A 67,825-nucleotide genomic window follows, 5' to 3' on the forward strand; every position below is an offset into this window, starting at 1 on the left:
ACCGTGCCCAGCCCTCTTTGCCTATCCCTACTATTCCTGGAAGAGCCAAGGTATACAGGATGCCCCACTGGCCCTGCCCCAGAACCTAGCTGGGCAGCCAGGTCAGGGGTCATGTCTGAGCGCTGGGACACTGGGGGCTGTCCTAGGCTAAGGACAAAGAGGGGAGGCTCAGAGCTTGCTTGGATGAGCATTGAGAATGTGTTCGTGGCTGGGTGCGGTGGTCCTGTAATCCCAGCACTCTGGGAGGCTGAAGTGGGAGGATGGCTTGAGCCCAGGAGTTGGAGACCAACCTGGATAACATGGTGAGACCCTGTCTCTACCAAAAGTACAAAAAATTAGCTGGGCATGATGGTGCACACCTGTAGTCCCAGCTACTCAGAAGGCTGAGGCAGGAGGATCACTTGAACTCAGGAGTTGGAGGCCACAGTGAGTTATGATCACTCCACTCCACTCCAGCCTGGGCAACACAGTAAGACTCGGTCTCAAAAAAAAAAAAAAAAAAAAAAAAGATGTTCTGGAAGACTCTGCCCCTCCTCTCCTCTGTCTTGTTTTTTGTTTTTTTTTTTTTTTTTGAGATGGAGAATCACTCTGTCACCCAGGCTGGAGTGCAGTGGTGTGATCTCAGTTCACTGCAACCTCCGCCTCCCAGGTTCAATCCGATTCTCCCAAGTAGTAGGGGTTACAGCTGCGCACCACCGCACCTGGCTAATTTCTGTGTTTTTAGTAGAGACTGGGCTTCGCCATGTTGGCCATGGTTTGTCAGGCTGGTCTCGAACTCCTGAACTCAGGTGATCTGCCGGCCTCAGCCTCCCAAAGTGCTGGGATTACAGATATCCTCAGTCTTGTTAATTACACTGGGGTTTGCTGTGTACAGTGAGATCAGGATGAGGGTGGTGAGGTGGTGATCGGGGGGACCCATGCTTCGGCTCAGGGGGTTGGCAGAAGCCAGCAAGGCTTGGGGTTTCCTTGTTTGGAGCTCTCCAAGTTGAGAGTGCAGAGGAGTGTGAGATGCGTGTGAAAATGCAAACTTGGCTCTCCCTGGCTGGAGGCTGGCATTGGGTGAGTCTCTGGTAGGACCAGGCCATGTATACTTTTTAAGCTTTTTTATTCTCGAAAAGTTCAAAGATATACAAAGATAGACTATGCAGGATAATGAGCCCCCACATACTCCGCATCTCTTGTCTGTAATTATCAGCTCGTGGCTACCTCTACCTCTCCCCTCTACCTCTTGTCTCATCTCTACCTCTCCCCCTGACCCCTGCCTCTGGGTCATTTTGCAGCAAATCCCAAATGCCTATATCATTTATCCTAAATATTCCATAAACATTCCACTATGTAGCTCTGAAAGATAAGGACGCTTACAACACAACTGCAATATCTTTTTTGTTTGTTTGTTTGTTTTTGTAAAGACGGGGATTTCGCCACGTTGCCCAGGCTGGTCTCGAACTCCTGAGCTCAAGCGATTCTCCCACCTCAGCCTGCCAAGTAGCTGGGATTACAGGCATGTGCCACTGTGCCCAGCCAAGTGCAGTATCTTATCACACCTTTACAAAATTAATAATTCCAATCATCCTATAGTTGATCAGTGTTCAAATTTCCAATTGCCTCATAAAAAGATCATTTCTTAACATTTTGTTTTGTTGCAATTGGTTGCTGTAAGTCACCTAAATACCTGGTCCCTTTTTTATACTTTTTATTGTAGTAAAATAGGTATAACATACAATTTGCCATTTTAACCATTTTAAGTGTTTAACTCAGTGGTGTTAATTACATTCACAATGTGTAGCCATCACCACTATTTAGTTCAAAAATTTCAAGTCTCCTTTATTTTCCTTTTTTTTTTTTTTTTTTAATTTTAGGGACTAGGTTTTGCTATGTTGCCCAGGCTGGCCTTAAACTCCTGGCCTCAAGTGATCTTTCTGCCTTGGCCTCCCAAGTAGCTGGGACTAGAGGTGTGCACCATCACACCCAGCTTCAAGTCTCTTTTAATTATTATAAAGTTCTGGCCATGCACAGTGGCTCGCAACTATAATCTCAGCACTTTCGGAGGCCAAGGCGGTCAGATCACCTGAGGTCAGGAGTTCGAGACCAGTCTGGCCAACATGGAGAAACTCCGTCTCTACTAAAAATACAAGAATTAGCTGGGCGTGGTGGCACACGCCTGTAGTCCCAGCTACTCGGGAGGCTGAGGCAAGAGAATTGCTTGAACCTGGGAGGCAGAGGTTGCAGTGAACCAAGATCAAGCCATTTGCACTCCAGCCTGGGCAACAGAGTGAGACTGTCTCAAAAACAAAAAAAAACAAAAAACTGTAAAGTTCCCCTTCATCTGAAAATTGAATGTGATTTTAAACAACCTATTTGAGCTCTGAGGTAGATGTCTAAGTTCAAAGCCCACTCCTCCCTTCTGGGGGTCCCAGTTTTGTGATCTCTTCTTCCCTTTCCTTCCTGGTAGCTTAAAAAAATAGAGATAACAGGATAAAGGTAAGGAATGAATGGATGCAGGCAGACGTGAAAACAGCGCCCACCTGGAGAGCTAGAAACATCTGGAGGGCTGGGACCACCTGGAGACGCCCTGTGTCTATGAGCTGCTGTTGTGAGGAGCCTGGAGCCAGTGGACGCTGGGAGGGAGGAGGCTTTAGAGTGGGGGGCAACCGGGGGAGGAAAGAGGTTGGCTGAGCCAGGTCTGGGGGCCTCAGGGACTTCTGTGTCCTCATAACCCACAAAAGCCCTGCCCACCCTGCCCCGGGGCGGCCCACAGTAGCAGCGGCTGGTGGTCCCTGCAGCCGGTCAGCCCCAAGAGCGGGCACAACGTGTGGCCTGGGTACCACAGGGCCAGAAGAGAGGGACAGGGGCCCTGCTCCTGTCACCTGCTGCTTCTGCCACCCCAGGACCAAGTCATTGGTGTGAGCCGGTGGCCAGACATCACTGCCCCGCAGGCAGTGGGGGCTCCTCTTGGGCTGGGGGCAGGGCTTGGTGGGCAGCCCTATGGGAGGGGGAGCTGGTGGGGGACCACAGGGACTGACCAAAGAAAGGCAGGCCGGATCCCAGGACACCAGGGGTTCTAAGTCCCCAAGAGTGGGGACTGGGCCGGAGTCAAGTTTTGCCAACCATCGGACCAGCCCCGGGCCTCTATGATGAAGGCATCAGAGAAACCCCATGGGGCCAGAAAGGGGCTGGGGCAACGGTGCACCTTTGGGATCTGGGGTCAGAGGGGGAAGGAGGTGACTGCATGGCAAGGCAAGAGCTGAAGGCCTTCTGGAGAAGGAGGGTCCAGTCCTTGTCCCCACCCTGATCCAGGTCACTGTGGACGCAGCTGGGAGCTGAGCCTGGCAGCCCATGTGACACAACGGTGGGGGGATGGGAGCCCCTACGTGGCCAACACTGCCAGCCACACAGCTAGAGGGCTTGGGGTAAGGGCTGCGTGAAGAGGAATGGGGTCTCTGAGTCCCGCCTCTGTGCTGTCCTCAGGGACACCCTAGAGAAGGGACTTGCTTGGGGGCTGCTTTGAGGAGAGAACAGCTGGTTGGACACACTGGGCTCTGTGGCCTGTGGGACATGAAAGAGGGGACCCAGGGACAGCAACTGGGAAGGGAAAGGAACCCCCAACCCCAGAAGAGTGGGGGGAAGAAAGGGGGGAACAGGGATGCCCAGAGCCCATACTGTCAGCCCCATCATCGGCACATCCACCGACAGCCTCCGGGGTCCCCCAGGGCCCACTTTCTCCCCAGACCCTCATCACAAGACCCCAGAGCCTGGACAGTAACAGCAGGTTTACTATTGGCAACAGCACAGCCCTGTGGCACCAAAGGGTAGCGGGTGGGGTGGCGGCCGGGTCTCCTGGGGCCCCGTTCTCCCTCCCATTCTCTAGGTCCCTGGAGGCCAGACCCCTGGGTGTGGCCCATCCTAGCAGTGGTTCTGGCTGGGTCTGTCCTAGGCAGGAGAAGAGGGTCCCTGGAGAGGCAGTGATGGCTACAGCGGCTGTAGGGAGCTGGGGACACTTCAGGCCAGCCATGACAGGCCCAAGCCTGCTCAGTTCTGCACTTCTGGGGATCCCCTTATTCCTGACTCTCCCCCCTCCCCCACTTGGAAGAGACCTAGGCCCTGTACCCTAATGAGGAGGACCGGGGTGAGGGGGTGCAGAGTGTCCTGGGGGGGCTTCGAGCGCTTGGCAGGGGACTCAGCAAGGGGAGCATAGGGTGGGCCTCACGTCTGCAGCTCCAGGAGGCAGTTGGGCTCTGAGGGTGGGGAGCCGGCCGGGCTGGAGCTATGGGCCTCGCGGAGGTCCTGCAGCACCCGGAGCAGCCGGGCCAATGAGTCCTCGGGGACTGTGGGCAGAGGCAGCCGTGAGGGCCCCTGGGAGTGAGCCCGAGGACCCCACCCGTGCATCTCTGGAGGGGGCTCGGGCCACGAGCAAGTCCCAGGTGGGCAAGACCTACCTTTGCCAGGGCTCGTGGGCACTGTGCCTGCCTCTGCGCCCCCGCTCAGCTCCCGGTGCCTCTCCCTGTGGGGGAGGTCAGAGTGAGGGCCAGTAGCCTCCACTCTCCCTGCCAGACCTTCTGGTGTCCTTGTGGGAAGGCTGGGGGTGGCCCAGCATGGGCCTCCTGGGCTAGAGGTGGCTCTGGGGGTGATGGCAGGGCTGACTCTTTCAGTCTATGAAGAGGCTGGGCCAAGGCCCACCAGGGCACCTTCCACCTCTCCCTCCCCGTGTCTCCTCCTCCTCCCCATCCCACTGTGGGTTGACCAGAAGGCCCTTTGCATTTGTTTTGTTTTGTTTTTGAGACAGAGTCTTGTTCTGCGGCCCAGGCTGGAGTGCAGTGGCGCAATCTAAGCTCACTGCAACTTCCACCTCCTGGGTTCAAGCAATTCTCCTGCCTCAGCCTCCTGAGTAGCTGGGATTACAGGCACCCTCCACCACATCAGTTAATTTTTGTATTTTTAGTAGAGAAGAGGTTTCGCCATGTTGGCCAGGCTGGTTTCAAACTCCTGATCTCCAACAATCTGCCTGCCTCCACCTCCCAAAGAGCTGGAATAACAGGCATGAGTCACCGCACCCCACCTTCGTGGGCTTTGAGGGCAGAGATAAACCCTGGAAGAGTCGATGAGGAATGGGGAGGACCACACCCTTCCTCCTTGCAGAGTATAGGGGTGTGACAGATGAATGAACTCCAGCTCCAGTTGGCTCAGGGGAAGCTGAGCGCATGGGAAGCACTGGATCACCTTGAAGTATCCTGGCACCAGCCACATCTCCAGAGACCCTGAGTGATGGGGCCTTAGCATCCTGTTTTTTAAAGCTGATCTTTAAAAGCATCCTGTTTTTTCTAAGCTTCTGCCGAGGCTGAGAACCACTGGACGAAGCAAGATGGCCAAGGAACTCAGGGAATTGGCTGAGGCTGTGCCTGTACTCCAAGGGCCCAGGGGAACAGCTGGGCAGGTTGCAAGATGGGCTCAGTCAGCACATGGCATGAAGCAGGCATGGCCCTGACCCTTGGGGCCTCTGTCCTAACCTGAGCTGGCCTCGTGCTGCAGAGAGGTACTCCTGGTGCCCTCCCCAGATGTGGCCAATTACAAGAGAGGTGACCAGCCACCATGGAGCAGCCCCAAGCCTGGCACGTTCCCCAGGCTGCACAGGCTCTCCTGGGTGGGACTCACCACAGCATGGACTCCACGCCCAGCAGGTGCCGGTAGATGAGCTGGGCCTCAAGGTCATGGTCAAGAGGGTCATTCCACTCCTGCAGGGTCACCCGTGACCAGATCTTATCGCAGCCCTGACCTGCGGGCACAGAGAGGGCAAAGTTACGAGCAGACACTTGGGACTACCATGTCCAACACTGTGGTTGCACAGATGGAGAAACAGAGGCCTGGAGAGGAGAGAGAAGCACTCGGGGGTCCCTGGTGAGGGCTGGGCTGGGAGCATAGCCTGGTAAGTCTGACCCAGGCCCTGCCTCGGCTCCCCACCCTCTGGGGGCAGCAGCTCCTCTTGGGGTCAGCCTCTGCACCACGGGATGCGTGACTGAGGAGCATGGATATCATCAGGATATGACTCGGGTTGCTGGGTAACTTTTGGTTTTTTTTGAGACGGAGTCTCGCTCTGTCGCGCAGGCTGCAGTGCAGTGGCATGATCTTGGCTCACTGCGAGCTCTGCCTCCCAGGTTCACGCCATTCTCCTGTTTCAGACTCCTGAGTAGCTGGGACTGCAGATGCCCGCCACCACGCCCAGCTAATTTTTTATATTTTTAGTAGAGACGGGGTTTCACTGTGTTAGCCAGGATGGTCTCGATCTCCTGACCTCATGATTTGCCCGTCTCAGCCTCCCAAAGTGCTGAGATTACAGGCGTGAGCCACCGCGCACAGCCAGGGAGCCGGGTAACTTTCTGGAAGACTGTCTGCCTGGAAGGGAGCAGGCTGAAATGTTAACATCATGGTGAGGTGGGCCACAGGGGGTTCATGCCTTAGAATGAGCTGGTCCTGCAGCTTGCTGTCTTTATGACCTTGCCAAGTCATCTGCCTTCCCTAAGCCTCAGCTTCTCCTCCATACAGTGGAATAACAGGCCCTGTCTCTTGGGCCAGGGTGGGTCCCACCTTGCTGATAATGAGAGTATCGCTCTGATGGTTACAGGCAGAGGCTGCAGGCCATATCAGCCAGCCAGCAATGCCCTTGCAAAGAGTCACCAAGAGGCCAGGCACAGTGGCTCACACCTGTAAACCCAGCACTTTGGGAGGCTGAGGCAGGAAGATAGCTTGAGGCCAGGAGTTCAAGACCAGTCTGGGCAACATAGTGAGACCCTGACTCTACAAAAAAATAAAATAGAAAATAGCTGGGTGTGGTGGCATGTGCCTGTAGTCCCAGTTCTTCAGGAGGCTGAGGCAGGAGGATGGCTTGAGCCCAGGAGGTCAAGGCTACAGTGAGCTATGATTATGCCACTGCACTCCAGCCTGGGTGAGAGAGTGAGAGACCCAACTCAAAACAAAAACAAAAGAGTCACCCATCCCTATACAGTGCTTGGCTGTAAATCCAGGGCTGGGCTAGAGCGCGTGGGTCAGTTTTCGATGGCCTCTGCCACACTGGGCTCTGGGGACCAAGGTTTGGCCTGGCCGGAAGGACAGGGGACTCGAAGTGCTGAGTCTACTCTGTAAAGTAAGTGTGGATAACAGGGAGAAGGTCTCGAAAGTTCTAGAACTGTGCTGTTCTACAGGGCGGCAGCTAGCCACATGAAGCTATTTGAGTTAATTAAAATTAAAACAACGTTTTTTGTTTCTTTTCTGGTTTTTTTTTTTTTTTTTGAGATGGAGTCTCGCTCTGTCGCCAGGCTGGAGTGCAGTGGCACCATCTTGGCTTACTGCAACCTCTGCCTCCCAGGTTCAAGCAGTTCTCCTGCCTCAGCCTCCTGAGTGGCTGGGACTACAGGCCCACGCCGCCATGCCTGGCTAATTTTTTTTTGTATTTTAGCAGAGATGGGGTTTCACCATGTTGCCTAGGCTCGTCTCTAACTCCTGAGCTCAGGCAATCCGCCTACCTTGGCCTCCCAAAGTGCTAGGATTACAGGCGTGAGCCACCACACCCGGCCAAAACAACATTTTTAAAAATGTGAAACTCAGGCCAGATGTGGTGGCTCACTCCTACAATCTCAGCACTTTGGGAGGCCGAGGCAGGAGGATTGCTTGAGCCTGGGAATTCAAGACCAGCCTGAACAACATAGCAAGACCCCACCTCTAAAAAAAATTTTTTTTAATGAGCCAGGTGTGGTGATGCATGCCGGTAGTGCCAGCCTACTCAGAGGCTGAGGCAGGAGGATTGCTTGAGCCCAGGAGTTGGAGGCTGCAGTGAGCTATGATCATGCCACTGCACTCCAGCCTGGGCAACAGAGCAAGACCCTGTTTTAAAAAATTAAACAAAAAAAACCCCTCAGCTCCTCAAGCCACATTTCAAGTGCTCAAGAACCACAGGTGCTAGAACCTAGAGTACTACACAGTATGGCGTCCTTCTAGAAGCTCCTCTATGCCATCCCTCTAGTGCCCAAGGCTCAGCGTCCCCTCCCACCCACAGCTCCGGATTCAGATGGCCAGCATTGGAGTGTGCGAACCCAGGGGCTCTCTGGCTCTCATTAGCAGGGGGCTCCTCGAATGTGTTCCTGAGAACACCTCTTCTGTAAGAAGCTCCTTGGGGAAGAGAAGGGTTCCCTGTCAAAAGAGTTTGGGAAGTGCTGGGTTAAACCACGTTAGAAATGGAATTCTAGGCCGGGCGTGGTGGCTCACACCTGTAATCCCAGCACTTTGGGAGGCCGAGGAGGGCAGATCACGAGGTCGGGAGTTCAAGACCAGCCTGGCCAACATGGTAAAACCCCGTCTTTACTGAAAATACAAAACTTAGCTGGGTGCAGTGGCTTGCGCCTGTAGTACTTGGGAGGCTGAGGCAGGAGAATCACTTGAGCCTCGGAAACGGAGATTGCAGTGAGCCGAGATTGCACCACTGCACTCCAGCCTGGATGATAGAGCGAGACTCGGTATCAAACAACAACAACAACAACAACAACAACAACAACAACAACAACAAAAAAGAGCAGCTTGACTAACATGGTGAAACCCCATCTCTAGTCAAAATACAAAAAAAATAGCTAGGCTTGGTGGCAAGTGCCGGTAATCCCAGCTACTGGGGAGGTTGAGGCAGGAGAATTGCTTGACCCTGGGAGGTGGAGATTGCAGTGAGCTGAGATCGTGCCATTGCACTCCAGTCTGGGGGACAGAGTGAAAGTCTGTGTCTGAAAAAAAAAAAAAAAAGAAGAAGAAGAAGAAGAAATAAAAAGAAATGGGATTCTAACGTGTTTTCGGGCCTCCTTAGAGCCTTCAGCGAATTCACTCATATGCATCACACACATCACGTGGCATTTCCCAAACCACCTGGTCCACGGGACCCTTTCTGCCCAGAGCTCCCGGAGGGGCCAGCATTCTTTGGGTTAGGTCCCTGCAGGTGCACAGCAGGGCTCAGGGTCCCATCGTTCAGCCAGAGGCCCGATCTCGCAGTGGACGGATGCAGAGCCCGGAACCCAGGCTTCCTCTCCCACCTGTCTTCTCTTTTTGGTGGCAGCAGCTCCACTTGTCCCCACGGAAGACGCCAGGGTGGTAGGAGCCCAGCAGTCCGGTGTTGTTGATGCTCACCTTCCGCAGCGCAGACAGCCACTGGTTAAGCTCATTCACACACTGCAGGGGACACGGAGGGGGAGGCCTGTTCAGACGTCACCTCCTCCAGGAAGCCCTCCTAACCCGGAGCTCCTGTACCACGCCAGACGCCATGTTCCCCACCATACCAACCCAGCAGCTTTGAGTGAATTAGGAGAAGCTGCCCTTCCTCCAGTGGAACATGACCCATGCCCGGGCGCATGGCCTGGAGAGCAGGTGCAGTGGCTCACTCCTATAATCCCAGTGGCTCACTCCTATAATGCCATCATGGCTGGCTAATTTCTTTTTTTTAGAGATGGGGTCTTGCTACATTGGCCAGGCTGTTCTCAAACTCCTGGCTTCCAGTGATCCTCCCACCTCAGCCTCCCAAAGTGCTGGGACTACAGCTGGGATTATAGGGGGCCGAGGTGGGAGGATCGCTTGAGCCCAGGAATTCAAGACCAGCCTGGGCAACACAGCAAGACTTCATCCTCTCCTCTCCCACCTGTCTTGTCTTTTTGGTGGCAGCAGCTCCACTTGTCCCCACGGAAGGCACCGGGATGGTAGGAGCCCAGGAGGCTGGTGTGGGCTGGATTTCAGCCGCCGCTGGCCCCTTGGCCATGCTCGTAGGTATTCCAGAACCCGCCAAATATATTTGGTGGCCCTGATATCACTACTTTTCCCAGTGGCTCTGGACCCTGACACAAAAGGGAACTCCTAGAGGGAAGGGCACAGAGGGACAGGTCTGTGACTTCCTCCCCACAGGCCAGGACGGTCAAGCCCGGAAGAAACCAACCCCCCTCCAGCTGCAGGCTTCCTACTTGTCCCACATGTCCCTGCCCTAGATACACATCTGGGTCACCCTCCTACAAGGTCCCTGCTCGAATGCCACCCGTCAGAAGTCCTCCCTGACCACCCTTTAATTAATTTACTAATTAATTTATTTATTTTGAGATGGAGTCTTGCTCTGTCACCAGGCTGGAGTGCAGTGGCTCAATCTCAGCTCACTGCAACCTCCACCTCCCAGGTTCGAGTGATTCTCCTGCCTCAGCCCCCCAAGTAGCTGGGACTACAGGCACACGCCACCACGCCCAGCTAATTTTTGTATTCTCCCTGACCACTCTTAATAGGACAGACCGCTCCCTGCTATACCCCACTCTGTTCCCTCCCTTGCTCCCTTAGTCCCTTCTGGTTCCCTTCAAGTCACTATCACAATTTGCTTTTTTTTTTTTTTTTTTAAGAGACAGGGTCTCACTCTGTAGCCCAGGCTGGAGTGCAGTGGTGTGATCATAGTTCACTGCAGCCTCCAACTCCTGGGTTCAGGCTATCTTCCTGCCTCAGCCTCCCAAGTAGCTGGAATCACAGGTGCATGCCATCATGGCTGGCTAATTTTTTTTTTGTAGAGATGGGGTCTTGCCACATTGGCCAGGCTGTTCTCAAACTCCTGGCCTCCAGTGATCCTCCCACCTCAGCCTCCCAAAGTACTGGGACTACAGGCATGAGCCGACATTTGAAACATGCATTTATTGGCCCATCTTCTCCCTGGGATATCAGCTCCATGAGGGCAGGACTCTGCCTCATCTGCCACTGTATCCCCTCACCTAGAATCATGCCTGGAACCTAGGAGGTGCTCAGTAAGTATTTTTTAAGTAAATGAATGAATGAGTTAATGAAGGAACAGATGAGAAGGTTACTTGAGAACATGCACCCAGAGCCACACAGAGCATAATGTTTGATTATTAGGCATTGATACAGACACAGAACCACACAGGTGCCAGCTCAGACTTTCTTTTTTAGAGAAAGGGTCTTGCTCTGTTGCCCCGGCTAGAATGCTAGGATTATCCGCGTGAACCAGTGTGCCTGGCCCCCATCTCAGTTATCTGGAAATAGTTTCCAACAAACGGGTGCAACGTGCAAATTTCACATCACGGGGATGCACCTGTCTGTGCACTGGCCCACACACAGACCCACACACAGACCTACACATGGATGCCCAGGGAAAGACATGGGCCATGGCCTCCTGGGGGCTCAGGCCCCTGGACAACACACACACACCTGTCCCTGACACCTCCCAGATTAGACACACCCTGCGGTGCCTGATGTAGCTGGTAGCGGGGCGAGAGGCTCAATCAACTCTTTTCTCATCCAGTCCACTCAGGCCCCTCCCACAGCACCCAGGCCACTCCCACAGAGCTCAGGCGACTCCCATAGCACCCAGGCCATTCCCACAGCATCCAGGGCACTCCCACAGCACCCAGGCCACTCCCATAGAGCTCAGGCCACTCCCACAGGGCTCATGCCACTCCCAAAGTACCCAGGCCACTCCCACAGCACCCAAGCCACTCCCACAGTGTTCAGGCCACTCCCACAGCACCTGCTCCCCTCCCCGCACCTTGCACTGCAGGTAGGCAGTCTGGGGCCTGCCGGCGTCGTCCGTGTAGATGACCTGCACGACGTGCGAGCTGCCAAAGCTCTTTTCCTCAACCTTTTCTGCTGCCCGGATGTTGGTTAACTTGATGAGGGCGCTTTTCTGGGGCAGGCAGGGAGGAGGAGGAGGCTCAGGGACCTAGCCAGGGGCATTCCATTCCCCATCTCTGGGCCTCAGTCTCCCCTTCTGCAGCACCAGGGGTAGGCGTGGGAGACCCAGAGTGACCTCAGCCAGGGCAGAGCACAGACTGATGGTGACCAAGTGCCCAGCAACTGGGAGAGGAGGACCTGGCCTCTCTGGGGGGCACTCCCAGAAGGCCTCGGAGGTGTGAGCTTTGGGGTAGTGTCTGGACAGCCAGCATTCCCTGGGCTACAAAGTCAATCCAGCCGTGGCCAAGGCTTTGTGACTTTGCATTTATTAATTTTCCCACTTGCTTTTGTAGTCCCAGTCTCTAATAGTCATATCCTGACCAGGCGCAGTGGCTCACACATGTAATCCCAGCATTTTGGGAGGCCGAGGAAGGCGGATCACCTGAGGTTGGGAGTTTGAGACCAGCCTGACAAACATGGAGAAACTCCGTGTCTACTAAAAATACAAAATTAGCCGGGCATGGTGGCGCATGCCTGTAATCCCAGCTACTTGGGAGGCTGAGGCAGGAGAATCGCTTGAACCCGGGAGGCGGAGGTTGCGGTGAGCCAAGATCGCACCATTGCACTCTGGCCTGGGCAACAAAAGCGAAACTGCATCTCAAAAAAAAAAAAAAAAAAAAAATGGGACCAGAATTAAATAATGCCCATGCAGTCAAATCTTTCAACCCTGACAAGGAAGATGTATAATAATCATCTGAGTGCTTTGGGAGGCTGGGGCAGGAGGATTGCCTGAGGCCAGGAGTTTGAGAACAGCCTGGGCAGCATAGCAAGACCCCATCTCCGCAAAAAAAAAAGTTAAAGAAAATTAGCTGGGCTTGGTGGCACGTGCCTGTAGTCCCAGCTACTCGGGAGGCTGAGGCAGGAAGATTGCTTGAGCCCAGGAGTTTGAGGCTGCAGTCAGCTATGATCGCACCACTGCACTACAGCCTGGGTGACAGAGCAAGACCCTGTCTCAAAAAATAATTATCATCATCTGAGGGGTCTTTGGTCGGAAGGGGCGGGCCCCTCATCTGGTGGGACCCCTGAGCTGGTTGAGAACGGGGTGGGTGATGAGCTCCTTCACCTACTCCTAGCCCGTTGTCACCTGCCCAGGGCTAGGCTGGGTACTCCTGGAAGATCATCCCCATAGCCTAAATGACTGGGGGCAGGTGTACAGCAAGCAGTCACCAGGTCCATGGAGGAAGTATGTCCTCAGCCCTTCCTGGGAGAAGAGAGCTTGCAGGAGAGGTGACCCATGACTCAGAGAGGGCTGTACAAGGTGATCTTTGAGATCCCTTCCCACACCAAGATTCCGTGCTTCTATATTCCTGCCTCTTCCAGGAAGCCTCCCCTGTTTGCCCTAGCCTCCTACTCATCTAGCAGCCCAGGTGATGTACTATCTTTAATAATACCATTTGCCTAAATAGTACTACCTGCCAGGCCCTGGGTCAGGACCCTTAGGGAGATCATCTCATTTAATCCTCAACGACCTGGTAAGGTCGGATCAACTTCCTCCATATTCATTTTTTTTTGAGACGGAGTCTTGCTCTGTTGCCCAGGTTGGAGTGCAGTGGCACGATCTCGGCTCACTGCAACTTCTGCCTCCCGGGTTCAAGCGATTCCCGTGCCTCAGCCTCCCGAGTAGCTGGGACTACAGGCACCCACCACCACACCCGGCTGATTTTTTGTATTTTTAGTAGAGACGGGGTTTCTCCATGTTGGCCAGGCTGGTCTCAAACTCCTAACTTCAAGTGATCCACCCGCCTTGGCCTCCCAAAGTCCTGGGATTACAGGCGTGAGCCACCGTGCCCGGCCCTCCTAGGTTCTGACAAGCAGTACAGATGCCACACACCTGGCTTTCTTCTCTGACCCCGGGGGTACCTCAAGTGGGCTCCAAGGAAGGGGACAGGTGCCTCTAAGGTGCCCCACTTGCCGGCCTCTCAGAGCCCCACTTGCCGGCCTCCCTCCTTACCCACCTTGAAGCTGGGCGTCTTCGCGAAGCTGAGGGCCTCGGTAGTGAGGGAGAAGTAGAGCTTCTTGAAGGAGGAGGACATGAGGGGGCCTTTGCCCTTGGTCCTGTGGATGAAGAGTGGCCCCTCCTTCACAGGTGGCGCCTGCAAACTCAGCGTCCGCTGCAGGTCCAGCTCTGCCAGGCCAGGGAGGTTGGAGAATAGAGAGCCCAGTGAATGAGGGCGGGACTGGGGGGGGGGGGGGCGGAGCAGTGGGCGGGGCCATGGGGCTCAAGGGCTGAGCAAATCTGAACAGCAGGCAGTGGACGTAGTCATGGGGCTCAAGGGCGGAGCAAACATCAACAGCTGGTGGTGAGCGGGGTGACAGGTGGACTGAGGAAGGCATGGCCATGGGCTTGGAGGCGGGACACGCGTCAGTAGCAGGTGGCGGCGGGGCTATGGAGCTCAAGGATGGAGCAAATGTCAACAGGCACAGATGATGGGGGGTGAGGCCATGGGTCTAGGGGTGGGGCAAACGTCAAGAGCAGGCAGTGGGCAGGGTCACAGGAAGCACAAACAGTGGTGCGTGGGTCTATGGCCTGGGGGCCTGGCAAATGTCAACAGCAGGCGGTGGGTGGGGCCACGAGAGGAACAAACAGCGGTGGGTGGGGTCGTGGGGCTCAACGGTGGAGCAAACGTCAGCAGTAGGCTGTGGGCGGGTCTGTGCAGGGCGGCGCTCACCGTCCTTCTCCTCGATGTCCACGAGCTTGGTGATGAAGTCCTTCAGCTGCGCCACGCCCTGGCGCACGGTGGGCTGCAGCGGCTCCATCCAAGTCTCCTTGGCCCTGGAAGCCGGCGTGTCCATGTTGCCCACGTTCTGGACTGCCTGGAGGTGACAGCAGGAAGGACCAGGTTCTGCTAGGTTAGGGGCCTAGCCACTGCACCCCCTCCCACCCCCCCTCCCCAAGTCTGTGCTACTCAGCTGTAGCGATGGAGGCAGAGGCGACAGAGGCTCTGCCCACGGGCCCCCTCCAGCCCCACTAGGGATCAGGGAGGAGAGGATCATGAAGTTTGATGCCTTATGATAACTGAGACCACTTGGGCCTTCCTCTGTAGGTTTAACTGACGCTGCTGCACTGGATACCCCACCCCGGTGCCGGGCACATAGGTGCAGCCTGAGAGTAAGCAGACCCGGGTTGGAAGGTCCCGCGATTCACCACCGACAGGATGGGCGGCCTTGGCAACCCCCGACCCCTCGCAGGCCTGTTTCCTTATCCATGAGATGGAGCTCGGACAAGGTGGCCACAGGAAGGCTTTGCAAACTGTGAAGTGCAGTGCCTACGTGGGCGTGCCAGTGGCCTCGCCGGAGCCGGTAGGGAACACTCTGCAGTCCAGGCCAGGGCCCCGGTAGGACACCCAGCTGTGCATCCCGCCCGTGGCCGCAAGGCCCGCACCTTGGCCAACAGGAGCAGGGTGCGGCTGGTGCGGGCGTCCGCGTGGCGCTCCCGCAGGTGGAAGAGCTTGGGCGACATGATGGCGGGAGAGAAGAAGCGCAGGCACAGGAAGCTGGTGACGGCGATGAACGGTACATTCTGGAGGGGTGCGGAAGAGCGCGGGCTGGAGTCCCCCAGACCAGGGCTCCTGGCAGCCTCCTCCCCTTAGGCTCCGTCCCTGACCCTCGCTGGGACACAGCCTCCGTGGTCCTCCCCAGCGCTCCCTGGTTCCCCACCGCTCTTCGCCCCTCGCCCCAGCCCAGTCCAACCCGGCCCAGCCTAGCCCAGCGGGTGGAGGGCGCACCTCGTGCTGGGCGCCGGGGAAGCCTCGCGCATGCGCCGGAAGAGCTGGCGGAAGGTGGCGCGCACCACGGCGGGGCACGCGCGAACCGAGCGGCTGAGCGCGCTCAGCAGGGCCCCCAGGTGGGCGCGCAGCTCTGCGCGCTCTGCTCCAGCACCTCGGCCTCGGTCTGCGGGCGGTGCAGCCCGGAGCACCTGCGTGGAACGGGGCGGGTTGGCAGAGGAGGTCGCGGTCAGCGCCAGGGCCACGACAGGAACAGTCGCTCTCACAGCAGCCAGGACACGGACACAGGGGACAATACACGGGTGGGCAGAAGCACAAACACACATGCTGACAGGGCCTGATCCCAACCCGCTGCCGCTGCGCCCCGCATCCCCCCCGGAGTTACCCCCGGCCTCACCCTACATCCTTAACTTCCACTTTGCTGGGGTCCAGCTCCACGTACTTCTTCTCCTCAAACACCTTGTTGATGATGGGGCCCAGGACGCCGTGCAGGTACTGCATCCCGGCCACCTGGGGACCACCGCAGGTCACATTGATCCTGTCTCCCCCAGTCCCACTCCAGCTGCCCACCTTCTCCCGGCAGCCGCCCTTGCACCGTTTGCCTGCCGTATCCGCCCAGGAGGGGGCCAGGTACACATGCAGGGCAAACTGTTTATTCATGAATGAATGAATGAATGAGTGAGTGAATGAATGACTAGAATTCTTAGCCCTTGTAATCCTAGCACTTTGGGAGGCCAAGGCAGGAGGATCACTTGAGGCCAGGAGTTTGAGACCAGCCTGGGCAACATAGTGAGACTGTCTCTAACTTAAATTTTAATCACACACACATTCTTTTGGGGTGGGGTGCAGGGCACGGAGTCTAGCATGGGGCCCAGGCTAGAGTGCAGTGGCGTGAGCTCACTACAACCTCTGGCTCCTGGTTCAAGTGAGTCTCCTGCCTCAGCCTCCCCAGTAGCTGGGATTACAGGTGCCCACCACCATGCCAGGCTAATTTTTGTATTTTTAGTAGAGATGGGGTTTTGCCATGTTGGCCAGGCTGGTCTCGAACTCCTGACCTTAAGTGATCCGCCCGCCTCAGCCTCCCAAAGTGCTGGAATTACAGGCATGAGCTACTATGCCCAGCCACATTCTTAACCTTAAAGGGCTCTGAATATGGAGATAGAACACTGGAGTCGAAGTCCCAGCCCCCTCTGTCGCTCTCTCTGAAGCTCAGTGTTGTCATTTGCAAGATGAGGACAATATAGCATGCAACCTCACCTTCAGAAAAGACTCCATGGACTTTGAGGCCAGAGAGTTGCTCCGGAACAGGGTGTTGGTCTTTTGTTACTTGGTCATAAGTAAGCGTTTTCCTTTTGATTTGGTTCTAGGAGGTTAGTGTGCATTGGCGTTCTGTTCCCTGCTTCCAGCCCCTATTCTCCTGCCTCAGGTTCATTAGAAAAGACTGAGTTTGGGGCCGGGCAGGGTGGCTCACACCTGTAATCCCAGTACTTTGGGAGGCCAAGGTGGGCAGATCACGAGGTCAAGGGATCGAGACCATCCTGGCCAACATGGTGAAACCCTATCTCTACTAAAAATACAAAAATTATCTGGGCATGGTGGCACGTGCCTGTAGTCCCAGCTACTCAGGAGGCTGAGGCAGGAGAATTACTTGAACTTGGGAGGCAGAGGTTGCAGTGAGCTGAGTTCGCAGTCACTGCACTCCAGCCTGGCTACAGAGTGAGATTCCATCTCAAAAAAAAAAAAAAAAGAATGAGTTTGGCCCCTTTTTGTCTTTCTCTCATCCTCCTTGCCTTTCACCATGTTATGATGCAGCAAGAAGCCCCTCACCAGATACTAGTGCCATGACCTTGGACTTCCCAGCCTCCAGAACTGTGAGAAAATAAATTTCTGTTCTATGTAAATTACATAGTCTGTGGTACTTTGTTATAGCAGCACAAAACAAACAAGACAACAAGCAACAATCATGTGAACAGAAAGAAAAATGGGCATAACAAATGAACCATGTTTTTGTCCAAATTAGGTTCACAAGTCCTTATCTGCACCATCCAGACTCAAACACCTTAAGATTTTGGTAGTTCATTTGGTAGCAAAAACTGACCTTAATTGCCATGAGGATATTTAGAGTCTTCTTATATTCCACTTAGCTGATTATTCACACATATCACAGCAAAAGCATGAACATGTCTGATTACCAGTTCCTGTCCAGATCCTGTGATAAGGGCTTACAGAGTATACAGGACATACATGGTATAACTTTTCTGAAATCTTAGATTGAATTCCAAAGCACATCTGGACTTAAGGGATTGTGGATATATGCATATATACACATATATGTATACATATACACATATGCATATATACACATATATGTATACATATACACATATGCATATATACACATATATGTATACATATACACATATGCATATATATACATATACATATGCACACATATACGTATATGTATACATATACATATGCATATATATACATATATGTATACCTATACATATGCATATATACATATATGTATACCTATACATATGCATATATACATATATGTATACCTATACATATGCATATATATACATATATGTATACATATATACATATATACACACACATAGTGTATATACATATACAATACACTATGTGTGTGTATATATGTACACATATATATACTATGTGTGTGTATATACATATATATACTATGTGTGTGTATATATACATATATATACTATGTGTGTGTATATATACATATATATACTATGTGTGTGTATATATACATATATATACTATGTGTGTGTATATATACATATATATACTATGTGTGTGTATATATACATATATATACTATGTGTGTGTATATATACATATATATACTATGTGTGTGTATATATACATATATATACTATGTGTGTGTATATATACATATATATACTATGTGTGTGTATATATACATATATATACTATGTGTGTGTATATATACATATATATACTATGTGTGTGTATATATATACATATATACTATATGTGTGTGTATATATATACATATATATACTATATATGTGTGTGTGTATATATATATATATTTTTTTTTTCTTTTTTTTTTTTTGAGACAGAGTCCCGCCCTGTAGCCCAGGCTGGAGTGCAGTGGCGCTATGTCGGCTCAGTGCAAGCTCCGCCTCCCTGGTTCACGCCATTCTCCTGCCTCAGCCTCCCGAGTAGCTGGGACTACAGGCGCACGCCGCCACTCCTGGCTAATTTTTTGTTTTAGTGGAGACGGGGTTTCATCGTATTAGCCAGGATGGTGTCGATCTCGTGACCCCTTGATTCGTCCGCCTCGGCCTCCCAAAGTGCTGGGATTGCAGGTATGAGCCACCGTGCCCGGCAGGATTTATATTTTAAGGAGGCAGGGGAGTTATTCTCCATGGGAGGAAATAAGCTGTGAGCTGCCTTGCGCTTTGGCATGTTTCTCTATCATACAGATAAGAAGCTAGTTCAGTCAAGTGTATGCAGATTTGCGGATGGAAAAACTGGTGCTCCCAGGAGGAGGGGAGCAGATTGAGGAATTACTGACACCTTCTAGGGGCGACCAGCCAGATGTGCAGGTGAAGCACAAGACAGGTTCTCTTCATGCCTCCACTATACTGGCCTCGACCAAACTGCAGAGGGAAAAACTCAGGTGAGAGTGAGAAAGCACAGTCACTTTCAGTTAGGTTTGTAGCGGTGTGATCGTCACTTAGCACTCATTTATTCGTGTATTCATACATTTATGCATGTTTCTTTCACAGATCAAACTGTTGAGGGTCCACAAACAGGCTGAAGACCTCGTCTGGAGGGAGACTGCAGTGAACCCAAGATCTTTCAAATAAGCGCATCGACATAACAAGATTTAGAAAAGAATAAGCACGGTGCTGTGAGAGCAGCTAGCGGGGGCTGGACTGGGTCCCCGCGGCCAGGCTTCCAAGTCGAGCTACCGTTTGGGTGGGACCAGAAGACGGGCTAGTCGGCGCCCCAGGATCCCTCCCTGAGGACAAACAGAAGGCCGGGTCCTCCCTTCTCCCGCTTGTCCTTCGGCATTCGCGGGACCCGCATGCTAGACCAGCTGGCCGGACGGCTCGCTAGGACCCGCGGGTGCGGCTGGCCCCTGCCATTTCCGCTTCCTGCCGTGGGGCGGGGTTTCCGGTTGTCGGAGGCAAGGCTTGTCGGCTGTCAAAGGGGCGGCCCGGCCCGGAAGCTACAGCAGCGGCGCGGAGACTGCGGGGCGGGCCATGGCGGCGAACCTGAGCCGGAACGGGCCAGCGCTGCAGGAGGCCTACGTGCGGGTGGTCACCGAGAAGTCCCCGACCGACTGGTGGGCGGCGAGACGGGCCAGGGTCGGGCCAGGGGCTGCCTCAGGGGTGGGTCTGTCTGGGGCGAGCGGGGGACTCGGGGGGAGCGGGAGCGGGAGCGGGAGCGCGAGCGCGGAGCGGCGCCCAGGCAGGTGGCCTGGGGCTTACCTGTCTGCCCCTCCACAGCGCAGCAGGAGTGCTGTCTCACCCTCGTGACCCCTTGCCCCGCCGATCGTGGACAGGTTAAACCCGGCTTGGGGGGACCCAGTGAGTCCCCGCCCCTCCCCCTGTCGCTCGCCACCCACTGTGGGCTCCGCGGGCTTCCATGTTGGATCCTCGGCCTGGTCGTGCTTGCTAGCTTCGCCAGGTTCTTCTTTCCAGTCCTGGGACTTGCCTGGAGAAGGGGGTCCTGCACAGCCCTCTCTGAGAAGGCGGAAGCCACGCCCGTTTTTTTGCAAACGCTGTGTTCGGGGATGGGCATTTGAGAGCGGCCTGGCAGCCGGGCTGTGAATGTGAGCCCTGCCCTGGGGGCTTCAGACGAGGAGCTCAGGGATCTGGGTTCTTGGCTGTCTGTGAACGTGGACTTCAGAACTTTCGTTTCTCCAAAAAGTGTACTCTTTCTTGTGCCTGAGCCATGGGAAGATGTACGAAAGTAGGATGCTCGCTATCTATTTGGGAAAAGGTCCCATTTTCCCTCTACCACCCAAGATATCCTCACTTTCACCTTTGCTTAAATTGTTTTCACTGACCAGTTTTGAGAAATCCCAGTTCTGAGAAATATGCTGAGTATGGTGGGCTAAGGTGACCAACTTTGGAGAATAGAAACTGGGCCTTGGAGTCTGAGTCGTGGTGGGGCCACACTGTGGTCAGCACTGAGGCCCTCCCAACTGTCTTCCCCTTGTGTGGGGGCCATCTCCACTTGTGTAAGTGCTTTCTCATCTCCTCTGCTCTCCCTAGTGCCCAGCACATAGCGGCTTTTATGCAGTGTACTATTGTGACCCTGAGGATGTTATGGCTTTGCCTTTTCCTCAGCCCTGGGCCATTAGGGGAAGAGCTTTAGAACACCAGTTGCTTGGTTCTGTGGGGTCTCTGTAGACTCTCCTGTCAGGTCTGGGTGCCCTGGATGGCACTTGTGCCAAACAGCACATCTTCTGTTTGGGAGGCATCTAAAGAAGGATATCTCGTCACTTCCTTGGTAGGGTTTTCTGCCTGCTTTATAATCCCTCAGATTTACCCACGTCAGTCAGTGTTATTTTTCTCAGGAGAGTTTCTAGATGTCAGCCCTCTGTTTTGCCTCTTTCCTATTCCTGTTCGTGTTTCTCTTAGACCTCTCCTGTTACTTCAAACCCAGTCAAAAGTATCTCTGCAATGAGTGCCCCATTTTCATGTCCACATCATACCACTTGGCTTTAGAACCCAGAAGAATCTTTGCCCCTCTTCAGCCCTGCCAAATTAAAGATTTTGCTTCTTAACATGCTCTTGATCACTCTGTTTACCCTGGCAGACTTACCTAGGAGCTTCCTGGCACTCCTGATCTATCTCCCTTCCAGGTCTCTTTTCATCATCAGTCTTCTCAGGAACCATCACTGGTTTGGGATGATGCCTCCCAGCCCACCTGGCAGTTTGGGCTTCCCTCTTCAGACCTCCTATGTTCCTAGCCTTTCCTTGGGCTGCTTACGAGAGCTGTCTGCTACCACTCCTGGCCCGGTGCTTACCCACCCCATCTACTCTCTGTCCCTCGTGAGGGTTGTGGAGCCTCCTCTTTCCCCTCATGAAGTCAGAGCCCACCTATCTCACTGGACTCATCTGCCCAGACAGCCATGCTATGCTCCCTCCCTACCTCCAGGCTCCTGCAGCACTACAGGTTGTGTCACTCAGCAGCATAACCCACTGACCTCCACCCTCATCGTCACAGCCATTAAGGTAGTTACTCAGCAGATACTGTGTGGCAGATTCCTGCACACTGCGGAAAAATATCTGGACCATGTCACTTCCGTGTCTGTAACTCTACAGTGGCTTCCTGTTGCATGTTGAATAAAGCCTAGACTCCTTGCCCTGCTGATGCCCTGCAAGACCCAGAACCTACCACCCCTTTCATTTACCACACTGTGGCCACACCTGTTTGTCACCACTCTGGCCGTCTTTCTCTTCCTCAAACTTACAAGCTGGTTCCTCTTCAGAGTCCTTGCTCTACTGCTTCCTCTGCATGGAGCACACTTTTTCCACATCGTCCCAGGTGGCTCCCCAGCCTTCACTTCTTGGCCCCGAGGTTGCCTTCTCAGAGAGGCCTTCCTTGATTCCTAGCTCCTTGTTTGTAGGCACTTTTTCCCATCTTTCTGTTTGACTTCCTTCAGACACATGCCAGGCACAAAATATGCTGGAAATCCTTATGGATTTTCTTGTCACCTTTATCTCTTACTAGAAGGGGTGGGGTGGGCTCTGTCTCTGTCCTCGGTGCTTGAGGCACGGTTGTTACATGTGGCAGATGCTTAGATGAAGGATGGACCAAGTCATACAGAAAAAGTGGTAGAGATATCAGAGGAAGAAGAGGTGGTCTCTAGTTTGGTGGGTCATAAGAGGTTTCACACACACAGTGCTGGCATTGGGGAGGGCAGATAGAGTGGGGAGCAACCATGACATCAGCTCTCCATCTTGGATCTGTCTCCCGCCCCTGCTTACTCCGTATCTTGGCATGGTTTGTTCTCACCTGGTTCATGTGTCACCTTCAGCACCTGCTTCACTCTCTAATAGTACGTTAGTGTTAGGTGTGTGTTTTTTCTTCCGTTAGAAAGTAAGTTCCATGGGCAGGACCTTTTAGGGATTGTTCATAGCTGCATTCCTGTAACTAGTAAGCAGTAGGCTCTCAGTACTTATTTTCAAAGGCATGATTGAATTATAAGATGCTTGACACTCCATATGCCTTGCTGTTCAGAGGCCAGTGCACCATGTTTTTTCATGTTGATTTGAAACTTCCTTCGCCCTTCTTTCAAAAGGCCTCTGAACTGGGAATGAGCCTCTGCGCTGGGAACATTCTTAAAGGTGGCCTGGGGTAGAGAGGGATCAAGTCAGAGGGACAGGTGGCAGGCATTGAGCTTGGCTCTTATTATATTAGCTGCTGAGTCCCTTTTTTTTTTTTTTTTTTTTTGTTTTTTGAGACAAGAGTCTTGCTCTGTCACCCAGGCTGGAGTGAAGTGGCACGATCTTGGCTCACTGCAACCTCTGCCTCCCAGGTTCAAGTGATTTTCCTGCCTCAGCGTCCCAAGTAGCTGGGATTACAGGCACCCACCACCACACCCGGCTAATTTTGCATTTTTAGTAGAGACGGGGTTTCCCACGTTGGCCAGGCTGGTCTCAAACTCCTAACCTCAGGTGATCCGCCCGCCTCGGCCTCCCAAAGTGCTGGGATTACAGGCATGAGCCATCGCAGCTGGTTGAGTCCCTTCTTGCAAGAGCTGGGTTGAGCTGCCATCTTCTGTTACCTGCTGCTTGTGCCAGCTTGCTATCTTCTGGGAGCCAGGGCTTTGTGGCCATCAAGAGGAATGGGCTTCTTTCCTCCAGGGAGTTCCCCCAGCTCATGCTGGCAGTGTGCCACCTCCCAAATCTTTCTCTTGTTTTTCTGTGTTCTTTTCTCTAGTTCCTTTTCTCTGAGTGTTTCTCATTCAGTGTTTCTCTCCTGTATTCTGTCTCCCCTCCTGGTAAGGAGTGCCTTTTCCCGGAGGCCTGTCTCCTCACTACCAACCAGATCCACTGGGCCTGGGTCTAATTTCTTCCATTTTTCTCACGCATAAGTATCTCTGCCCAGTGGCACTGGCAAAGCCCTGGGGAAGCCAAGTTGAAGCTGATTTGGTTCCTGTCCGACTGTTTATCCCTGGAGCTTCTGTCTGGCCTGCCTCAGCAGGCCTGTGCTTTAGAGCCTGGGGAGATGACACACACTGGACTGGGTTTTGCCTTTGACTTATAGTCCAGTGGGTCAGTGCCTCCAGCCCATGTCCAGCAGCCCTGCTGGGGATGTTGAGTTGCTGCAAGGTTCATGCTATGAGCAAGCCAGAATGAATCTTTACCAGAGTTTTGTTTTTGTTTTTGTTTTTAAGAGTTGGGGTTTCACTCTGTTGTTTGGGCTGGAGTACAATGGCATCATCATGGCTCACTGTAGCCTTGACCTCCCAGGCTTAAGCAATCCTCCCACCTCAGCCTCCCGAGTAGTTGGGACTATGGGCATATGCCACCACGCCTGGCTGATTTTTGTATTTTTGGTAGAGACAGGGTCCCACCATGTTGCCCAGGCTGGTCTCAAACTCCTGGGCTCAAGTGACCCTCCTGCCTCAGCCTCCCAAAGTCCTGGGATTACAGACATGAGCCACCACACCTGGCCCAGAGTTCTGTTCTTTTTTTTGAGACGGAGTCTCACTCTGTTGCCCAGGCTGGAGTGCAGTGGCGCGATCTTGGCTCACTGCAAGCCCCGCCTCCCGGGTTCATGCCATTCTCCTGCCTCAACCTCCTGAGTAGCTGGGACTACAGGTGCCTGCCACCACGCCCAGCTGATTTTTTGTATTTTTAGTAGAGATGGGATTTCACCGTGTTAGCCAGAATGGTCTCGATCTCCTGACCTCGTGATCCACATCTGCCCGCCTCGGCCTCCCAGAGTGCTGGGATTACAGGCGTGAGCCACTGCGCCCAGCCCAAAGTTCTTATGAATAATTAATCTTTCAGGAAAAGAAAGCCATGACCCCATGTCACCCATGGAGAGATAAGGCTCTGCTAGATAGAAAACTTGCTCATGGGTACCTGTCCGTGAGGGGCTTGGCAGGTTCATGGCTTTAACTGTGTGATTTCATGTCGTGTCATTCCTTTGTGGTTTCTGATAAACATAACCTGTGGTAGTCTGTGTTTACCAAAGAGTCTCAAGCCTGGAAGGACCTGCTGCCCTACCCACCAGGCTTCACTGGAGCCAGGGCAGACGTGCACAGAAGTGGTGGGCAGACTTCCAAGGGGCCCAGTGTGTGTATTTCTCCGACTTGCTTCTCCTTTTGGGTGCTCTGGGTTCAGGAATATGTAGATATGTTTTGTCTCTTCAAATCCATATACCTAGTGGCCAGGTGAGTATTTGACATATGAATGTATAGCAGTTATTGGGAAACTCCACAGCTCATGTTTTCCTCATAGTAGATGTGTGCTCCCATCTCCATGGCTTTGTCCCTCACAACCCCCACCCCATGGTAAGTCAGGCCAGTGTCCTCCCAGCTGCAGAGCTGAGAAGGCTGCACAGTTGCCTACTGAGAACCTGCCTAGTGGGTCAGAGCAAAGTGAGAACGGGCCTGTGCCCACCCACAGTGTTACTGTCGGCCCAAGCTCTTTGGGATGTAGTGGAAAGTCATGGTGGATGCGGTGAGGAGAGTTGGAACCCAAGGTGCTGGCTACAGAGCTCACTTGTGTTTCGTTTCAGGGCTCTCTTTACCTATGAAGGCAACAGCAATGACATCCGCGTGGCTGGCACAGGGGGTGAGTATGACTCCAAATGGACTCGGGGACACCAGGAGGTAGGAGGGTGATGTGTGCAAAGGAGAAAGGATTGTGACCATCAGCAGTCCATCTCAGCTGGCATTTCAGCTACTGCACAGGAAGAAGGGGACTCTATCACACAGGTGGCCTCTGCCAGTGGCTCAACACCTTCCTCCACTGAGGGTGGGAAGTGGGCCGGACCTGCCTCCTGCAGACCCACCCAACTTTAACTCTGTTGGGGGTTCCCTGGCCCCTTGATCAGTACATGAGCCAACAACGGGCAGGACCGGGGGTCAGCGCACTCAGCTGTCTTGGTCCACTGAGCCACATGGGGCTTCCAGTGCTCACTGGCCACTTCTGGCAGGCCTTAGGTTTCAGATATGTGTAAGTGAAAACATTCCTCCTTGGTTCTCCTTCCCTCTGGGTGCAGGGGAGTGCTTTCTCTTTGTCTACTTGCGGAGAGCTGAGAGGGAAACAGGCCTCTCCAGCTTGTGGGCAGCCTGCGTTGGGAGCTGCGGCGGGAAGCTCACCAGTCCCAGAACTGGTGCTGGTGGAAAGAAAGTCCACAGACATATCTTCTTCTCCCTTTGTCCTGCCCTGGTCTTGTGCCGAGTGCTTGCGGGGGCCCCATCCTCACTGGGAGAGGCAGTATCACTGCAGATAGTCACGGGGGAGGCTCTGGGGGTCTCTACAGGAAGGACAGGCTCTTGGCCAGCACAGAGCAGAGGTTGTCAGGGTAGGCTTGGTCAGAGTGTGACCTGTGGGCCTCCCAGCTGACACCCGTGACTGCTCCTCCTCCAGAACTTGCCTGACCCCTCCCTCTGTCCTGAGCTGGACATGGCTTCATTGTTCAATGAACACTCGGAGTGTGTTCTCCACGGTTTGATGTCTGTTGTTGGTAGAAAGCCCCTTCCTTTCACAATCTTTCTGGGAGGTGTCCCCTTTCTAGAAGGATTGCCATTGAACAGTAGACATGTGGTGTGGCAGGTGACTGGGAGTTGCAGGGATCAACAACTTGAGAGTTTCCTGTCATCCCCAGTGGCACAGGACAGGGCTCTGCCACAAATGCAACAATTTGCTGTCCCCAGAGTGGGGCTCATGACTGCCTCCACTCATACGGAGCCCTGTAGATGAAATACCTGATCAGCTCTTCCTCCTTATAACCTGGAAAAGTTTGTGGGGGCTAAGCCTCAGTGTCAGGGAGAATCGTTTAGAGCTGCCCACTCCTGCGCTCCCCCGTCCCCATCACCCTCTCTTCTGGAGTCTGAGGACTGAGCCAGTTACGCCGCTGCAGGATGTTCAATCTGGTCTGGCCATCTGGGCGGCCCTGGAGCTTGAGCAGACACAGGTGCAGGCAGTGGTGACTCTACAGGCCCTGCTATTCCGGGCCCTTTTGCAAGGTTGCGGCAACAATAAAATTTTGACGTAGACATCCTCCATTTGGAAGTCTGGTGGCTGGTTTGCCGTGGAAATGACCCTGTTTTTATTTCCAGAATTACCTCTGGGTTTAGAGAAGTGGTTTTTAAACGAGTGTGGGTAAAAAAAATTACCTGAGGTACTTGTCAGAATTGCAGACTCCTAGGTCCCACCCAGCTCTCATCAATCAGTTTGGTGAGGGTGGTGCCCAGGACTCTGATTTTAAACATACCCCTAGAAAGATTCTGATACAGGTAGAGGTGAGAAGCCCTGGTTTAGAGGCAGCTCGGCCTCCCTTCATGGTGGGACCAGGGCCAGCAGGGAATGTCAGGGCCACCCCTGACCTTCACTGTGACTCTGCTGCAGAGGGTGGCCTGGAGGAGATGGTGGAGGAGCTCAACAGCGGGAAGGTGATGTACGCCTTCTGCAGAGTGAAGGACCCCAACTCTGGACTGCCCAAATTTGTCCTCATCAACTGGGTATGTGGAGCCTGTTTCATCTAGGTGTGACCCAGGAAACCCCATTGTCTTCTTTCCTGTTTTGACTTGACTTCAGGAACAAAGTGTTTTACTGGCATGACTTAGTAGATCAATAGAACAGCTCTGAGCTGGTGAATGAGCAGAATAGTTGACAGATTCATTGTGGCCCAAAGAATAACTGTGGCTTTGCTATGCAGAATTCACCCTCCAAGCCTAGAGTTCTTCCTGCAAAATGGATTAAAAGCAGTCACAGGGAGTCCTTGCTCCGTGCTCTTGAGGGTGGTTGTTCTGATGGAGTAGAGAGCCTGAGGGAGTGTTTAGGAGCCTGGGAGTACAGGGACAGGGCCTCCTTGATCCCTTGGTGGGGATCAAGAAAACTCTTGAAGGCTGGGTGGGGTGGCTCATACCTGTCATCCTAGAACTTTGGGAGGCCAAGGTGGGTGGACTGCCTGAGCTCAGGAGTTTGAGACCAGCCTGGGCAACACGGTGAAACCCCATCTCTACTAAAATACAAAAAATTAGCTGGGCATGGCAGTGTGCACCTGTAGTCCCAGCTACTCAGGAGGCTGAGGCAAGAGAATTGCTTGAACCCAGGAGGCAGAAGTTGCAGTGAGCCAAGATTGCGCCACTGTACTCCAGCCTGGGCCACAGAGCAAGACTCCATCTCCAAAAAAAAAAAGAAAAAAAGAAAATTCATGAAATGCCCCCACAGCGAAAGCCGGTAGCCATCCTGCCCAGGGAGCATCCATGAGCCCCTTGGAGGCATGGGAACTTACCTCACCCATGTGATGCAGTCAGAAGAATAGGTTCTGCTTTGGGGGTTGCAGTTTTCTCTTTTCTGGGACACAGGGTAGATGTTGGGTCCCCAGGGAAGGGAAGTGGCTCTGGGGGAGGCCTGGGTCAACCTGGGCATCCTTGTGTTGCAGACAGGCGAGGGCGTGAACGATGTGCGGAAGGGAGCCTGCGCCAGCCACGTCAGCACCATGGCCAACTTCCTGAAGGTAAGGCCAGGTGAGGCCCGCTTCACTGGGAACAGGCCTCACAGGCTTGAGGTCTCGCAGGTTCCTGGGTGCGAGCAAGTGGAAATCAGAACTGGAGTTGGGAGTGTGCTCATAGCTAATGCTCTCTGCCTGCCTTTGAGGGCGTGACCAGAGGCTGCTTCACTCTCGGTCAGTGAGTGCATGGGAGGTCAGGATGTTGCCAGGGCCACCTTCAGGCCTGCCTCAGTGGGGCAGGATAAAGGACTATGCTGGAGCTGGTGCCGTGAGAAGGGTGGGCCCTGGTTCTGTTTTGTTTTATGATCCCTCTAAACAGTTTAGTAATACCATCAGGATTTGGAGGAAGGGGAGAGTGCCCACCATCTTAGCACGCATGTGCCCTTTTGATGCATTCCTTTCCAGCCCCCTCTACATGGAGTTATGTCAGTCCTATAATAGAACCTTTTTAAATTTTAAAAACTATTTGTAACAAAAGCATTTGTTGGTCACTTGTCAGGTAACTTTTTGCATTTCTCTGGCAAAGGAGACTCAGAATTTTGATTTCTCATTCTGCCAACATTTCTTCAGCTATACCTCAGTTTCCATCTGGGAGCTGATAAGAGAATTCCCAGCTTATCGATATACAGGTTTGAGTATCCTTTATCTGAAATGCTCAGGACCAGAAATGTTTTGGATTTTTTCAGATTTGGGAATGTTTGCAGTTCAGCATCCAAAATCTGAAATTCTCCAGAATCTGAATTTTTTTTTTTTTTTTTGAGATGGAGTCTCGCTCTGTTGCCCAGGCTGGAGTGTAGTGGCGTGATCTTGGCTCACTGCAAGCTCCGCCTCCCGGGTTCACACCATTCTTCTGCCTCAGCCTCCCAATTAGCTGGGACTGCAGGCACCCGCCACCACGCCCAGCTAATTTTTTGTATTTTTAGTAGAGACAGGGTTTCACTGTGTTAGCCAGGATGGTCTCGATCTCCTGACCTCGTGATTCACCTGCCTTGGCCTCCCAAAGTGCTAGGATTACAGGCGTGAACCCACGCCCAGCCCAGAATCTGAGATTTTTTGAGTGCTGACATAATGCTTAAAGGAAATGTTCATTGGAGCAGTTCAGATTTCGGAATTTTAGGTTAGGGAAGCTCAACCTGTATAGTAACAGTGAATGAGGTCATGGGTCTGGCTTCTCATGAAGAAATCATTGGCTTACTTTTTGTAGAAAACATGCATGGCATTCTTTTATCAGAGTTTTTTTTTATTGTTTTGTTTTTTGTTTGTTTGTTTGTTTTGAGACAGAGTCTCACTCTGTCACCCAGGCTGGAACGCAGTGGCACGATCTCGGCTCACTGCAACCTCTGCCTCCCAGGTTCAAGTGATTTTCCTGCCTCAGCCTCCTGAGTAGTTGGGATTACAGGTGCCTGCCACCATGCCCGGCTAAGTTTTCTATTTTTAGTAGAGATGGTGTTTCCCTGTGTTGGCCAGGCTGGTCTGGAATCCCTGAGCTCAAGTGATCTGCCCTCTTCAGCTTCCCAAAGTGCTGGGATTACAGGCGAGAGCCACCGCACCTGGCCCAGAGTTTTTATAAATTGATATTTAATAGTTGTACATATTTTTTGCATACATGTCATATTTTGATACCTGTATACAATGTATACGATGAATCAGGGTAATTAGCGTGTTCATCACCTCAAACATTTATCTTTTCTTTGTGTTGGGAACATTACAATTTTTCTCTTCTAGCTAATTTGAAATACACAAAATTATTGTTAACTATAATTTCCCTTCTGTACTATTGAATACTAGAATTTATTCCTTCTATTTAACTGTACTTTTGTACCTGTTAAGCAACTTCTCTTCATTTTCTCTCCCCCATGCCCTTCCCAACCCCTGGTAACCAGCATTCTACTCTCTCCCTCCATGATACCCACTTTTTTAGCTCCCACATGAGTGAGAACATGCAATACTTGTCTTCTGTGCCTGGCTTATTTCCCTTAACATCATGACCTCCAGTTCCATCCATGTTGCTGCAAATGACAGGATGCCATTCTGTTTTATGGCTGAATAATATTCCCTCATGTTTATATACTAAATTTTCTTTACCCTTTCATCCATTGATGGACGTTTTGGTTGATTCCGTATCTTGGCTATTGTTAATAGCGCTGAACTTCAGAGTTGGATATATCCCCAGCAGCTGGATTGCTAGATCATATGGTAGTTCTGCTTTTAGTAGGACTAAAATACTGTTTTAAAAACCATACTGTTGTCTAGGCGCGATGGCTCACGCCTGTAATCCCAGCACTTTGGGAGGCCAAGGTGAACAGATTACCTGAGGTCAGGACTTCAAGACCAGCCTGGCCAACATGGTGAAACCCCATCTCTACTAAAAAAATACAACAATTAGCCAGGTGTGGTGGCGGGCACCTGTAATCCCAGCTACTCAGGAAGCTGAGGCAGAGAATCTCTTGAACCTGGGAGATGGAGGTTGCAGTGAGCCGAGATTGTCCACTGCACTCCAGCCTGGGCAACAGAGTAAGACTCTGTCTCAGAAAAAAACCCAAAAAACCATACTGTTTTTATAATGGCTGTACTACTTTACATTCCTACCAACAGTGTATAAGAATTTCCCTTTCTCCACATCCTTGCTAGCATTTATTTTTTATGTTTTTTATAATAGCCATTCTAACTGTGGTGAGATGATAGCCCATTATGGTTTTGGTTTGCATTTCCCTGATGATGGTTAGTGATGTTGAGCATTTTTTTGTATGTAGTTAGCCATGCGTATATCATCTTTCGAGAAATATCTGTTAAGGTCTTTTGCCCATTTAAAAATCAGATTATTATTTTTTTGCTACTGAGTTGTTTGAGTTCCTTATATATTCTGGTCACTAATTCCTTGTCAGATGGATAGTTTGAAGATATTTTCTCCCATTCTGTAGGTTGTCTGTTTACTTTGTTGATTGTTTCATTTGCTGTGCAGAAGCCTTTTAGCTTGATGTAGTCCAATTGGTTGATTTTTGCTTTTGTTGCCTGGGCTTTTGAGGTCTTAACCCAAAAAAAATCTTTGCCCAGATCAATGTCCAGGGGCATCTCTCCAATGTTTTCTTTGTGTAGTTTCATAGTTTCAGGTCTTACATTTAAGTCTTTTTAACCCATTTTGAGTTTTTTTTTAATATGGTAAAAGATGAAGATTTAGTTTCATTCTTCTGCATATGGATATCCAATTTTCCTAGCCCTGTTTATGAAAGAGACCGTCCTTTCCCCAGTGTATGTTCCTGTCTCCTTTGTTAAAAATGAGTTGGCTGTGTGTGTGGGTGCTCTGTTAGTTTCCATTGTTGTATGTGTCTGTGTTTATGCCTGTACCATGCTGTTTTGCTTACTGCAGTTTTGTAGTTTAATTTGAAATCAGGTAGCGTGAAGCCTCCAGCTTTGTACTTTTTGCTTCGGATTGCTTTAGCTATTCAGGGTCTTTTGTGGCTTCCAGATGGCATTTAAAATTAGTTTTCATTGATTAGAAGGAAGGCCTTTGATGCAAATTATGCCTGGGCTGTCTATTGATATACAGCAGGGAACAGCTACAGAAGGAACCACTGGATAGCACAGTGGAGGTCAAGGGTCTCACGTGAACTGGGACAAGAATGAGGGGTTTGCTCCAAGTTGGTTTGTTTGAGCCCTTGAGGGGAACTCGTGCCTCAGTTTTCAGCAGCCAGACAGGTGCCTTCTGGTTTCCTGATTCCAGTCCTGTGTGGTATAGTAGTGGCCCGTGCTGTGTGGACTGACAGGAGTTTGGCCCATCTCCTGGGCTTGCAAAGCCCTTCTTTCAAGTGCTGCTCCTGCTGCAGGGGGCCCATGTGACCATCAACGCACGGGCCGAGGAGGATGTGGAGCCTGAGTGCATCATGGAGAAGGTGGCCAAGGCTTCAGGTGCCAACTACAGCTTTCACAAGGAGAGTGGCCGCTTCCAGGACGCGGGACCCCAGGCCCCAGTGGTGAGTGCTGCTTGCCCATCGCCAGCCCTTTTGTTGCTCAGGGCCTGAGGGCAGGGGGCCAGGAATATGCACTTCCCAGCACCCGGACTGGCTGGGCCCATGCCTGCTTAGTTTCTGCAGATGGTAACCCCTGAGCTGTCGTGATTGCCCACTGACCAGATGAGCAGGAATAGCCCTCTGACCTTGCCTAGGGGTTGGACTAGCTGTTCTGGAGCCTTCCTCTGGAGCCCAGCCTGTGTGGTCAGAGTGGAGGCTCTGCAGGATGCATGGCTACGATAGTCTGGCTGCCCTCAAGGTCATGGCACTGGCACATCTTGGGCTGCCCCGGGAGGTAGCCACTGTGGAGGAACTAAAGAAGGCATCAAGGCAGAGCCTGAAACCAGAGCAGGCCCCCTGGAGTCACGGGAGATACCTGTGGGCCTGTGGCCCCAGTGCTGTGTGGAGCTGATGGCTGGGAGCTGCGTCCGCATATGTGTGGTTGGACGTGATTCCTTGGATGCTCTTGTGCTAGTCAGCTGTCTGAGTGCCCCTGGTCAGAGGCCTGCCTCAGAACTGCCCAATGTCTAGGAGTTTGCAGGTGGGGTATGGGGGCCTTTCTTGCCCTGGCCCCCATCCATGAGGGCGAAAGACCACCAGAGACCCCTCTAGTGTTGTCTGGGATTGAGCATCCCCCTTGGGGCAGTGTCCTGGGCTTCTTTCAGGTCATCTTGGTGTGTGTCTCCTTGAGGGTCACTGGGCAGTGCTCTGCTGCCTCTGCTGGGTCCAGTCCTAGCAGCTGTGCTGTCTCACCTGTGCTGTCGCAAGTTTAGCATATTCTCTCCTTTGGTGCCTGTGGGCCTGGCCTTCCACCTGGGTCCAGGTCTCTAATGAGTGCTGTCCCCTACAGGGCTCTGTGTACCAGAAGACCAATGCCGTGTCTGAGATTAAAAGGGTTGGTAAAGACAGCTTCTGGGCCAAAGCAGAGGTGAGTGCTGCCCCGGGGCGTGCTGGTTACGTGGGAGTGTTCTGCTTGCTGTGGCTCATCTTTCCTCACAAGTGAGCTCATGCAGCATCCACTCTCCTTGGTGCCCATTACAGATGGTCACACTGAGGCTCGGGTAGGTTAAGCCACAAGGCTAATGAGCGACTGGCTCTGGTGCCCGTCTTTGGCTATGTGCCTAAAACTCAGTCCTGGGCAGGGGATTAGGCTGAAGTGTCAGCACAGGGCTGAGCGGGCAGTGGCTCTCCCTGCAGAAGGAGGAGGAGAACCGTCGGCTGGAGGAAAAGCGGCGGGCCGAGGAGGCGCAGCGGCAGCTGGAGCAGGAGCGCCGGGAGCGTGAGCTGCGTGAGGCTGCACGCCGGGAGCAGCGCTATCAGGAGCAGGGTGGCGAGGCCAGCCCCCAGAGGTGAGCCAGAGGTGGAGACTGGCCTGGGGGACCCACCCTGAGGCATTGCTGGGCACCTGCTCCATCCCATGGAGGCGAGGAGGACTAAGGGGTGTGGCATGAGAAGCTGTGACTGTGCCTCAGCTGTGCCCCACCCGGCCCTTCCCAGCAGGACGTGGGAGCAGCAGCAAGAAGTGGTTTCAAGGAACCGAAATGAGCAGGTAAGATGCGGGTGCTCTACTTGTTTGGACCTGTCCTGGCCACACGCAGAAGTCCCTGATCTTGGATTGAGGGCCCAGCCCAGACCTGGGCAGAGGCTGCCCTGCAGTCAGCTGGGGCAGGTTGGAATCTGGGCACCTCAAGAGGTGGCAGTAGAGAGGAAAGCCAAAGGCGGAAGCGTCGGGCTTGGACCACACCTGGTCCTGGGGGAGGCCCTGTGAGCCCCTTGGCTTCTGTGTTTTACTTCCTTTTTTAATGTTACTTTTTATTTTTAAATGACTTCTCTCCTGAGAACATGTTTTGCCTCCTGGCCCCACACTCACCTTTGAGGGGCTACTGGGCCGACAGCTGGAGGGGCTGTGATCTGGGGAGAGGTGGTGAAAGTTTTGCCCACTGCAGGGGTCAACATGTGCTTCCCTCCAGGAGTCTGCCATGCACCCAAGGGAGATTTTCAAGCAGAAGGAGAGGGCCATGTCCACCACCTCCATCTCCAGTCCTCAGCCTGGTGAGCTCTCCCTTTGGGCCTGGCCATGAGGCAGCAGCAGGCTGAGGGGGAGTCTGGGGTCCTATGTGGGCTCCCCCAAGGCTAGTGACAGATATATCGGTGACAGGGGTGAGTGAGTGAGGAGAAGGGACACCTGGGGCCATTGACCTCATCAGTGACCACACTGGTCACCAGTTTGGCCTCCAAAAGATATTGGGCTGCGCTGTCTACCAGGTCACCACATAGCACATGGCCCTGGGGTCTCTGTTCCTGCACTAGCCAGAGCAAGCCCCATGAGACTGCCTCGAGCACACCAGGGTGGAGGGTGCTGTGGGGTGCGTGGTGGTGTTTCTGAAGTGATGTATATATTTACCTGGGTTTTCAGGCAAGCTGAGGAGCCCCTTCCTGCAGAAGCAGCTCACCCAACCAGAGACCCACTTTGGCAGAGAGCCAGCTGCTGCCATCTCAAGGCCCAGGGCAGGCAAGGCGCTTGTCACCCCATGGGGACCCTGGGGGACAGCAGTGGAGAAGGGGGATGTGTGGGAGTGAGAACCTGCTGTGTTCCCTGGTGCAGATCTCCCTGCTGAGGAGCCGGCGCCCAGCACTCCTCCATGTCTGGTGCAGGCAGAAGAGGAGGCTGTGTATGAGGAACCCCCAGAGCAGGAGACCTTCTACGAGCAGCCCCCACTGGTGGGTTCCTACACTGGGGCTGGGGCCAGGAAGGGGCTGCATACTCAGGAACACTTATCACGGGCCGTCTGAGTTTTCTGGGGGCATGCAACAGGTTTTAAAGCACATGCATTTTTGGAGCAGCCCTGTGTTATAAATTGTCAGGGCACGCCCCACTCTATAGGAGGTGCTGGGTGGGAAGAGGACCTTGCAGCCTATGGCTGAGGGATTTGTGCACTGTCCTGTGGCTTCTGTACTCTGGTAGGGCGGGGACAGCAGCAGCCCAGCCCCTGAGCCTGTAGACTGCTTGCCCTCTGCGTACTCCCAGCTTGACCTGAGCCATGTGGGGCAGAGCAGCGATTGTGTGTAAGGGCTGAGTCTGGGGTAACACCTTTGTCATCCCTGGGCAGGTGCAGCAGCAAGGTGCCGGCTCTGAGCACATTGACCACCACATTCAGGGCCAGGGGCTCAGTGGGCAAGGGCTCTGTGCCCGTGCCCTGTACGACTACCAGGCAGGTAAGGTGCCCTGGCCTGGCTGGCACGGACCACAGGGTCCTGAGGTTAGGAGACAAGAGGGTCTGGGGTTTTATGGGAAGATGGCACCAGGGGGTATCAGGAAGAGAAGACAGGAGGGTGGGCAGTGCGTTTAGGGGTAGAAGCACCTCTGGAGTGGGGGTGACTGTGGCACTAGAGTGTTCTGCACAGCCCAGGCCTCCCTACATGTTCCTCATTAGCTATTTGCTGGCCGCTGATGTGAATCCCAGTTGCCATCCTTGTCACAGAATATGGACTCTGAGCAGGGAGGTGGGCCAGGCCTGGATGCTGGTTCACCAGGCGTCCCTGGGTGGAGGCCTTGGAGAATGGGGTGGAGGCCCCCTACGGAGCAGGCTGGTGTCTACTCTAGCCTTTTTTGGGAATGCTCTGTAGGAGGGTATGCCCTGGGGGTGTGGTCACTGGAGCCGCATTGGGACAGGGTACAGTGTTGGCCAAGGCTTAGCAGGGTGGCAGGGATATTTCTGAGGAGGAACCAGAGCTGCAGCGAGCTGTGCTGCAGCAGGGTGGGGCTGCCATGGGCTGCCCGAGCAGGTGGGATGTGGGAGGGAGCCCCTGATATGCATCTGGGCTCATCCTCTTTGCAGCCGACGACACAGAGATCTCCTTTGACCCCGAGAACCTCATCACGGGCATCGAGGTGATCGACGAAGGCTGGTGGCGTGGCTATGGGCCGGATGGCCATTTTGGCATGTTCCCTGCCAACTACGTGGAGCTCATTGAGTGAGGCTGAGGGCACATCTTGTCCTTCCCCTCTCAGACATGGCTTCCTTATTGCTGGAAGAGGGGGCCTGGGAGTTGACATTCAGTACTCTTCCAGGAATAGGACCCCCAGTGAGGATGAGGCCTCAGGGCTCCCTCCGGCTTGGCAGACTCAGCCTGTCACCCCAAATGCAGCAATGGCCTGGTGATTCCCACACATCCTTCCTGCATCCCCCGACCCTCCCAGACAGCTTGGCTCTTGCCCCTGACAGGATACTGAGCCAAGCCCTGCCTGTGGCCAAGCCCTGAGTGGCCACTGCCAAGCTGCGGGGAAGGGTCCTGAGCAGGGGCATCTGGGAGGCTCTGGCTGCCTTCTGCATTTATTTGCCTTTTTTCTTTTTCTCTTGCTTCAAAGGGGTGGTGGCCACCACTGTTTAGAATGACCCTTGGGAACAGTGAACGTAGAGAATTGTTTTTAGCAGAGTTTGTGACCAAAGTCAGAGTGGATCATGGTGGTTTGGCAGCAGGGAATTTGTCTTGTTGGAGCCTGCTCTGTGCTCCCCACTCCATTTCTCTGTCCCTCTGCCTGGGCTATGGGAAGTGGGGATGCGGATGGCCAAGCTCCCACCCTGGGTATTCAAAAACGGCAGACACAACATGTTCCTCCATGCGGCTCACTCGATGCCTGCAGGCCCCAGTGTGTGCCTCAACTGATTCTGACTTCAGGAAAAGTAACACAGAGTGGCCTTGGCCTGTTGTCTTCCCCTATTTTCTGTCCCAGCTCATCCGTGTCTCTGAAGAACAAATATGCTTTTGGACCACGAATTCCCAGTTTGGTCTACACAGGCTCGCAGCTCTGACCTGCCCTGCTGTAGCCTGAATGCTCCCATGTGGGAATAGCACCCCGCCACCTGCCCAGTGTCTGCCTCTGCTCTGTGTCGGGTGAGCACCCTCACCCTGAGACTGTGGCTGATGATGATCAGCCACCAGGAAGAGGCTAAATGTTAAGATGGGACTGAAGTTGGAGCCTTCCTGCGTTTCAGTTCCTCTGGGAGAGGCCAAGGGCTGCCCTGCTCCCAGCTTCAGGGAGCCTCTGCCTACATGGGATGGCCCACTGTGTGGCGTCAGGTACTTGGCACCCACTGAGCATCCGGGGAATTAGGTCCCTCCTGTGCCCCAGAGCTGCTAGGCAGACGCGGTTGACTCGAGGTGTTACCTGCTAGTGCCTGGGGTGAAGGCTGCATGGAGCCCAACCTTGCTCCTGGCCTTCCTGTGCTCAGGCCTCTCCCCTTTTCGCCAGGGCTTCCTGGTGCCTCTCCCATGACGAAGGAACTTCCCCTCCACTCCCATGGAAGACCCAGGTTTGGGCTGTTGCCAGCTTTGAGGCCCCCTGTGGGCTTGCCTGTCCCAACCCAAGAGGCAGGGCTCAAAGTGCCACCCGGGGGTTGCAAGGACAGCAGAGGACCACCTGCCCTCTGCAGGAAGCCGTGTCCTGGGCTGTGGTCCTTGCTCCCCATGGGGAGAGCCAGGTCACTTGGCCTCTTCTAACTGGCCCCAAGCACGCCAATTCTGTAGCATGGTTACTAAGTGGCTCTGAAGCTTCAGGGTCACCACAGGCTTGTCCTGACTGCAAACTCATGGAGTGGTTGCAGCCCTGGCTCAGTGTCCTGATGACTAGGTGTGGGTACTAGGCTCCTGCCCCTGGTAACACACGTATGGAGTGGGGGAGGGTGGGTGGCTGCACCCCTGGTTCTGGAGTCCCCACAGCTGATGGTGGGGTGAGCCTGGCATGCACGGCTGCGCTGGACTCCAGGCTGTGGGGGGAGGTGCCTTTATTGCCCAAGCCCACCCCTCACTTGGCCTTGCCCTGGGCAGCCACAGCCTCCATGGCCTTCCGCACCGTTTCCTCATCACCCAGGAACTGCATGGGCTTGGTGGGCTTCAGCTCCTTGTTCAGCTCATACACAATGGGGATCCCCGTGGGCAGGTTCAGCTCCATGATCGCCTGGTCTGACATCCCTATGCCGGAAGGAATAGGTGTCCTTAGCCCCTCTGTCCCCAGCCTGTTTACACCGCAGATACTATGTGACCTTTATGGGCCACAGAGCCAGTTCCCCTGGCACCAATTCCTTCCCAGCCCTGAGAACGAGGCCACAGAAATGTTGCCAAAGGTCAAGGAGTAACTGAGTTAGACTAAGCAGCCTACAGAAATAGCCCAGTGGTGAAAAAAATGGGGACTTCAGCCCCACCCAAGTGGCTGTGATCTGTGGTGGTGCTGTCCATAGTTCCCTCAGCCCAGTGTGACTCCAGCCAGACTGAAGTTGAGGGTCAGAAAGGGACACTCACCCTTTGGTTTCTTTTTTTCTTTTCTTTTTCTTTTTCTTTTCTTTTTTTTTTTTTGAGATGGAGTTTTACTCCTCTTGCCCAGGCTGGACAATAGCACGATCTTGGCTCACTGCAACCTCCATCTCCTGGGTTGAAGTGATTCTCCTGCCTCAGCCTCCCAAGTAGTTGGGATTACAGGTGAGCGCCACCACACCCAGCTAATTTTGTATTTTTAGTAGAGACAGGTTTCACCATGTTGGTCAGGCTGGTCTCAAACTCCTGACCTCAGGTGATCCGCCTGCCTCAGCCTCCCAAAGTGCTGGGATTACAGGAGTGAGCCACCGTGCCCGGCGCCCTTTGGTTTCTAAAGTGCTCTAAATTCTAGACATCCTGAACAGAGGAGCAAGTGCGGAATGGAGCTGGAGGAGGGACAGGGAGGCCGAGCCTGGTCGAAACCTGACCCTGCCTGCCTCCTGCAGCCCCTGAGCTGGGAATAGCAGCTCGACCTTTGATATTCGCGCCACTCCACCCCTGCTCCGTGCAGGAGGGTTTAAGAAAATGTTCTCTGGGGAGTCAGAGTGAAATCCCTCATATTCACCACCAAAAGTGCGTCCCCTTTCCCCAAACCAGGCTGTGGGAGGGTCATGGGGCTGCATGAAGTCTCCGGAAGGGAGAGGAGGCAGGTGGTCCTTCCCTCTGCCTCGTCTCCGGAAGGGAGAGGAGGCAGGTGGTCCTTCCCTCTGCCTGGCCCCAGTGCCAGGTGCCAGGTGTCCGTGTTTGGAGCGGGCAGGCTTGGGGCTGGCTGGGTCTCCAGGGCCTGCCAGTCTGGGTGCTCTGGCCAACCGCCCATCGGCCCTAGGAGCTGGAGGTCTGGGGCACACCCTTCTAGCCTTTCCAGGACTCAACAAGCTTTAAGGTCATTCAGATGCTAATTTAGACTGCCCTGGTGTCAGAATACTAAGGTGGGAGGCGGAGTGGAGGTGCCACTCACTCTGGGCGAGGCCTTGCTGCGCCCATGCATCCCGGGCCCATTGGTCAGCCCTTGCTCTTCAGTGGGAGCCCAGCTACAAGCCCAGAGTCTGGCCACTCCATAGTCCTGCACCCCTCTTTTGATTGGTCTTTCCTTTGCCCAGAGAGGGGCTCCAGAGGGAGATAGGTGGTGAAGCTCATGCAGGGATTCTGAGGACCTGATGGGGGAGGGCCCTGCGAGGGGTCCAAGCCTACATCAAGAGGAATTCAGTACCAGGGGGAGCTCCCCACCACCCCGGAAAAGGGAGAGGCCCAGAGATGGAGGTGGCTTGTCCAGGGCCCCACAGTAAGTTGGGATTTGGAGCCAGATGCTCTAAGCCTAGCCCTTCCGTTTCCTAGCGGGTGTCCCTGGGCAGATGCCACCTTTGGAGCCTGCCCCGCCTCAGGACACAGCGAGCTTCGAGTGCGGTCAGCCCCTGTGGAGTGTGTCCCAGTTACACGGAAATGGGGAAAATTTCACAAAACTAAAAAATGGCTTCTCAGCCCTCCTTTTTCAGTGAATGATGTGGAGCCCCACGCCTAGAAAGCAGCCTGGTCCATGGGCGAGAGACTTTGCTGAGATGAGAAGCCAGCTGGGGCTGCTGCCCACCCACCCTGCCCAGGCTCCTGAAGGCGGCCTCACCTTCCAGGTGCTTGACAATGCCCCGCAGGCTGTTCCCGTGGGCTGCAATGAGCACTCGCTTGCCGGCCTTGATCTGGGGAACAATCTCCTCGTTCCAGAAGGGCAGGGCCCGGGCAATGGTGTCCTTGAGGCTCTCGCAGGTGGGGAGTTCCCCGGGCTTCAGGCCTGCGTACCGACGCTCCTGGGGGACACAGGCACGCTGCTTTCCCTCCCAAGCCAGTGGGCCCCCACCCGACTCCCCACTCTGCAGCTTCCCAGAGGCCTTCCCAGCGAAGGCAGCCCACCTTGCTAATGGAGTTGTAGTAGGGGTGCTTCTCGTCCATCGGGGGCGGCGGGATGTCGAAGGAGCGCCTCCAGATCTTCACCTGCTCCTCCCCGTGCTTGGCAGCCGTTTCTGCCTTGTTGAGGCCTGTGAGGCCCCCGTAATGCCGCTCATTGAGGCGCCAAGTGCGCACCACGGGCAGCCACATCTGGTCCGTGCCGTCCAGGATGGCCCAGAGGGTGCGGATGGCCCGCTTCAGCACTGACGTGTAGCAGATGTCAAACTCCATCTTGGCATCCTTGATGGCCTTGGCTCCCCGCTTGGCCTCCTCGGTCCCCTTTTCACTCAGCTCTGCATCGAACCAGCCACAGAAACGGTTCTCCTGGTTCCATGTGCTCTCGCCGTGCCGGACCATCACGAGGCGGTGAGTGGCCATGGTGGCAGCAGGGACCACAGAGGACTCTGGACGGGGACGGCTGCTTCCCAACACTCCCAGCTTTATAATGGTGCCTTCCCAGCCCCCACCCACCCCAGCCAACTGCCAATCAGCATTCCAGGCGGTGGCAGGTGACCAGTAGCTGAGCTGCTGGGGGCTGGGGGCCAGGGGAGTGTGCAGGCCAAGAAGCTGTGCTTAAAATAGCCCCACGCATCCACCAGCTCCTGGCCTGGGTTCAGGTGGCATGTCTATAACCAGCTGGCACCCAGAGCCCAGACTGAGTGGGGCTGCTGGTCAGGGATGGGCGTGAAGGGCAGAAGTCTGGGCCAGGGGAGATGGGGATAGCAGGGACAGAGGGGCTCTCCAGGGCAAGGCTCAGTGGCCTCATCAGCCATTCTCTGCTCAGACAGAGGCACAAACAAAATCCCAACCCCCTTCTCCTGTGATTGGCAGCCAGGCTAGGAGGGGGCCCTCAGCAGGCAGAGGAGGAGAGCCAGAGGAGCTGGTGCAGACCATAGCTTTGCGGAGAGGAGTCTGGCCTTGTGGAAGGTACCAGGCAGCAGCAGCAGAATGGGCAACGGCTGGGGCTCAGCCGGGTTTCCAGGACAAAGGGGGAAAGGGCCCCCGTCTTTCCTCCGGGGTCCCTTTGTCAAGGTCTCATCCATACATGCCCCATGCTCCCACCCTATCTGCCCTCACCCAAGCCACGCTCACTCTCCTAGCTGAAACCACCTTGAAAAAGAGAAATCCAAGGGGGTTTGGGGGCAGGACTGAGGATTGTTAGAAGTCTTGATTGTTAGGTAAATGCTCAGCTTAGCAGGAACCCACAACGTAGGCTGAAGGGTGGCATGGAGTTGAGTCCAGGACCAAGACTTCTGCATTCAGGTTTGGGGGATGAGAGCCACCAGGGCAGGGAAGAGACTATGAGCAATAAAGTCACAATTGAGGCCCTAATGAAGGGGCCATGGCCAGACCCTTGGGCATGGGCCCCATCCAGGGCCTCCCACTTCCTCCCACCCCAGTGACCACACTGTCACCTGCGACACTTCTGATAACAGGAGCGGGTAGGTGAGAGGCCAGCAGAGGGACCACCACTCTGAGACTTGGATCTGAGTGTGCAAGAAACCCTCGACAGGCCTCCCTCCATCCCTGCTGGCCTACCTGGGGAGGGGCTCCTGGCTTGGGGCCTGTGAAGCTAAGGCTCTGTACCCAAAGGTTGGCAGACAAGTCCCAGTGGGCAAAGTCCTGTCGGCTGCCAGGACCCCCAAGGCTGGCAGGTGGAACCCATCCCTCCTAGCAGTGCCATGCGCAGGTCTCACTGTTCCACACTGATCCTGATTGAAGCCACATCTCCTCATCTGCTTTTGTCCCTTTGACCAAAAGAGTTGATTCACTAGCCCAACTAAACATGACTGAGGACCAGGCTCTGGCAGTCCCACAGGGGCCAGACATGAAGCCCATATTTCAGTGGAGGAGGGATCGTACCAGCAGCTAAACATGCCTACCGTAGATAGCACCAGATGCTAGGAAGGAAGGACCATAATGTACTGGGAGAGATGGGAAAGGAGAGGCCAGGGACAGCCCTGAGGTGACATGTGAGTGGAAAGAGCGGAGTGCAAAGGCCTCAGCTATGATGAGTCCTACAGGGAGAGCAATTCAGGTAGAGGGGTTGGCAAAGACCCAAGCCCTACAGAAAGCAAACAAGCTGGGGCAGCGACCATCAGGGGCACATGGCAGAGAGGTGGGCTTTGTGTCCCAACACAGTGGGAATCACTGGAGACTTTGAAGCATGGTCATATTTTCAAGTCACTTGCAGCTGTGTAGGAGTGGAAGTAGAAGCTGAGTACCCTGCAGGTCTCGGCAGCTTTGATGAGAACAAGGCCGCTTAGCCAGGGCTGGGTGCAGAAGCAGTGGCAAGGATCCCCCAGACCTGGGAGACCTCACTGCCAACCAAGCAGGAGGTGTCAAAAAGGAAAGGGGAGCCCAGAGAAGGGCTGGACTTCGGGGAAGCAAGCCCCTGCTTCTGACCCTTGGCTCCAGCTTGACTTTCCTTTGATTCATTTGACAAGTAGTTGCTGGCCTCTGCAGTGTGCCAGAGCTTTCTTGGAGGGGTACAGGGGTAGGAAAACCAAAAGCCACCCTCAGGGCCTCCATCCAGGAAGGCATGGCATGGTGGGCGGCGAGGAAGGCTGCTGAGTCAACAAGGTGGTCCCAGGAAGGTGGAGGGAGCATCTTCCCATGTCTCTCCCACTGACAGCCACCAATCCTGGACAGATGCAGGAGCAGCTGTCAGTAGACAGATAAGAAAAGGAGATCAGATTCAAAGTTCCGCAGAGAAGTGGTGAGGTAACCAGTATTGCCTAGCCTGGACACACAGGCGGCTTGAAACCTCAAGTGCACCAACAGAAAGAGCTCCAGGAAGAATCAGAGGAGTGGGATGTGAAGCCCCTCGAGGTCAGTGAGTTGGGGGAATCCCTCCAATTTTTCCTTTCTTCTCTACCCCAGCTCCTGGGCAGTAACATGGAGGTGGCAGTGGTGGCACAGTGACGGTAGTGTGAGCTGGGTACGCACCTGAAACCTGAGAGGGTAACGCTACCCTCTGTCTAGAGGAGCCATGGCCCCAAGAGCATGGGGCAACCGCCTTCTGCAGCTCCTTTCTGCCCCCCTGCGCTGGGCCCTGGATGCAGTTTCAGGGAGTATGCAGCAGGGTAGGGAAAGAGCCCTAGATTTGTGGCTGGAGGTCTTGGTAGGGATGTTGCAGGGAGCTGTTGTGTTTCAGGGAGAGTACAGAGAAGGGAGAGATGAAGTGAGTGATCCAATAAAGTGATATGTGAAGTCATCGGCTTGCTGCCAAGCTGCGCACAGGGCTGACCCTAGATGCACATCGCAGGTCCCAGACTGACCGGTGTAGACACAGGACTAATATGACTAGTAGTGCAAACACTTTAAACAGTCAACATTCTGCTTAGGATTTAAACAAGGTCCAGAGTCTCAACATAATATTTAAAATATCCAGGTTATCCAAAATAACCCAGAGTATGAAAACCAGGAAAATCTCAACATGGGAGAAAAGAAGATGATCAATACATGCCCATCCTGAGATGATTCAACTACTGGAATGATCAGATAAAGACTTCAAAGCAGCTATTTATAACCAGCCTTCAGAAAGTATTGGTGAATATTCTTAAACAGAATGGAAATGACAAAGGATGGAGTCCATAAATTTGATGATAGTTTGGAAAAAGATATAAACTTACAAACCAAGAAGCTCAGTGAACCACACAACTGGATAAATTAACAACAAAAGTCCAAGCTTAGACACATCATAAAGAAACTTCTGAAAACTAAAGACCAAGAAAAATAAGATCAGCCAGAGAAAAATGATACATTTCATTCAGGTGAACAATTCTTTATAAGACTGGATCTTCACCAGAAACTATAGAGGCCAGAAAGAAGTGGAACATTTTTAGTTTTGAAATAATTGTCACCCAAGAATTCTATATCCAGTAAAAATTTCTATTTTACTGGAATAAAAGAATGAAATAAAGACATTCTCAAATGAAGGCAAGCTGAGGAAATTCATAACCAAAGAATCTGCTTTAAAAAAATGTTAAACCAAGTTCTTCAGACAGAAGAGATTACTGGGGGCAATTCAAAACTTTGGGAATGCAGGAAGAACATCATAAATGGCAAAAGTCCACATAAATATGAAACTATTCTTAAGAGTTATGTGATGGTTGAATTAAGTCATGATACTGTCTGATGGAGGCTTCAGTGTATACAGATGTAAGACAACTAGAACATGAGGGGAGAAGGGTGAAGGGACCTAGAAGGTAGTGAGGTTTCTACATGCTACTTGAAATGGCAAAACATTAATCTAAATTGACTGTAAGAGTATGTGTATTTGGCCGGGCAGGGTGGCTCATGCCTGTAATCCCAGCATTTTGGGAGGCCAAGGTGGGTGGATCACCTAAAGTCAGGAGTTCGGGACTAGCCTGACCAACATGGCAAAACCCTGTCTCTATTAAAAATACAAAATTAGCCAGGTGTGGTGGTGCATGCCTGTAATCCCAGCTACTCGGGAGGCTGAGGCAGGAGAATCGTTTGAAATCGGGAGGCGGAGGTTGCAGTGAGCCAGATTGTGCCATTGCACTCCAACCTGGGCGACAAGAGCGAAACTCCATCTCCAAAAAAAAAAAAAAAAAAAAAACTGTGTATTAGAACCCCTAGAACAACCACTATGTGTGTGTGTTGGGGGTGTGTGTCTGTGTGTATAGGGAGAAGGAGAGATAGGAGGGAAGGAAAAAAGGAAAGAAGAAACAGCAATGGAAAACAGGGAACAAACAGAAAACAACATAATGGTAGATCTAAAGCCAAACATTTCAATAGTTGCATTAAACATAAATGGCCTCATCACGCCAATTTGACATATTATCAGTTTGGATTATAAAAACCTAATTCTATGCTGTCTTTAAGTAACTCACATTAAATATAACAAGATTCAAGTAGGTTGAAGTAAAAGGTAACAACTCATTCTCTGAGGGCAGTATTACCCTGATACCAAACCCAGACAAACAACCTAAGAAAACTACAGACCAACCTCTTATGAGTACATATGCAAAAATTGAGAGTCCAGGGAAAAATCCTTCACACAATGGTTAATTGATTTTTGACAAGGGTGCCAAAATAATTCAATGAGTAAAGAATAGTATCTTTAACAAATGGTGCTGGGACAACTGGATTTCCACGTGCAAAACAATGAATCCCCACTTTACACTTATATAAAAATTAACTCAAGGCCGGGCACTGTGGCTCACACCTGTAATCCCAGCACTTTGGAAGGCCGAGGTGGGCAGATCACGAGGTCAGGAGATTGAGACCATCCTGGCTAACACGGTGAAACCCCGTCTCTACTAAAAATATAAAAAATTAGCCGGGCGTGGTGGTGGGTGCCTGTAGTCCCAGCTACTCGGGAGGCTGAGGCAGGAGAATGGTGTGAACCCGCGAGGCAGAGCTTGCAGTGAGCCGAGATCGCGCCACTGCACTCCAGCCTGGGCGACAGAGCGAGACTCTGTCTCAAAAAAAAAAAAAAAAAAAAAAAAAAATTAGCTGGGCTTGGTGGCTTGTGCCTGTAGTCCTAGCTACTTGGGAGGCTGAGGCAGGAGGATTGCTTGAGCACAGGAGTTTGAGACTGCAGTGAGCTATGATCATACTACTGCACTCCAGTCTAGGTGACAGAGCAAGACCCTGTTTCTGGGGAAAAAGAAAGAAACAAACTATAAAAGAAAGCAAAGAAAATCTTTGTGATTTGGGGTCAGAGATAGGACTCCAAAAACATAAGAAAAAAACTGGTAAACTGAATAAATTGATAAACTGGACTTCACAAAAATTAAATACATTTACTATGAAAAAAACAGCGCTAAAAGAAGAAAGATAGTCTACACACTGGGAAAAAATATTTACCAGTCACCATAGTGGCACATAAAGAACTCTCAAGATTCAACAGTAACAGATGGGCATGGTGGCTCATGCCTGTAATCCTAGCACTTTGGGTTTTGCCATGTTGGCCAGGCTGGTCTCGAACTCCTGACCTCAGGTGATCCACCCACCTTGGCATCCCAAAGTGCTGGGATTACAGGTGTGAGTCACCATGCCTGGCCAACAATTCCATTTTTAAAAATGACACTTGAACAGCCACTTCACCAGTGAGGACACAGAAGCCAGTGAACAGATGTTCAACGTTATCAGGCATTAGGGAAATGAAAATAAAACCACAGTGAGCTACTGTTATGTACCTACTACTAGAAAAGCTAAAGTTAACAAATACTGCAACTATCAAGTGCTGACAGGGATACAGAGCAACTGCCTACTGTGGTGTTTAACTTACAGGGGTGCTCACAACGCTGGTGGACTGCAAAATGACAGACGCACTCGGGACAACAACTTGGCTCTTATGAAATAAACATATACTTACCAAATGACCCAGTAATCCTGTGCCTATTTACCCAAGAGAAATGAAGACCCATGTGTTACACAAAAACCTGTACATGCATGTCTGTAGCAGTACAATTCATAATCTCCAAACCCTGGAAACAACCCAGACTTTTTTTCTTTTTAGGCAGACTTTTGCTCTGTCGCCCAGGCTGGAGTGCAGTGGCACAATCTCAGCTCACTGCAACCTTGGCATCCCAGGTTCAAGCAATTCTTATGCCTCAGCCTCCCGTGTAGCTGGGAATACAGGTATGAGCCAACATGCCCAGCAAATTTTTGTATTTTTTGTAGAGATGGGGTTTCGCCATGGTGGCCAGGCTGGTCTCAAACTCCTGGCCTCAAGTGATCCACCCGTCTCAGCCTCCCAAAGTGCTAGGATTACAGGCATGAGCCATGGCATCCGGCCACAACCCAGACATTCAACACCTGAATGGATAAACTGTAGAACACCCATGGCATGGAACAAAGTACAAACTCAACATACCCAGCAACCTGCAGGAACGTCAAAGGCATTAGGCTGCGGGGAGAGGCCAGTCCAAAGGTTAAATATAGTTTGGTTCCATTTACATGACATTCTAGAGAAAGCAAAACTATAGGGATGTAGCACCGCTAAGTGGGTGGGGGTGGAGAAGCACATGACCACAATAGGACAGCATGGGAAGTGTTCTGGGGATGGACCTGGTGTGCCCTACGTGTGCAAAAACTGCACCCCAAGAGTCAACTTTACTGCATGTTTTCAAAATATTTTTTAATGTGATGAGTGGTCTGGGAAATCCTCACCTAACAAAGTGGCTTTTGATTCAAGGCCTGAAGAAGGGGAGGGCCCACTCCAGGTGGATGACACGGGCAGGGCAAAACCTGAGGCCAGAGTGTGCCTGGGGATATGAGGGACGTGGAGGGCACCCATGTCCAGCCCACCTCAGTGCTTCTGCCTCAGTGAGAAGGGGAGGGAGTTGGCCACAAGGGGGCCTGGGTGCATCAAATAGGAAGCCGGTGAGTCAAGCAGCTCGGGGCCAGTGGGGCTGGAGAGATGCCAGAGCCAGGGGCTATGTGTGGACTTAGGGTTTGGAACCATTAAAGGGCTCTGCGACGGGAGTGGCAGGATATGACCTATTTTTGAGACATTGTGCTGAGAACAGGCCTTAAAGGCAGAAGCACAGAGCCTGGCTCAGGGCGCTGCAGTACTTAAGCCCCATAGTTGAAAATTATCTTCCTCCCAGCTCCTACCCAGGCCCTCTCCCTCTCCAGATGCCTACAGCACACCAGACAGTAGGCTCCTTGCTGGCACGAACCACAGCCTCCAGCTCATGGCTCTCAAATGCAGTGCAGGTATGCATGGTTCTCTTCTGGGCATTCTGGGCAGGGTGCCCTGCAGGAGCCACAGTTAACTGCAGTGCAACTAATGGGACACTGCACATCAGGGACCACTTGCCATTCATGACTGCAGGCCCCACCACAGCTCCACGATGTGGGCCCCACTCACATCCCATCCAGGGCAGGAACGTGAGCCATGGGGAGGCTAAGAGCAGACCCAGGGTCACACAGTGATGAGGCTGGCACTGAGGGCTCCCACCTCATCACACCCTGCAGCACACCAGCAGGGGCTCAACTGATCCTTCAGGCACAATTGACCTCCGGAAGAGCCAGGCCTTGGTGGGGAGGGGTGAAGGTGGGGGTCGGGGGGCAGCATATCTGCCTGGAGACATTCAGTGGCCAGGTTGGGGGCAGCCCAATTTCCTGAGTGGAAGTGGGGGACACAGGCAGGCTCAGGCGTTTCTCTGCTCTGGAGGAAGGTACTCGAGGCCCAGGTGTCTGAAGATGTCTTCCTCTGAAGCCGCTTGGAAAAATGTCTTCTGCAACAGAAGCAGGACTTCCGTGACCTAGGAGTCTTGCCACTGCTGCTTCCCTGCAGGAAGACTGAGGGTGGGGAAGAGCCCAGCGCTGAGGTGGGGTGTGCTCTTGAGGGCCAGGAACTGCGTGTGGAGACCCAGATTCGGGTCCTATGGGTTTCAGGCTGGAGGGGTCTGGGGCCATTTCAGATTGTGGGTCAGGGAGCGGACTATGGGTGCTGTTTGCTGTCCCCAGTCCCCAACAATGTACCTGCTCCGGGTCAAACAGCCCATGGCTGTTCAGCCACAGGCCCTTCTCCTTCCGGCTGAAGCGGCGCAGCTCCCGCTGGAAAAGCTGTAGGGAAGGGATTGTCCTCAGCAGGGCTGGCCCAGCCCCACCCCCAGGCGGCCCAGCGGCACACTGCCTACCTTGGAGCCAGTCCAACCGAGCAGGGCGAAAGGGAACTGGCTGACGGGTGCAACTACCAAGTCCACTCTCATGGCCTTCCAGGATGGGCAGGGCCTCGTGGATCCCCCCACAGCAGCCCCTGGAGGTTGTGGTAGGCGGAAAATGCAGAAACTTCTCTCAAAAGCGTCCATGTGGCTCTGTTGGGCCAGGCGGGTAGGGGACTCCCAACAGCTGTGCTGGTGCTGGTGGTACAGGATGAAGCCCTGTGGGGAGAGGCGGGCGTGGCTGAGACCACCCGGTGGTGTGGAGAGAGCAGGAGGCGGTGGCATTGGCCAGCGGTGGCTCTTGGGGAGCAGGGAGGCCCTCACCTGGTCCTGCAGGCGGCGCATCACTCTAGGCAGCAGCCCCGCCTCCTGACCCTCCTTGGGGTGGGTGATGAGGAAGTCCACGTCATGGCCCTGCAACTTCCCCCTGAGGGGGTCAGTCTGACTCTGACTCAGGGACACGGCCTGCTCACTCCAGCCCCAGGCCACATCCCTTCCAACGAGTGGGCCCGCTTCAGGGTCCCCGACTCAGGTCCCTTCACTGGGGAGGGGTCTGAAGCCAAGCCAGAGGGGCACGTCGGGCCTTCTTACCTGCGGAAGCCGCCGGTCAGCGTGACGGTGGCCCCAGGCAGGGCCTGCCCCACAGCTTCCTCCACCACCTGCTGCAGGGCATCTACATCGGACCGCAGGACTGGGGTGCTCAGGTCCTGGTGGTGCTGGAGCCCTGGGGGCAGCACCGGCCCTCCTGACTCACCCAGCCTGCCCACCACACCGAGCCCCCATCCCTCACCAGCATGAGGTGATCACCCTGGGGCCCCGTCATTGCAGGACCGGGAGAGGCCTCCGAGGAAGGTGAGGCTAGGGCAAGGAGCAGAATGAGATCCCAATCTAAGCATGACACTATCTTCTCTCCCACTTTAAATTTTAAACTTTTATTTTGAGACAGTTGTAGATTCACTCGCAGTTAAAAGAAATAGCACAGAGGGAGATCCCATGTGCCTTTTATCCAGCTCTCCCAAAAGGTTAACCCCTTGCAAAACTATAATTTTGCAACCAAATATAAGGATACTGATGTTGATACAGTCATGCCACAGGCTATCTCTTTTGATGGCTGTTTTTCCTTATGCATAAAGTGGGACCAAGAGGTGGTAAAAGGATGGAAGATGGCTTTGCCACGACGAACACCTCACTCTGGCCTACTTCTGTTTCCTCACCTATCAGCCTCCCACACGCAGTTAAGGAGAGGTTTATTTATTTATTTGAGATGGAGTCTCGCTCTTGTTGTCCAGGTTGGAGGGCAGTGGCGCAATCTGAGCTTACTGCAACCTCCACCTCCCAGGTTCAAGTGATTCTCCTGCCTCAGCCTCCCAAGTAACTGAGATTACGGGTGTCTGCCACCACACCCAGCTAATTTATTATTTTTAGTAGAGACAGGGTTTTGCCACGTTGGCCAGGCTGGTCTTGAACTCCTAACCTCAGGTGATCCACCCGCCTCGGCCTCTCAAAGTGCTGGGACTACATAAAGATGTGAGTCATGGCACCCAGCTAAGGAGAGGTTTAAATGTGAAGAACAGCAGCACCTGGCACAGTGAGCTCTCAGTAAACGCTGCTAACCATTCCTGACTACTCTTGTCGTGGGGAGAGGCGATCAAGAGGAACCAGCTCTGCGGGTCTCACTTCCTGTCAGCTGAACTGGGCAGTGGCCCAGGGGAAGATGTGCGAAGAGGCAGTGGAGCTGGCAGTGCCTGCTGGGCTGTGGGGATTGCTTCAGCAGAGCCCTCAACCCAAGGGAGGTCCCAGATGGTGTGGCCAGAGTAGCCAGGCAGGCCATGCAGAGAGAACAGAGTATCTGCTCAACACCTGCCACTTGCCGGCTCTCACAGGGGAGCCTACGAATTCATTCCTTCCCACCTTTTTTTTTTTTTTTTTTTTTGAGATAGGGTCTTGCTCTGTCACTCAGGCTGGAGTGCAGTGGCTCAATCTCAGCTCATTGCAACTTCCACCTTGGCCTCAAGGCTTGACCTCCCGGGCTCAAGCGATCCTTGTACCTCGGCCTCATGAGTAGCTGGTACTACGGGCATCCACCATCACGCCTGGCTAACTCTTGTATTTCTCGTAGAGACAGGGTTTCACCCTGTTGCCCAGACTGGTCTCGAACTGCTGAGCTCAAGCGATCTACCCACCTTGACCTCCCAAAGTGCTGGGATTACAGGTGTGAGTCACCATGCCCAGCCTTCCTTCTCCATTTTACAGAAAATGTAACAGACTCAGAGAGGTTATTTCTTGGGCAATGGTCACCTACCTGGCAAATGGTAGATAAGACTCAAACCCAGGCCTAACAAACTCGAAAGCTGATGTTCTTTCTGCTGCTCGGTGCCACCTCTGCAGGCCTCCATGTACCAAGCACCACACTGGGCAGTGTGCCCAAGGCCCAGGCTGTCCCTGGTCACTGGTCAAAGTCTAACCAGTAGGCGGACACAAGCCCCTGGCATATCATGGAAGTTGCTGTGTCAGCATCGTCCACTGAGAAAGGGCTGTGATAGATCCTGACTGCACTGGGTGGAGACCCCAGGAAGCCCACCACACAAGGCTGCCACCAAACCCTCTGCACCAGACTGCTCCCTTCCCTCTAGGGAGTTGATGCTGAGGGATCCAGGGTGCAGTTTAGGGAAGCCCAGGGCCCAGCCTCTCTGGAGGGCTCACCCGCTTTCTGCTGTTGGGTTAGTTTCTGGGGCTGCTCTCGGAGGTCATCTAAGGTTCGCAGTCCTTCCCGGTACCACCGGTCAGCAGTCTTCACACCAACCCCGAAGATCTGGGTGAAGAGCTGTGGGGAAGGAGTGTAGCCCGGTTGGGCAGAGCTCTCATGGCTAGACTCGGATGATCATCGGCTCCGGCACAGTGTGGCCCATGGAGCACCATGCACCAGGCAGGCGCCGTCCCCACTCGCAACCTGCCGTAGACCACAGGGCAAGGATTCAAACCTGGAGCCTGACTACCCAGCCTGCCGTCTCTGGGAACAAACCCACGCACACCCCTCTCCTCTCCTCTATGAAAGGGACTTACACAGCTCTAGCCTATGATTCCAACATAATCAAAACAGTCACCCTAACACATCAGCTCCTAAGTCACTGGAAAAACCATGCCTCTCCCACCTAACAGAAGGTGGAACAAATTTCTGTGTTTCTCCTCCTTAGCCAACAGCAAAAAACAATGAGGAGTTAACAATCAAAAGGGTGGATTTAGGAGCAGAGTTGGCAGGGCTGGCTGGGGTGCTCACATATCTTCCCACAGAGGGTGGGCCCCAGCCCAAGCAAGTCACCTGCTTCAGGTCAGCCACTAGAGTCCCTCCCTAGGAATTCTGGATCTGAGACTGAGGGCAGGCCCACACAGTGGCAGAAGCTGTAGCCTGTGGCAGCCGAGCACCTTTTGTAGCCACATTTCCAACCGATGGAGGAAGCTGGTGCGTCGCAAGAGAGGGCGAAGCCACCGTGCAGAGGGGCAGAGGGGAGGAGGAGTGGCCTGGTGATACCCAGGTCGCTGAGCCCAGTTGTCCTGCAGACTGGCCACAGCCCTCCCCATCCTGGGCTCTGCTGGCCCTCCTTTCCTTTATTTTGTGAACCAACGGTGTGGGGTGGGTCACTGTCACTTGCAACCCAAAGAATCCTGACTAAAAATGATGAGATTAACCCAATTATATTGTTAATAAACTTCTCATTACTAATGTAATTTTCTGCCAGCCTAGATGCCTTCAGGGCTGGGGCTGAGGCTGACAGTGAAAGTACTCACTAACCTCATACCACTTCAAGGGGATTTCTTCATTTTCAGGCCCCTCACTCCCACACTCACCATGGTGGCCCCACTCATCTGGTCCCCTGTCCCTGCCAGTGCCCCTTGCCCCCTTCCCTGCATATTTGAGCCCATTTGCCCTGCACACACTGCTCAAGTCTCTCCTCTTCGAAGCCCTCCCTGTCAATCCTGACAACATTCTGTGTGACCTCCCAAGGCCCCATCCACCCAGGAAGCCACACTTCACTGACAGTTATCCGTGTGGCCACCGCTGTGACACTCCTAGCCACAAAGCCAGTTGGCAGAAGGGTGTCAAAGCAGGCACACCCGAGGCATCCAAAAGAACTCAGACGGCATTTCCCTATCAGACCAGGAGTGAGCAGAAACAGAGGGAAGGTGGCCATGGAAACAGGCAGGCTGACAACACTGAGAAAATAACACATAAGGTCCTGCAGAAGGCGGGCAAGGGCAAGCCCAGCATGCTCAGTGGCAGCACCCAAGGGTACATTTGGTTCACAGTGCTCTGTTTAAGATGCCACAGCATGTAATCTACTTGAGAATATTCCATCAAAAACAGTCAAGGCAGAGCGAAGTGGCTCATGCCTATAATCCCAGCATTTTGGGGGCCAAGGCAGGAGAATCATTTGAGGGTTTGAGACCAGCTTAGGCAACATTACCAAGACCCCATCTTTACGAGAAAGATTTAAAAATTAACCTGGTGTGGTGACACATGCCTGTAGTCCCAGCTACTCCAGAGACTGAGGTGGGAGGATGGTTTGAGCCCAGGAAGTCAAGGCTGCCGTGAGCTGTGATCACACCACTGTACTCCAGCCTGGGCGACAGAGCGAGACCCTGTCTCAAAAACAAAATAAAACAAAAACCCCCAAAAGCCAGATGGTGCTGAGTGATCTAGAAAATTCTGTCCTCAAAACAAGCTTCTTCCTTGCCTGTCTCCACTTGGCTGCCTTGTGCATATCAGGTATCAGCTTAGCTGCCACTTCCTCGGCAAGACCTTCTCTGACCCCTGGGCTGGGTCAGCTGCCCCTGTTTGCCTCCCCGTGCATGGTGTGGACTGTGTTGTCATTCCCAGGGCAGGACATTCCTGGGGTAGGTCCGAGCCCTGCCCTGCGCACCTTCATGGTCTGGTACCTCTCTGAGCGCCGAACTCTCTCCACCTCCTCACACACTCCATGCTCCAGCAGCTCCTGGGGGAGGGAACAAAGCAGAACTCTAAGCCTGAGGGCGTGGGAAGAAAGAGAAGGGCGGGGAGTTAGGGTCAGGGCTGGGGGCCCAAGGACTGAGGCAGTCCCCTCCAACACCCTGCAGAGACAACTTTGTGGGGTCAGGGTCCAGTAGGACCTGGAAATGGAGACTGTGCCCAGGGAGGTGACCAAAGTTGCTGCCACACAGCTGGGAGACCAGGGCTCCAGCCTCAAAGCTCCTTCGGGCCTGGAGTTACAACAGCTGAGATGCCAGGTAACGTGGATCATCTCTCAGTCAAATAAGTCCCAAGATACATAAACAATTGCTTTTCAGAACATGTGAACTCAATACTACTTCATTTAAAAGCATCTTCTGTCACTGTGTATTCTCGCAATGAAAGTGCACTAAAGGACAACTAAACACACTGGGGCACTGAAAAGAGATGCTCACACTCAGGGTGCTCTCTTTCATTCCACTGTGGAGGGCAGTTTGGGACTAATGACAATGACAACAGTGTCACCCCTAGCCCTGCCAGGCCCCTCACAGCGCCATTCACTGGGTCCTCTAGGCCACCCAGGAGTAAATGGCTGGTGTGCACAGGAGGAATCTGAGCGCAGAGGGTGGCTTGTTGAGGCCTTGGAGCAGTGTCAGCACCCACAACTGTCTGTCCTCACCCACCCCCACATCACCCTCTGCTGTCTCACCAGGCCCCAAGGCCTCCCCACCCACTCACTCACCCTGCTAGGATGGTAAGCACCTACCTGGACAACCCTAGAGGAGTGTTCTCCAAAGTGGGGAAGCCCCTGCAGCTGGCTCAGGGTTGTGACAGGGCTGGGAAGGGCCTTCAGCACCGAGGCTGCTCTGCAGAAGGTGAGGAGGCGGCCCTCACTGCCTTCAAAGCCTGCTGCCTCGGCCAGTGTCTCCAGAGCCTCCTGCAGGGAGGGGCCCTAGGTAAGAGGCAGGGTGGGCAGCTCCAATCCCCCAGCTACCACCCATCTGTACCCTTGTCCCCAACCCCCAGGGCTGGCCAAGGCTCATAGAAGCGGCTTACCGAGAGGCCAGTGTTGTGGTGCGTGAGGGGCGTGGGGCGCTGGCAGGCATAGGCAGGCATCCATGCTGGGCTCAGAGGCCCCTTCCTTGGCCCAGCCACCTGGGGATGGGCAATAAACAGGTCACTGTGAGGCTGCAGGGCTGGCAGGAGAGCCAGGCCGTACCCAGGCTTTGTTTCTCCTGGGGTGTCCAACTCGGGCCCTCTGGAGATCATGGGACAGAGGTGGGCAACAAAACACCACCGGCATGGGGCTGAGGGAGGCACCGCCCTGCAGAACAGGCTGTGCATGGGGCTCCTCATGCCAGGGTAGCAGCAATCACATCTGCCAGCCCTGTGGGCACTTCTCCTGCTGCTGCACATGACGCATGTACTCCATCACCCCAATCCTCACAACCAAGCAGGCTGGGGATGCTGAGGCCTTGGAGGCTAGGGGCTTGCCCCACAATCATGGCTCACAGGCTGGGCCAGGATTTGAACGCAGGCAACCTGGCCCCAAGCCCACACCTGTCAGAGGCCAGGAGCCTTATAGCATCCTGAGGACAGGCTCCTGCTAACCCATGGGTCATCCCGCTCGGAGTTGCTGTGTCATCTACTTGGTGAGGAAGAAAGGCCTGAAGAAGGTAAAAATAAGCGGACCCCAGAATTTGCATCAGTGGTGAGAACAGAAGCTGAGATGGCCTGGCCCCCTCAGCCCCTGCTGTGGTTCCTCTACTGGCTTATAGGGGGCCCCTGGTGATCTGGGTAGAGTCTTCACTGCCCACCTCCTCTGAAGGACATTGAGGCATTGCTGCCATGTCACCTGTCCCAGCTGAGCAATGGCCTACACTGGGGCTTTCACTGTAGCCCCCACTCTAGTCTTCCACCCAGCTCACCTCCAGGCGGTGCCGGCACTCCACAGGTACAGGCTGCCCAGCTCCCAGGCTCTCTGTTAACCAGCTTATGTCCAGCAGAGCTGGGGGGGTGCAACCCGGGGGAGCAGCTGCCATCCTGCGCTCCTGCCAGCTGACGGCCTCCTCTGCTGAGGTCTCTTCCATCACAACATGTGTCGCTTCGGAGCTGGTGGAGGGAGTTGGGAGAGAAGGAGGAGGGTGAGGCCCAGAGCCCGTCCTGGTTGGCTCCAAGCCTTCATTCTTGCCGTCCCTTCTGCATGGTAAGTGACCATTCATCCTGCAAAGGTCACCTCCTCCAGAAAGCCTTCCCAGCCCCTCCTCCTGGTAGATGAACACCTCCACCACTCAGCCCTCAGAACTGTAGTTCTCTGCCCTGGCTATGTTCACAAGCACAGCCCAGTCTTGTGCTCTCTCCCTCCCTCTTCACCTCAAAGAAAGGAATTCCTTAGGGTCAGGACCAGGTGGTCTTCATCTAAGAGCAAGGGTTTCAGCAGAGATGGAGGAGCCTGTTTGGGTCTGAACCCCAGCTCTGCCTGCCACATACTTGTTTGGCTCTTGGGCAAGCCACGTGTCTATACTTTGATTTCCTCTTCTGTAAAGCAGAGATAACATATCCACCCTGTGGGGTTGTTGTACAAAGATAGTGCCTTGTACACTTTAAGCTGCTATCATCCTCTCCTGAGTGGGTCTGGCGCACTACTGATCCCTGATAATGTTAAAAAATCAAACACAACTGTGGGGGAATACTAGCCCCAGGTTCGTTTGCTCTCTTAACCTCCAAACTAGGGGGCACCCTCAGCTCCCTTACTCTGGGTGTTGTCTCTGTAGCCGCCATTTTTTCTTCTCTTGGTTCCCTTCCTACAAGAGCTTCTCAGTCGTGTTATTTACTCAGGCCTGAGGACAGAGGAGCCTGCGGGCTCCGGGCCTCTTGAGAAGTCAGTCTCGCTCACAGGTGGGACACAGCCCAGGCAGAAGGGCTGTTAGCAAATACGACTGCCTTTTTTTTTTTTTTTTTTTTTTGAGACAGAGTCTCACTCTGTCGCCCAGGCTGGAGTGCAGTGGCGCGATCTCGGCTCACTGCAAGCTCCGCCTCCCAGGTTCATGCCATTCTCCTGCCTCAGCCTCCCGAGTAGCTGGGACTACAGGTGCCCGCCACCACGTCCGGCTAATTTTTTGTATTTTTAGTAGAGACGGGGTTTCACCGTGTTAGCCAGGATGGTCTCGATCTCCTGACCTCGTGATCTGCCCGCCTCGGCCTCCCAAAGTGCTGGGATTACAGGCGTGAGCCACCGCGCCCGGCCTACTGCTTATTAATTACCCCTGACCTCTGGTTTTGATTCTCGCAGTGATCCTTTAAAACACGCCTCGCCCTAATTAATAGCACCCTTTACAGAAGAGGAGATGGAGGCTCAGGGAAAGGTCACAAGACCACGAAGTGCCACTGCAAACCTAGAATCCAAAACCAGAAGTGCCATGGAAGCCCTCGCCGCGCCGCGCCGCCCCGCACCTGCAGGCGTCAAGGACGCGGAAGCCTTTGGAGCGCGCCAGGCGTGTGAGGAAGGCCCGGCGGCTGCGACCCATGCGAGGCTCGACCAGGTAGATGGCGACTCCCGGGAAGCAAGTCGAGGGCGGCGTGGAGGAAGCGGCATCGCCGCTAGGGGACCCGACCCGCGCTCGCCGCCGTTTGGGGAGCATTGGGACGACAGCCTCCAGTAGCGCGGAGCGAACGCAGAGGGAAACTCCGAGCGAGACGGAAGGAAGCCGCAGTGAGGCTGACGGAAGCGGGCGGGCGGCCGCCGGCTGGAAGAGGACGTGGCCCCGCCCTATGCAAATGAGGCCTCTCTGTGGGGCTCGCTACTTGGGCCAGTCGGAGCGCTGGGGAGGGTCCGGGCTCCTACAGGATTGGGTGTCCCGGCCGCTCCGGAAGACCCGCCTCCATGCAAATAACAGCAGAGGACCCGCCTTTTATTTAAATTAACGTCTCGGAAAGCGCTGTTCGGCCCCATTGGCCTCCGGGAGGAGAGGCTGGGCTGGAGCGGGGCGGGGAGGGTGTTGGAGGGGGTGGAGGAGGCGGGGTCAAGGGGGCGTCCTCGGCTAGGGAGGGTGAACTGGGACCTAGGCCCGGGCGGAGCGGGGTGGGCTGTGTCCTTGGCGCCGGGGCTGGGTCTAGGGTTGAGCCGGCGGCTCGGGGTGGACGCGTGCGGGCTCTGCCCGATCCCTCTGCGCTCGGGACTGTCACACGGAAGCCGGCGGGCGCAGGACCGACACGCGGGTTTCCAATGCGCTGGTGGGGCGGTCGCTTCAAACACACGGGAAGATTTTTCAGTCGAATGGCATTAGGACAACTGGCGGGCCATTTGGAAAAATAGAAGTTGGTGCCCTTCCTCATTCCTTAACACCAAAATAAATTCCAGATGGGTCAAACATTTCCACCTAAAAAGGAAACCAACAACGTACTGGAAAAAAGTCGGTGAATGTTTTTATGATCTAAATATCACAATAAACTTGGAAACACTAAAGGAAAAGAATGATAAACTGGACTACAGACAAATTTTAAATCTGATTAAAAATTAAAGTCAGAAGATAAACTGGGATAAAGTGTGAGATATTTTGGAATTAAGATTATCTCATGATAATCTTATCAAATTGTCCATAGATAAAAAGACAATAATTTAATAGAAAAATTAGCAAAGAAACTCACGTAGATGATTCTTAGAAGAAATCCTGGTCAATAAATTTATGACCAGAGTGCCCAACCTGTCCAGTCGTTACAGAATACCTAAATGAGAATATCTTCAGTTGTGGGTTTATCAAACATTCAAAAAAATTGACCACACATGTTGAAGGTGCGAGGGAATTGGCAATCCATAGGAAGGACTGTGGAAGCCAATGTGGCAACCACATCCAACAAAATGAAAACAAAATAATACACATTGATCCAGCAATTCCTTTCCCAAGATTGGGATTGCATTGAATCTATAGATCAAGCTGGGGAAATCTGATGTCTTGATAATATCAAGTCTTCTGTCTATCTTATTTAGATATACTCCATTTGTAACCTCTGTTACGGTAGTGTGGCACTGCTCAGCCTAACCGATGGGACACGCCAGATCAGATGCAACCCCCTTCCTCATGCCTCTCCTCATCACTGCCCCATCGTCCTCAGTCTTGAGCCCCAGACTCTTTGAGCACCTATCCTTTTTCTTTGGCCCCTCTCTGACATCTTTAGTGGGCTGGCTCTTCCCCATCTCTGCACTCAGAGCACAGGGCTGAGGGGAGTGGGGGAGATGGCTCAGCCCAGGCATCCTCTTGACCTCCTACACCATCTCCCAGCCTCCTAATTCATCTACCTCTTCAGGGCTGTAGAGCTTCCTGGGCCTCAGGACCCACATACAGAAGCCAGGAGGCCTGCATATGGTCCCTCTCTCCGCATCCTCCCCTTGTGCCAGCAGGGATGGGCAGGCTCTAAGGGTCTTCGTCTGTGGATCTGGCTCCTACCCTTCTCAAGGAGGAGGCTCTGCCCAAATATCCCCTGAGCAGATCCCTCTAGCTGTCTAAAACCATTTCCGTTCCTTTTAATGTCCTCTGTCTGGCCAGAGCCCCTGGGCTCCCCTTGGAGCCCTTGTTCTCTCCTGGGAAGGCAGAGGCAGTTTTTAAGTCTATGAGACCTGAATACTTAAAACACTGGGCAACTGTGCAAAAATGTTTGTGCAAGGAATCTCATCCAAATGACACTGGAAGAAACTGCCTAGCTTAGAAATCAGCCAGGCTCTCTGAGTGGTTGCTGCAAAGTGTCTGCTAGGACAACATGGGGCTGAAGGAGTCATGAAGATTGGCCAGTGGGGGCAAGAAGGGGTGAGGAGGTGGGGAGAGAGAGGGACTTGCCTGCTCTGCAGGACGAAGATGTGCCCTATACCCAGGGAGAGGTGGCCTGCCGTGGAGGTGAAACCGCCTTTGCAGAATTGTAAGTCATGAGAGAAATCTAACATGACTGACTCCCTCTTGCATCTAACCTCACAGACTAAATTGGTTTTCTTATTTCTTTTTTTTCTTCTTCTTCTTGTAGTGCAGAGGCCAACATAACTATGAGAGGAATTTAGTTCATAGTTAAAGGCAAGAAAAACTGACCCCCTCCTTGTTTGGAGATTGAAACCACATTCATAAGACAAGGTTAGAATTGTGGTGGGGCCTGAACTTTGCTAAAGAATGGGCATAAACAGCGACCTGCCGCTTCTCACTTAGCTTGCTTTTCTATAATGCTTACTGCCCTGGAGTCACATAGCCGGAAATCTCAAGATTTCTAACTTCTCCAGCTGCTCATATAGAGGCCGGGCACAGTGGCTCACACCTGTAATTCCAGCACTTTCGGAGGCCAAGGCGGGTGGATCACTGGAGGTCAGGAGTTCGAGACTAGCCTGGCCAACATGGTGAAACTCTATCTCCCTAAAAATACAAAAAAATTAGCTGGGAGTGGTGACACATGCCTGTAATCCCAGCTACTCAGGAGGCTGAGGCAGGAGAATTGCTTGAACCCGGGAGGTGGAGTTTGCAGTGAGCTGAGATCACGCCACTGCACTCCAGCCTGGGAGACAGAGCAAGACTCCGTCTCAAAAAAAAAAAAAAAAAATCACTATTATGAAACCTAAAGAACTTTGAGATATTTTCTAGATTTAGAATTTTAGCAGACCAAGAGACACTACCTGGACCTGTGACCCACACCAAGAAACTGACTCAGCTGCTTGAAGATAGTTTTGACACCTCTGTGATTTCATCCACTGCCAATCAGTTGTCTCAGTTCCCTAGTCCCCTGCTTGCTGAAGCACCCTTAAAAACACTAGCCTCTGAATTCTGGGGGAGGTAGTTCTGAGAATTATCTTTCATCCTCCTTGCTTGTCTGGCCCTGCAATTACGAAACTTTCTCTGCTGCAACAGTGTCCCCACTGGAGAACATGGTGAGGGGGTGTCCCTGCTGGAGGATGGTTGGGGAGGGGGTCCCTGCTTGAGGATGTGGGAGGTATACCTGCTGGAGGAGGGGTGAGGGAGGGTGTCCCACTGGAAGATGGGGGTGGGGCGCAGTGGGGAGCCATACTAGGGCCAAGAATATCCCCAGGACTGGAGGTAGCTTTTGCAGCTTAAACAAGAGGCATAGTCGCGAGGGCGACTTGGTTAGGACTTGGGTGTGTCCAAGAGGCACTTGGAAGGAGTTGCCCTTCCCAGAGGGTGGCCCTTGAGCTATGGAAAAGATCCCACTGACAGGAGATGGTTAGATTATCTCCTGCACATTGGAAATTGTCTTTGAGTTTCCATCTTCAGTGGGCCTGGTTTCCCTGTACTGGTCTGTGGTGGTCACTGTGGGAAGGCAGTGAGGAGTGGGTCTGGGGAGGGAGAGGGACTGCCACAGGGGCAGCAGTGGCCGCCCCTCACAGGTCCAGACCATCCCCTCTCCAGAGTACAGTGGAGCAGGGTACACCTAAGAGCTCCAAATAATACTTAGGCCCAGGCCCCTCCCCAAATAATCCAGTTTAATTGGTCTGGATATGGCTTGGGCATTGGCATTTTATTTATTTATTATTATTAATTTTTTAGAGACAAGGTCTCACTCTGTCACCGAGGCTGGAGTGCAGTGGCACAATCACTCTTGGCTCTTGTGCTCAAGTGGAACTTCTACCTCAGATTCCTGAGTGGCTGGGACCACAGACATGTGCCCCCACGCCTGGCTAATTTTTTTAAGTTATTTTTTGTAGAGATGGGGGGTCTCACTATGTTGTCCAGGCTAGTCTCAAACTCCTGGCCTCAAGCAGTCCTCCCACCTGAGTCTCCCAAAGCGCTGGGATTACAGGCGTGAGCCACCAAACCCGGCCGACATTGGCATTTTTAAAGCTCCCCAGTGACTGATGTGTGGCCAAGGTTGAGATTCACTGCTCTAGAGGAAGGGGACCCTTCAGGGAGATGGAGATCCTGACAAGAAGCTTACGCGTGTAAAAGTAAGAGCTGAGAACCACCTGAATATCCAGTGACCAAGAGCTGGTGGAATAAATGTTGCTGTGTTCATACTGTGGAATATTATGCAGCCATTAAAAATGATTCTGTGAAGTTTTACTCTTAATCACCCAAAACTGTAAACACTCCAGATGTTCTTGACCCAGGGAACAGCTTCACACACTGGTGTGTGCATCCCATGGAATGCTAAGGAACATTGAGATGAAGGGAACCAGTAATGCAGCAGCTTGGGTGAGTCTTCAGTGCCTCATGCTAAGTGGCAGGAGACACATATGCTCTGATCCCATTTATATGACAATTTGGAAAAGGCAAAACTATAGGATAGAAAACAGACCAGTGATGGGCAAGGCTGGGAGCTGGGGTCGACTACAAAGAGTTTGAAGGCATTTGGGGGTGATGGAATGTCCTCTATCTTGACTGTGGTGGGAGTTACAGGTTACAAGACTGTGTTTGTCAAATTCATAGAATTATGAACTGAAAAGGGTGAATTTTACAGTATGGCAACTATACCGCACTCAGCCTGACTTTTAAAAACTGGTGCTGGCTGGGCGCAGTGGCTCACACCTATAATCCCAGTACTTTGGGAGGCCGGGGTGGCAGATCACATGAGGTCATGAGTTCAAGACCAGCCTGGCCAACATGGAGAACCCCTATCTCTACTAAAAATACAAATATTAGCCGGCCATGATGATGGGTGCCTGTAATCCCAGCTACTCGAGAGGCTGAGGCAGGAGATTGCTTGAACCCGGGAGGCAGAGCTTGCAATGAGCCGAGATCGCGCCATTGCACTCCAGCCTGGGTGACAGAGCGAGATTCCATCTCAAAACAACAACAACAACAACAACAACAGCAACAAAAAACTGGTGCTTTATGGCCATATTCAGTGGCATGAGAAGATTTGACACGGTTACCTGATGAAAGCAGACAGCTGTATGTATAATGTGAGGCTGTTTTTGTAAAAACACACATATATATGTCATACATGGAAAATAGAGGTGCAACAAAGCTAAGCAAATGGTTGCAGTGGTTAGTGGAATTGTGGGTGATTTGAACATTTTTCATTTTGTTTGTACTTTCTAAAATTTCTACAGAGGGCATGGATTGCTTGGAAGCAGGCAGGGAGGGAAGGAACATAAGTTTTTGTTCTCATTTTGTGGACGAGGAGCCTCTGTCTGAGCGGCAGAGCCAAGACACACACCCGGCCTCCCCTCCTGGCTCTGAGTCCGGAGTTCTCTCTGGAGATGTCCACGGTGCCTGCTCAGCCTGCTCCGTGGCCTCCCCTAGGAGCACAGGCCCAGGGAATGCTGTGAGAGAGGGGAGGGTGAAGGCAGGCCTGGGCAGCAGTGGGCAGGGCCCTGGCCTGGATGGGTGGGTGGGTACCACAGGCTGCTGTCAGGAAGTAGAGACCTCAGCCCTCTGTTTTGGGTGAGCTGTTCCAATAAACTTGGCTTAGGGATTCCCAGAAGTCCAAGTCCTCAGCCTCCTGCTCCCTCCTCTGACACTGCCTCCCAGAAAGTCAGGAGGCTGCACAGCCACCCTCGTGGCGGGACACCTTCCGGCCAGGCTGGGCCCTTTCCGCTGCCCTGAGGCTGCAACCTCCCTCCCTGCTCCCACCGAGCCATGGCTATTCCTGCCCATCCCTTACTTATGTTTTTGATTATTTTTGCCCAGATTGAGTTTGCATTTTTCCAAGATGAATCTCATCTTGCTGTTTCCTGTTCCCACTTCCAGCTCTAGACGTCCCTCGGGGAGATACCTCAGTGCCCACGACCTTTGCACCCCCCTCCCCACCTCGCCCCCGCTGTGGCACACTTCTCTCCAAGCTCCCTTTGGTGCTGTTTCCACCCGTGTGCGTTCTGTCCAGAGGCCTGCAGGGACTAGGACGTGGCCCTGCTTGGGGGCCTGCCCCTGCTGCCCTGGTTTCCTCCCTCCCGTGGGCTGCTTGCCAGCAGCATTTGGGAGAGTGTGTGGCCAAACTGCTGATGCTGCTGGCCCTGAGCTCCTGAGGGCTGTTGGCCCCAGCAGTGCTGGCCCTGGGCCTTCTCTGATCTATTCCTGCACATTGCTGTGGCTAAGAGTAACCTGGTATATTTGTATCCCATGACCGCTATAACAAATTATCACAAACTAGGTGGGTAAAAACAACAGAAATTTATTCTCTCCCAGTTCTGGAAACTACAGCCAAAACTCCAGCTGTCAGCAGGGCCACCCTCCCTTGAAGGCTCTAGGGGGGATCCCTCCTCGCCTCTTCAAGCTGCTGATGCTCCTGGTGCTCCTTGGCTTGTGGCAGCATCACTCCACCCTCTGCCCCGCCTGCAATGGCCTCCTTCCCTCTGGGCCTGCTCTGTGTCTGTCTTCTCCTTCTCTCTCTCTTTTTTTTTGAGATGGAGTCTCGCTGTGTCACCCAGGCTAGATTACAGTGGTGCCATCTCGGCTCACTGCAACCTCTGCCTCCCAGGCTCAAGTGATTCTCCTGCCTCAGCCCCAACCAGTAGCTGGGATTACAGTTGCCTGCCACCATACCAGGCTAATTTTTGTATTTTTAGTAGAGACAGATTTTCACCACGTTGGCCAAGCTGGTCTCGAACTTCCGGGTTCAAGTGATCCACCCGCCTCAGCCTCCCAAAGTGCTGGGATTACAGGCATGAGTCACCATGCCTGCCTGTCTTCTCCTTTTCTTATAAAGACACTAAGACACTAGTCATCGGATTTAGGCTTTTTTTTTTTTTTCTTTTTTTGTCATCCAGGCTGGAGTGCAGTGGCATAATCATAGCTCACTGCAACCTCATACTCCTGTGCTCAAGTGATCTCCAGCCTCAGCCTCCTGAGTAACTAGGACTACAAGCGTGTGCCACCATGCCTGGCTAATTTTTGTATTTTTTGTGGAGATGATGTCTCACTATGTTGCCCAGGCTGGTCTCAAACTCCTGGCTTCAAGTGATTCTCCCACTTTGGCCTCCCAAAGTGCTGGGATTACAAGCATGAGCCACCTTGCCTGAAAGACCATCCCAACTCAGGATGATCTCATCTCAAGATTCTTATTTTTTTTTTCCTTTTCTTTCTTTCTTTCTTTTTTTTTTTGAGATGGAGTCTCACTCTGTCACCCAGGCTGGAGAGCAGCAGCATGATCTTGGCTCACTGCAACCTCTGCCTCCCATGTTCAGGCAATTTTCCTGCCTCAGCCTCCCAAGTAGCTGGGACTACAGGCACATGCCACCACGCCCAGCTAATTTTTGTATTTTTAGTAGAGATAGGGTTTCACCATATTGGTTAGGCTGGTCTTGAACTCCTGACCTCGTGATCCACCCACCTCAGCCTCCCAAAGTGCTGGGATTACAGGCATGAGCCACCGTGCCCGGCCAATATTCTTATCTTAATTACACCTGAAAAGACCCTTACACCAAATAAGGTCACATTCTGACATTCTGGGTGGAAATGAATTTGGGGGGCCACCTTTTAACCCGCTGGCCTGAGTCCCACTTTGCCAGGGATCAATTCTGGACTCTGTGACCTGGGGCAAGTGGCCAGCCTTTCTTGATTTGTGTAGATCCATCAGAGCTGTGGGATTCGTATTTTTGACAGTAGATGCACTAGTGGCTTGCCTGGGACCTGGCTGATTATATAACAAAAAGAGACGCTTTATTTTTGAGAAACCATTACTGCCTTTTAAGGAGTGTGTGCATTGCTGCTTGCTGGATGGGTTCCATATAAGAACCGGTGGTGGCGGGGGTGGTGGGGAGAGGGTAGTTGGAAGCCTGGGACAGGACTCGGAGTGGGAAGACTGGGCCAGAGGTCCAGAGAAGAATTCCCAGCTCCCTGCCAGGGGATTTGGCTGCAGAATTCCTTATGGAGGAGCGAAGTGTCCTTAAAATGAAGGCTGTTTGGGTTCATCTGTTTAACCAGCCCAGGCTCAACCAGCAGTTCAGGTATGGCTGGCAATGGTGAAGGGTCCAGGGGGCTAAGAAGGCTTACAAGAAGAGGGATGTTTGCTGACCTCAACTCTACCACAAGGTGACAAAATTATCCACTCTTTCCATCATGAATTATTTCATTTATGTTAAGGGAAGACTATAATGTCATTACATTCCTGGATAAACAGACCCAATGTCATTTATTTAGTATTTTCCCATTTGCCACTGTCATTCTTGAAATAAAATAGTTCCAAACATGGGGAGTTCTATTTATTAGCACCAAGGAGAAGCCCTGGGCTAGAAAGTTGCTGGAAGCCCCAAGGCTGTCATGGATGCTGTTTCTTGGGATGGAGAGTCCTGAGAGGCTGGACGTGCTGCCTGGTACATGGAAGGTCAAGGAGGAAGGAGGGTTGGAAGCCAGGAGTATGGCCATGGAGGGAGTCTCCAAAGTCCTAGTCAGGGGTGGAACCCAGACCGGAAGTTGGGGTAGAAGACAGGGATGGGAAGTGACAGCTGCTAACATTTATGGAGGGCAAGAAATAGGCCAAGGACTGTGCTAATTATTTTTTATGCTGTATTTTTGTTCTTTTTCCAATTATATGGAATTGGCACTACTGTCATTTTTTTCCATCTTACAGATAGGGAAACTGAGATTTTGAGCTAAAATAATGTTGCCAAAGTAGTCACACGCATAAGAGGCAGAAATGTGATTTCAACAGTGGATATTTGACCACAGAGCCATCCTCCTAACCATTCATCCAACAAAAGTGTGTTGAGGCGCGGTGGCTCACACCTGTAATCCCAGCACTTTGGGAGGCCAAAGGGGGCTGATCACATGAGGCCAGGAGTTTGAGACCAGCCTGGCCAACATGGCAAAACCCCATCTCTACTAAAAATACAAAAATTAGCCAGGTGTAGTGGTACATATCTGTAATCCCAGCTACTCGGGAGGCTCAGGCATGAGAATTGCTTGAGCCCGGGAGGTGGAGTTGCAGTGAGCCGAGTTCACACCACTGCACTCCAGCCTGGGCGACAGAGTGGGACTTTGTCTCAAGAACAAACAAACAAACAAAAAGGTGTGTTGTGTGCCTGGCTTTCTTCTAAGTGCAGGAGGTATAGCAGATAAGACATACAGAAACCCCTGCCTCATGACATTCCTGTGGGGCAGGACAGACAATTCCCTAGGGAGGACATGGCCTATGCTGGGTATGGTTGGTTATAGCAAACATGGCTGCAGGAGTCCCTTCCATCTGTGACCCTTCCGCAGAGTGACTTTGATGCTTCCCCCAGCAAGAGATGGGGTTAGGCCTCCCCTTGATTCTGGGCTGGCTCTGGGACTTGCTTTGACCAATGAGAATATAGCAGAAATGACATCTTGGCACTTGTGGGCTTAACCTTGCAAGGGCTTGCAGCTTCCACTTTTGCCTCTTGGAAGCTACTGCCATGTGAAAAAGCTGGTCTGGTCTGTGGGTGCTGAGAGGCCACGTGGACAGAGGACCGAGGTGCCCAGGTGACAGCCAGCACTGAGTCCAGCTCCCTGCTGACCATCATTGCATGGGAGACCCCAGCTGACACCGTGTGGAGCAGCCAATTCACAGAATCGTGAGGAATGCTCTCTCACTGCTGTTTGAAGCCATTCCATTTTGGGGAGGTTTGTTACACAGCCATGGATCACTGAAACAGTGGTGAGAACGGCCAAGTGCATGGGTAGATCCAAAGTCAGGCAAGGGGAGGGAGTGCCCAGGGCTCACCAAGAAGATGACATTTGAGCAGTGACTTCATGGAGGAAGGAAAGAACATCCTCAGTGACCAAGGCTGGGCCTGGCAGGTTTAAGGAAGAACAAGGAGCCTGAGCAGCTGAAAAGTGGGGCCAGATCTCGGGGTGCCCCACAAGCCTC

General features: G+C 53.1%; 5 protein-coding genes across 24 annotated transcripts; 1 reads left to right on the plus strand and 4 right to left on the minus strand.

The window, feature by feature from the left end:
- Window positions 1–3,757: 3,757 nt before the first annotated feature.
- On the minus strand, window positions 3,758–15,232 carry LOC115932795 (ras GTPase-activating protein 4-like). The gene is made up of 8 exons (XM_055347731.2): window positions 15,113–15,232; window positions 14,400–14,544; window positions 13,686–13,855; window positions 11,546–11,683; window positions 9,060–9,195; window positions 5,650–5,770; window positions 4,437–4,501; window positions 3,758–4,325 (listed from the first exon to the last, which is right to left on the minus strand). The coding sequence occupies exons 1-8, from the start codon at window positions 15,188–15,190 to the stop codon at window positions 4,204–4,206; spliced, it is 975 nt and encodes a 324-aa protein (XP_055203706.1). The 5' UTR covers window positions 15,191–15,232; the 3' UTR covers window positions 3,758–4,203.
- Window positions 15,106–36,964, plus strand: DBNL (drebrin like). Of its 7 annotated transcripts, none has more exons than XM_055347724.2 (14): window positions 15,106–15,243; window positions 19,250–19,812; window positions 25,233–25,288; window positions 27,071–27,183; window positions 28,110–28,184; window positions 32,003–32,149; window positions 33,036–33,113; window positions 33,383–33,534; window positions 33,683–33,734; window positions 34,156–34,237; window positions 34,602–34,697; window positions 34,791–34,906; window positions 35,296–35,401; window positions 36,025–36,964. In XM_055347724.2, the coding sequence occupies exons 2-14, from the start codon at window positions 19,730–19,732 to the stop codon at window positions 36,162–36,164; spliced, it is 1,296 nt and encodes a 431-aa protein (XP_055203699.1). In that variant the 5' UTR covers window positions 15,106–15,243; window positions 19,250–19,729; the 3' UTR covers window positions 36,165–36,964. The 7 variants fall into 7 exon arrangements, with proteins under 7 accessions (XP_055203699.1, XP_055203700.1, XP_055203698.1 ...); XM_055347725.2 differs by having other exon boundaries at window positions 33,686–33,734; XM_055347723.2 differs by lacking the exon at window positions 15,106–15,243 and having other exon boundaries at window positions 19,639–19,812; window positions 33,686–33,734; window positions 34,132–34,237.
- Window positions 15,559–16,416, minus strand: LOC129523857 (ras GTPase-activating protein 4-like). The gene is made up of 2 exons (XM_055347736.2): window positions 15,853–16,416; window positions 15,559–15,646 (listed from the first exon to the last, which is right to left on the minus strand). The coding sequence occupies exons 1-2, from the start codon at window positions 16,113–16,115 to the stop codon at window positions 15,559–15,561; spliced, it is 351 nt and encodes a 116-aa protein (XP_055203711.1). The 5' UTR covers window positions 16,116–16,416.
- Window positions 36,965–37,954: 990 nt separating the features above from the next.
- PGAM2 (phosphoglycerate mutase 2) lies at window positions 37,955–47,408 on the minus strand. Its single transcript, XM_055347733.2, has 3 exons — window positions 40,400–47,408; window positions 40,116–40,296; window positions 37,955–38,158 (listed from the first exon to the last, which is right to left on the minus strand). Exons 1-3 carry the CDS (start codon window positions 40,811–40,813, stop codon window positions 37,992–37,994), a joined length of 762 nt encoding a protein of 253 aa, XP_055203708.1. The 5' UTR covers window positions 40,814–47,408; the 3' UTR covers window positions 37,955–37,991.
- Window positions 47,409–47,526: 118 nt separating this feature from the next.
- Window positions 47,527–57,834, minus strand: POLM (DNA polymerase mu). 14 transcript variants are annotated; one of them, XM_055347710.2, is made up of 11 exons: window positions 57,524–57,832; window positions 55,999–56,182; window positions 55,127–55,225; window positions 54,837–55,022; window positions 54,006–54,077; window positions 51,790–51,910; window positions 49,678–49,810; window positions 49,411–49,513; window positions 49,063–49,305; window positions 48,905–48,988; window positions 47,527–48,710 (listed from the first exon to the last, which is right to left on the minus strand). In XM_055347710.2, exons 1-11 carry the CDS (start codon window positions 57,709–57,711, stop codon window positions 48,342–48,344), a joined length of 1,782 nt encoding a protein of 593 aa, XP_055203685.1. In that variant the 5' UTR covers window positions 57,712–57,832; the 3' UTR covers window positions 47,527–48,341. The 14 variants fall into 14 exon arrangements, with proteins under 14 accessions (XP_055203685.1, XP_055203690.1, XP_055203686.1 ...); XM_055347715.2 differs by having other exon boundaries at window positions 47,527–48,657; window positions 57,524–57,830; XM_055347711.2 differs by having other exon boundaries at window positions 54,837–55,007; window positions 57,524–57,829.
- Between the last annotated feature and the right edge of the window lie 9,991 nt (window positions 57,835–67,825).

The sequence above is a fragment of the Gorilla gorilla genome, chromosome 6, assembly GCF_029281585.2.
Source record: "Gorilla gorilla gorilla isolate KB3781 chromosome 6, NHGRI_mGorGor1-v2.1_pri, whole genome shotgun sequence".
In the NCBI taxonomy this organism is placed as follows: domain Eukaryota; kingdom Metazoa; phylum Chordata; class Mammalia; order Primates; family Hominidae; genus Gorilla; species Gorilla gorilla.

Coding starts and splice junctions, on each gene's coding strand:
- LOC115932795 (XM_055347731.2), bottom strand. CDS start 15,190: ATGTCGCCCAAGCTCTTCCACCTGCGGGAGCGCCACGCGGACGCCCGC. Junction 14,545..15,112: donor CCCTGCTCCTGTTGGCCAAG/GTGCGGGCCTTG, acceptor TGTCACCTCCAG/GCAGTCCAGAACGTGGGCAA. Junction 5,771..9,059: donor CCACCAAAAAGAGAAGACAG/GTGGGAGAGGAA, acceptor CTGTGCCCGCAG/GTCAGGGCTGCGATAAGATC.
- POLM (XM_055347707.2), bottom strand. CDS start 57,711: ATGCTCCCCAAACGGCGGCGAGCGCGGGTCGGGTCCCCTAGCGGCGAT. Junction 51,911..54,005: donor AGAGGTACCAGACCATGAAG/GTGCGCAGGGCA, acceptor CCTTCCCCACAG/CTCTTCACCCAGATCTTCGG. Junction 48,989..49,062: donor TCGGTTGGACTGGCTCCAAG/GTAGGCAGTGTG, acceptor CCTTCCCTACAG/CTTTTCCAGCGGGAGCTGCG.
- DBNL (XM_055347722.2), top strand. CDS start 19,730: ATGGCGGCGAACCTGAGCCGGAACGGGCCAGCGCTGCAGGAGGCCTAC. Junction 34,238..34,601: donor CATCTCCAGTCCTCAGCCTG/GTGAGCTCTCCC, acceptor CTGGGTTTTCAG/GCAAGCTGAGGAGCCCCTTC. Junction 34,907..35,295: donor TCTACGAGCAGCCCCCACTG/GTGGGTTCCTAC, acceptor ATCCCTGGGCAG/GTGCAGCAGCAAGGTGCCGG.
- PGAM2 (XM_055347733.2), bottom strand. CDS start 40,813: ATGGCCACTCACCGCCTCGTGATGGTCCGGCACGGCGAGAGCACATGG. Junction 40,297..40,399: donor ACTACAACTCCATTAGCAAG/GTGGGCTGCCTT, acceptor TGTGTCCCCCAG/GAGCGTCGGTACGCAGGCCT. Junction 38,159..40,115: donor CATTGTCAAGCACCTGGAAG/GTGAGGCCGCCT, acceptor CTTCCGGCATAG/GGATGTCAGACCAGGCGATC.
- LOC129523857 (XM_055347736.2), bottom strand. CDS start 16,115: ATGAATAAACAGTTTGCCCTGCATGTGTACCTGGCCCCCTCCTGGGCG. Junction 15,647..15,852: donor GTGGAAGTTAAGGATGTAGG/GTGAGGCCGGGG, acceptor CGTTCCACGCAG/GTGCTCCGGGCTGCACCGCC.